This window comes from Acanthopagrus latus, chromosome 6, assembly GCF_904848185.1.
Source record: "Acanthopagrus latus isolate v.2019 chromosome 6, fAcaLat1.1, whole genome shotgun sequence".
In the NCBI taxonomy this organism is placed as follows: domain Eukaryota; kingdom Metazoa; phylum Chordata; class Actinopteri; order Spariformes; family Sparidae; genus Acanthopagrus; species Acanthopagrus latus.
This window is the reverse complement of record NC_051044.1, coordinates 20722614-20792575: the sequence shown is the minus strand read 5'-3', so window position 1 is coordinate 20792575 and position 69962 is coordinate 20722614. Positions and strand designations below refer to the sequence as shown.

Here is a 69962-nt window from a genome sequence, read left to right as displayed (position 1 = left end):
TGTCAAACTCATTTTTCTCTCAGCATGTTGTGATTGTTATGTTGTGTGAAACTATCAGGGAGTTCTGGCTCTGCTTTTCTCTGATCTATATGCAGCTATGGGGGGGTTAGTGTTTGTTGATACTGCTGAATATTTTGGACATTTGGGCAGCTTCAGTCAATGAATGATGCTTCCTGCATTTTAGTGATTGACATTACGTGACAGTGACACTAAATGGCTTCAAACTGTATCTAACCTTGTCTCCCCAGGTAGTCATTGTGTCTTTTGATTCAACACTTTTGCAGCAATAACTGTCAGCACTGCAGGGCTTCAGACAGCATGCTGGTTATAGATTGTATGCTAGGAAAACTGCTAACAGGACACGAAGAGGGTGAAGTACATGTTACATCCATACAGGGGAGTTTTAGGTTAAAAATGTTGACAGGAGAAATGAATAAAATGCAAATCATGTCTTTGGTTATCGTATATACTTCAGCAAAAAGGCCTGATCTCAAGTGAAAGCATTAGTATTTGATTAATAAAAGGTAAGTAATTGACACTAAGTGCTCATAAATCATAAGAAAATCGTAAGAGCTGCTTTACTTTTCATTTTCTGTCTGTCTGGAGTTTCACCCTTATGTGGTCTGAGGTACATGAATGAGAAGTGGGATGTTGGATGAAAAAAAGGAAAAGAGAGGGCTGAAATGTTGGCTGCTGGCTCAACACTGTGAATGTGGTGGCCGGTGCGCTGACATTTGTCTGATACGTCACTGCCTCAAAGAACAGTCTGACCATTCATGCAGAAACACACAGCCGTGACTGACTGCTCCTCTCTGAGGAGCCGAGCCGAGACGTACACTGACTCTGAGGAGAAGAGTGTGCGTGTATGTGTGTGTGTGTGTGTGTGTGTGTGTGTGTGTGTGTGTGTGTGTGTGTGTGTGTGTGTTTCACTGTGCGTTTCTCTCTGACATTTTGATCGACCTATTCTGAGATGACTAAATGTAGAAATACCTCTGAGGATACACCGGGGGATATTTGTATCAATGTGACCAAATCAACGTTGTTAACAAGACTGTTTTTACTTTCCCAGCTTGTCACGTTTGTAACTGCGTTCTCTTTGCTAATTTCAAGATGTTCAATGATTAGAATGTAACATGCTTTGACAGCTTTTTTGTCACGTTTTGTGTCTGGGATCTGAAGAAATATGAATCTGGCAGGTTCATCTGTTTCCCTGTCACTGCTAATTATCTTTTAAAATAAACTGGTAAATATTTAGCCATAGGGGAGATAGTCGAGTCCAGAGTCAGACGAATAAACATCAAACGAGTTGGATCAGATCGATTCTGGCACCATTTACTGATGGGAGAGGAGCCCACAAATAACTTTTAAACTTTAAAGCAAAACTCTCGCCAAAATGCAACATAGGGTTTTTTTGTGAATGTATATGAGTCAAACCTACGTGTAAAAGCATAATTACGATGAAAGAGGCACTTTTAAGATTTACTGTATTTTCGTTTTTGGCTCAAACTCTTTTTAAATGGGAGTGCTATGGACACTTTAGCAATAGCATCAAAATCACTACTTTTAAAAAAGCTCGATTCAACATGAAAGTTTGCTCGTAGTATCACCAGGGTCTCTACACATGAACACGAGCATTGAGAACATTGTTTGTGTACACAGAGTTTACTAAAAAGAACGTTTTTGAACAACTCACGTTAGTAGTTGCTTGTTCCGCTAGCTGCCATCATGGCGTTCTCAATGCGCGTGTGTAGAGATCATGTCATTACATGTCCGTAACTGCTTTTCCCTTTTATGGGGGGTTTGTTGCTGGAGCCAATCCCAGCTGACTCTGGGCAAGGGCAGAGCACTCCCTGGACAAGACGCCAGCCGCTCTACCCACTGAGCTATTGCCACCCAGACCCTGTTGATACTACGGGCAAGTGAAAGTGAGTGAGTGAATGAAAATGAAAATACAGTAAATCTTAAAAGCGCCTCTTTGGTCGCAATTATGCTTTTACGTGAAGGTTTGACTCAGGTACATTCACAAAAAAACCCTACGTTGCATTTTGGCGAGAGTTTTACTTTAACTTCAAAAATTGGATTTATTTTCACTTCTGTTGATCAACCTGACTGCAGCAGCGATCCGAGGTGGCCTTCATTGTTGGATGTTTGCTGTAGTGTTGACTGCGGACTGGAGCTGGAGGCTAAATGGTCTCAACTTCCTCAACGTAAAGTTGCGGATGCACAGTAAAGTAATCAGGCTGTTTAGGGCAAATAGACACGTGTGTGACTCACATGACGAAACACAAATGATCCAAAGGTCTTACTCAGTTCGCTGGTGGTGAACTCACCAATAAACAAGCACTACTGCTCTTGAAAATCTGTCTGGTATGACGCAGGCAAAAACGTTCATTCCCGAGGTAATGTTTGAAACTTTCAAACACGTCATGTTTAGTCTAAGTTGGCAACTTCACTCCTCACTCACTCTCTCCCGGAAGTTGTAGCGACAGGCGACCAAACAAAACTGTATTTGTAACGCTCCATATAACATTTGGGATAATAACTCATAAAATGACTCAGCAGAGTAAATAAACGAAGGTCTAGTCGATTTTAGACCTTCGATGAAGCACCCGCTGAACAATTCCTAATGCATTTGAGTACAAAAGTTCATGAACCATACAACCACATTTCAATCTTAAACCATCTCCGCATGAAATAGAATTGTATTGTAATGCATTGTAAGGACAGCCTCAGGGGCTTCAGCCGCTGTAATCGATCGAGACAACGCGAAGACTGACTGCATACAGCTTAAACAGTCTGAGTTATACCTACTCAGGTTGTCTGAGTGGCCCTCTCTTGAACTAAGGTCACCATAAACTTATTGTGGGCGAGTTTATAATTTCAAAAACAAATCTCTCCAGAGCCCTTACGGTACACAGTCAGGTATAATAACATACAAGGCATTGGGGAGTGTGGAAATGATGCAGCACACCTTGAAATTGCCCAGAGATGAGGTTGAAAGAGAGATGGCTGTTTGGATGGCGAGTGGAGGAGGGAGAGCTTTGATGTGACACTCAAGTAGAGCGCATTGATCTTAACAGTTGCTTTAAAAATTTTTGCCAAACAGCCTCTAATTGCCTTCATGATCCACGCAAACCTATGACTTGCATGAACCCTCCCTGCGGGCTTCAAAGTCCGCCTCATCAGTGGAAAAGCTGCAGCCTGTAAGAAAATTGTTCAAAAAGACAGTGCTGAGAAATAACAGGTACTTCAAGTCCTTGACTTCATATTTCCAGAGACAGATGAACCTGTTTTCTGAAAGTCAGGTAGTTCCCAGATAAGGTTTGGAGATAGCTAGTATCCTCAGTTTCATTCCAATTTTCTTTTATGGTGGCAAAAGCAATGAAATACCTCATGTGCAACATCTTTTTTTTTTGGCTTGGGACCATTAAAGTTAAATGTGATATCTTCCAATCATCCCTCAGTTCTCTATAGTTTTTAAGAACACAGCTTTTGGCCGGATGCTGGAGAAGGGAGTGCAGTAAATCACTCTCTGTGCGCCTGAAACCCTTTATCCTTTTCCTGGAGCTCAGCCAGCTCGTCTAATGGGTGAGTCTATTAATGTTATTGATTTTCAGGGTGATTCTTTCATCAGGATAAATAACAACAGAGGAGCCCCAGAGACCCGAGCGGGGGACCCCTGATGCTGATGTATTCATCCAAGCCCGTCCGCGCTGAACCCCGTCCTCCCACCGGGGTCAAAGCTTGTTAGCGAGTATCCTCTATTATGAGGCTTCATCTCTAATGAGGCCCACTGAACTCAGTGCCCACTGAACCAAGACTCCCTCACCCTCTCATCTACTTTTTCTCTCTCTTTCCCTCGCCCCCCTTTTTTCTCCCTTATGCTGTCAACACAAAGTAGCCCGGCTAAAAGAAGGCAGCGTTGTGATGATTATTTTTGACACGTTCCCCATAATTCATGTCTTTATTTAAGTTGAGTGCCCAGAAATTTCTTATCATAACTGAAACTGATAAACATCTGAAATTTCAGCCAAATTTAGCATCGATGGAACAAGTGACTCACAGAATGGCTTGATTTATGGGATCCAGTATCAAAACAGGACATTTGGTTGAAAGTGATATTCCTGGTGACACACAAGCAAATATTTAGAGACGGCGTGGCGTTACTGCAGACTGGCTTCTGCATGTGACCCATATGTTGCGTATCACCCATCCATCCCTCCCTCGCATCCAACGTTAATCTCCACTTAAAACTGACCAGTGAGGCAGAAAGGCCATAAAGAGATCTTGTAAAAACGGCATGTGATGTATGAGTACATTGCCAGAGAAATGCTGCACAATAACAGCGGCAAAGAGCACCTTACAAGTCCTGGTATATATAGTATAATGTATTGTATAGTCCCTACCCGTGGTATGAATAATTTAGCAGTTAATAGCGAGGGACTTACACATTTTTTTTATCCAATTTAAACATTAGACCAAACATATGATGTTTGACAGACCTGCTGTGCCTAGTTACAGATGCTAAGATAGGATTGGAAAGCTGCTATTCAGGAATAGGGTTTAGTAAACAATCACAGCCAAGCCTTTTTTGATGTGTTTTGTCAAACTGCAGATGGTTCAAGGAGGGCCAACAACGTGTGTGCCATCTAATGCTGATTTTCGTCACTCCCTGTTGATGCGCTATCCCTCACGGTGCTGTAAAATTCTGAAGCCGGGTGATTTATTTTGCCACTTAAAAGAGATCACTGCCAGTAGGTGTGAAAAAGACACAGATTTCCCTGTTTGCCTGGACAGCGGGATCAGAAATATGACAGCGCATGTAATCCCGGAGACTTACGGCCTCAGATGGAGCCCGTGCACGTAGGTCGACAACATTAAAAGGCCGCCGTGAAATACGATGGCATGGCCAAGAGGATGGAAAAGCTGCAAGAGAGTGTGAGTGGAGGAGGAAATGATAGATGGGACAGGAGGATAAACAGAAAGGATATTGTTATGTAAGGAGAGAGGTAGAGGTTGAGTATTACAGAGAAGGAGGAAGAGCAGAGGAAGGAGGATGACGTGATGAGGTCCAGACTCAGCCGAGATTTGAAATCGTTAGCTTTATTAGCCGCACACCCCAAGAACTATTATTATTTACAGTATCATGTGTCAGACATCTATCCATCTGTTTTGCTATGTTCTTTTCTCTGTCTTTAGACGTTTTCTGTCCAAACACATTCTTACATTTCCATTGTCCAGTTTCAGTTGTATGTGTCTCAGCCCTTTGAACCTCAAATTCTAATAGCCTTTGATATCCAAGCATTTCCCCCCAGCTCTTTCCCAAATCTGGCAGCAAGAGGAGGAAACAAAAGTGGAGGCAGGACTGTAATGTTGATGGTATTTGTGACGGAGGTCTGTAATCCTATTACGGACAAATTAATTCCCCTGCAATGCTTATTATGGATTTTCCAAGAGATTATATACAGTAATTAGTCCACATGGCAAATCACATTAGTCAGTCGTTGGCCTCAGTGACTTATGAGGTCAAGATCAAGCGAGGGGAAGGCGTATGTGTAGGTCTAATGTGAAAATGGTCATCCATGGCGACGAACCCACAGGGAATTCTGTCCACACTCTGACGTTCTGCAAAGTGTTTCAGCAGCTTTCATTTTTTCTTTTGCAGCAATTTTCTGTTTACCACTCTCGCCACTCACAGTTTTCAGCCACAGCAGGCAGCTGCTTCCAGAGATAAAGCTCTAAAAGCCCGTACTGTACACAACCTGCCAAACACCAAATGGCAGACAGACGAAATAGAGGACCAGCTGGCGAAAAATAGAGCAGCATTTAGCAGCTAAAAAGTGAGATATTTCCCCCACGAAATCATCAAAACCAAAACACGAGAAAGTGGTGTGGGGAGGGGGACATGACTCGAACATGACTCAACATGAATGATAATGTTGCTCTGTATCTGTCGGATGCTCGAGTAGCCAGTACGGCTCAGGAGCCCACCTATAGACTAAGACAAATGTGATACAACAACACCTTACAAATAATGTGATAGATTAGATAAATATTCTGCATTTTTTTTATGAAATGTTATGGTTTTAACATGGGGATGCACCAGTGCAACTCTTTTTATTCCAGTCTTGATACCTCAACTCAGGATATGAATAAAATCAGCAACCGATACCTATGCTCTCTCTCCAAAATGTAAAATTTGCCTTTATCAAATCTAACAGGAAAATCTGTTTTATGTAAGGTCACATGAAGCCATACAACCATCTGTAAAACTCTATAATAATGTAGCAACAGTCAGGTAAGCGTGACTAAGTTGAAACAACTTGTCTCAGGGCAACACATTAGTTGCTGAGTACACAACACATTACCGACCACTCACTGGTAGTTTCTGGAGAAGTGTTAGTCATGCATCCACATCTCTCTAGCTGGCCCCTCAGATCACTTAAGCTCCTGCCAAAATACAATATATGCTTTCATTTCCACAGTGCTCCACCAGCATTGCTGGGTCTTGAGATAAAACAGGGATCATAAGGATACAAAGCGTAATCCCGGCATTTCCTGTCCTTGAAGAGCAGATCGATGTGTCATCGAGCGGTCAGACAGATGCTGCAGGATATGGGAGGTGTTAGGAATTAATGAAACATCATTTTTTCTTGCTGACATATGTGTGTGGGAGAGAGAGACTGGGTGGTGAGTGTCGGGAAATGAAAACGGTTCCCGAGATATTATGTTTGCCACTAGTAGTGTTGGACTGATTACAGTGTATTTTCACAGGGAAATGATTCATCATCAGCACAGATGACAAGATATTTATTTGTACCCACATGCAGATCTGTGAATCTGCAAAACTGGTTTCCCATCAAAAGTTTGTCAATATGTGATGTTGATGGCATAATGTAGAGACTCGTAAACTACAAATTAACATCTAAATTAGAGCCTCTACATGATCATTATAGCGTGGAGTTACAGACACAGTTGCAATGAATATAAATGAGAGTTGTTCCACTCACAGCAGTAGGATTCAGAGCTGAGAAACTCCAATTGTGGAAAAGATTTATGTTCTTCTGTGGGCGTGTTTTACAGCAGATAGTTTAACTTGTCATAGTAAGAAAAGCGCAGATGAAACATGGGTGTACGTGATTTGTATGTGTGTGCTCAAAAAATTTAACTGCCAACCATAACGCGGCTTTCACTGCTTCCTCAGTGATGTATATCCAACTACAAATGGTTGATGTGCAGGAAATAGAGTAAATGATTAAGACCTGCTTTTGCGAAAGACTATGTCACCATTAAAAAAAAAAAAAATCACTTGCTAGAACTGAGCAGGATGGCCAGAAAACTGAATTAAGGGTTCTTTGTTCCCATAATAAACAATGGACTTTTGCATTCACAGTGATCTTCAGTAAATAGCAGCACAGACTGGACTGAACCTCTGCTCCCCAAGATGGAGCTGGAGTGGCTGCCTGCAGCGCCTCAGGAAAACAGTGGACAGGCTCCCTGCCACTGCAGAGAGGAGACTGCAGCCCCCCTGGAGGGACAGAAAAGTTGATGGATGTCCAGCAAACCTGACTTTTGGAAACAGACTGCACCACACTTATGTACAAGTGGAGCAGCACCAAAGGCAAAACAAGCTCTGCGTCAAGTTGGAGCTCTTTAGCAGGTGGAGATCAGGTGGTTATTCTTCCAGAGGTGCTAAAGGAATAAACAGCCAGAGTCACAGTGGATTCTTAATGATGAGAGGAGAGTTGTTGATCTATATTTGTAATAATGTTAATACACAACTAAACAAAATATAGACAAAGGTTGAGTCATTTTTGGACATTTTAAGGCTGAGGCTGAAATATGTTTCCTATTCACAAATGTGATGTAGACACTTGTGGTGCATGCAAGACTGCAGCCATGCTTTGTTGCTCCACCACATTACTCTGATTTATGGACCAGCTGACTGATATCCATCTCCAGTGCCCTCCTCCTCTTCCACACTGTAGGCAGCTACTGACCACAACCCTTCTCTGCAAAACTTAATATTTAATGTCCAGCCTCGTGGGCTATGAGCTTCCATCTTCAATGAAGGCTTAAACTGGAGATCAATCAACATCTGAATGAGATCCCTAGAGTGCACTCTCGTCCCACCTCAATCAGTCATCAGCAGTCAGACACTGAAAGCTCCATCGCTCATAAAACAATGATGCTCTCTGCTATTTTTAGATATTAAGGTTATAGTGATTGATCAGAAAGTCCCCTGGTGGGAAGTTAGGGAACCACTGTGTGGGCCTGACAAAAGTAGGCCGCAACGGCATTTAGGGTGTACTTTTTTTCAAGAATGTCATGACAAAGGAGTATCAATAGACATGAGGTACGGCACTGATGCTGTGCTGCTCTTCACTGAATGACTGGGTTGCTTCCAAGGTATCTTCAGACATAACAATGTTTTCCTCTGAAGCTGCGGTCAAAAGAAGAGAGGTCACTGCTGAATATATAAATGTATTTCATTCATTCACACAAAAAAACACAACAATTGATTTCCAGTCAGATCTTGTTTTGTGTGTGTGTGTGTGTGTGTGTGTGTGTGTGTGTGTGTGTGTGTGTGTGTGTGTGTGTGTGTGTGTGTGTGTGTGTGTGTGTGTGTGTGTGTGTGAGGCAAAAGATCAGAGATTTAATAAATATCTCAGGACAAGGGCAAATGAGACCAAACAGCTACTGTGTGTTTGGATAGATACGATAGATAGAGGAAGGAAGTGAGAAGATAGATGCTGTCATGATTTGAAGATATTTCATATATTTTAGGTATCAATTACATAAGTGTTCAAAATTAACCTTTGAAAAGCCTGTAGGTAAAGGTCATTGTGAAATGGTATTCATTTATTTTTTAAATAAGTCAGAACATCAAGGCATCAGTTTCACTGTGAAATGCTGAGGACAGCGTGCAAACATTTAAGGTGAGAACAAACTTTTTAAAAGATGTTTTGTATTAAGTGTACTGTATATTGGCTAATGATTTGTTTGCTGATGATTGGGATAACTTGATAAGCTAGCTGCAGTAGGTGAAGGTAAGGGTTAAGCTACAGATGTACCTGAAAAGGGACGTTTGCCTCAATAACTTGTGTTTGGCAGCAACTTAAATCTGATACGAGCAAATGAAATGTAGTATATCACCTGCATCTCCCCTCTGTCTCCTGGCTGCATTGTGTTGCAGCCTGAGGAGATGTGAGATCTGACTGCAAATCAGAGCTGTGCCCGAGTTTTGTCCGCTGGATCTCCTTCGTATTCTTATTAGTCTCAGTGTTCAAAGCCGCCGCCGCTGCTGCTAGAAGATATGCTATTATTCTGTCGACGCAGAAAGAGAATATTGTTATGACTGTGCCAGATAATAAAGGAATGATGGAGTGTTTCTCCACATCACAAGAGGCATGAATATGTCATTTGAAGTATATGGAAGTGGTTCTAAATTAATTACTGGGGGATAAACCTTGGTAGGGCTGTCAGGGTCTCTCTCTTACTGATGTATTGTTTTCACAGATGTAAAGCTGCCATGTGTAAATACATGGTCCACTACAAAGTACTAAACAGATGTAAATGAGCCACTAGTGACATTGGTAAACCTATAATATGTAAAACAACAGAATATACTACCAAACTGAATGATATTATGATGGCAAAGGCACATTCCAGTTTCTAGTTGATCCTTTAATCAACATTTCTTTAATTGTTTTTCATTTCAGTAGCTAGAGAGGCACTTCAATCACTCAGATAAATTAAGAAAAAGACTCCAGTAAATCTGCACTGGCAGGAGACGGCTTGAAATATAGTGTCACTCATGAAAAACATTCAAATGGAAAGTACCCCACCAGGTGTTCATATCTGTTACTACAAAATAAAACTGAGAGAATCATTTGCTGGAAACCAACTATTTCTTTACATATTATCTGTGAAAATGCTGACTTTCATTCTGTATTTGGAACATGTATTAGTTTGTTTTTTTTCAGTGCACAGAAGCAGGACCCAAAGTTAAAAGATTTATGTTCTCCTATACGCTTTTCTCACAGCAGATATTGACTTGTCATAGAAGGAAAAGCACAGGTGTTGCTAATGACGTCTACTCAGCACTATTGAGGAACCAACTGATTATGAGCCTGGCTGATTTATGGGGATAATATTCAGCATTTCCCCAGTCACTGGTATCGCTGTTTTTTGTGACCAATTGCAGATTAAATAAGTTAATTTAAAAATGTTCTACTTTGCTCTGATGCAGCATTCTTTCTCTCTAGTCACCACTCTACAGTTTTAATCGATGTCCTGCTCACAACATCTGACTGGTTACACATCATGAGTAATAGCAGAGTAATCTGAATCTGCTCAGTCAGTAAAATGATCAAATAAAAGTAAAGGAGTGGAAGTATGAAGAAAATGTATAGAAACAAATATCATTGAACAGTCTTCTTTGATTACAAATAATCAGTATAGATGTCGGCCCTGATAAAGCCACTTCTATCAATCCAGAATTTAAGGCAACAATACATGAGTGGAGAGAGATCCTGGAGAGAGATCCTTGAGTCAGTCTCACTTCCACGTCAACAAATACTGACACTTTAGGTTGGCTTTGGACCCAATAATCTATCAACTGCCACCCTGTCCAAGTTGTACCCTGTTAATGTTTGTTCACATAATACAAGACAGTTACAATGGATACTCAATTACTACTTTATTAAAAAATAACATTTAATACGCAATGATACAACACTGTACATGTAGAGTGTGAGTGTGTGTGTGCAGGGGGGAGCAAAGGTGTCCCAGAGAAAACTGTGAGTGAAGGGCTGCTGGTCAGCTGTGAGGACGTGCTGTCGTCTCATGCTGCATTCATCACACATGGTGGTCTCACTGGTGTTCCTCCAGGAGCAAACAACTGAGCTTTGACACACTGGAGGTATCATATTAATAAGTTGATTTCTGCAGGACATTCAAGAGCAAATTGATATTCCTGCTCCAAGTAGATTCAAATCTTATGGGAAAACTCACAAACCCTGAGTGTCTGACTTTTATTATAGCTATTTTTATTCAGACGTTAGTATTTCTGGTATGCCCTCATGTTGTGAATGCAGCATTAGTCCTGAGAGGAGAAAGGTAACTGTTGGGTCTGCTGTTCTGGGGTCAGAGGAAGTACCTGATTCTGTGCTAAACCAACCGATCACTTCTGAAAAACGCTCCCAAAGAAAAAACCAACCTACTACTGTGGTGGAACATAAATCTTTGCGTACTGAGACCCCTGAAAAAAACCCACAAAAGGTTCAGCTAATACTGTATGGCCCTGTTATAGAGTGGAGTTCTGCATCGTCTCAGACAGATGCCTTAGTGCTTGTCATAGAAAAAAAGACACCACAAAATTCCTAAATGCATGGTAGATCGTGACTAGTGGTATTTTACAGAATATCACATTATTTCACAAAATAGTGGAGCAGTCTCACAACAGACTTGTCCATACTCCAGTGGACAACATGAAGCACTGACGATGTGAGATGGCAGTATTTAGCTCTGCAACAATGTAACAGCACTTGGAAGAAAAAGGATAAAATAAAAGATTCAAATGGAGATGAGTGCCAGGTCAGACTTCTCCTGCTAAGTCTGTCAAGTCCACAGTTCACAGAGGCATTTTATTATCTTTTTGTTTGCCCTAAACTTTGTGTCATTTCTTAAATTGCTACATATGAAAAGAACTGGCAGTGTTAGGGTAGGCCAGATGACACACACACACTTAATTTGTCAGGCCATCAATTCTCTGGTTATTTGAGAAAAAGGAGATCATTTCATGCACACACGGCCTCTTCATTTTGAGTTCTTTTATTAGTGATCACGAGACGTCAAGTATGCCAATTTTAAATTGTGTAAAGTTAAGGAAGTGGTGCGAGTGGCTGACAATGAGCCATGAATGTGCTGAACATTGTTGCATTTCTTAATGCATCTCAGTTTCAAGGCATGTGTGGAAGACTTCATCATGCTAATTATATGACTAAGGAAGGAAAGGCTTGATAATTCAGGAAGGCTAGCTAATAACTCAAATTGTCACAGAGAGTTAATACTCAGTGACAAGTACAAAATTAAGTAAATGACGTACTAAACTGGCTAATACAAATTCTATTGAGGGACTATGGTGTGGAGAAATATTAGGTTAGATAAGAAACTTTCTCTAAGAGTTGCAGAATCCCTAATTCTTGGAAAGTAGAAAAAAAAGCCTCGACTTAATGGCAGCAATTTTAGCTTTTTGTTGAAAAGTTTCCCACATCAATATGATTCACAAACTGGGTTGTTTAACAACACACTTGCATCATTGCCCTGAGAAATATGTTCCCTCGCGGCTATGGGTCTGGAGATGCCTTTTGATTTTGTCTGAACGGCTGAAGCATTTGCCACACACAGGGCAACTGTAGGGCTTCTCCCCAGTATGGATCCTCATGTGGACCTTCAGGTGAGCCATCTGTGTGAAGCCCTTTCCACAAATCTGGCAGCGGAATGGTTTTTCCCCCGTGTGGCTGCGCTGGTGCTCCTGGAGTCTGCCGGAGGAGCTGCAACATTTGCCGCACACTCCACAGCGGTAAGGTTTTTCTCGCGTGTGCACTTGTACATGCACATGCAGGTGGCCCACGTGACTAAATGCCTCACCGCAAACCTTGCAGCAAAAGGACGACATGTGGCCTTGTAAAGGGGATTTTTGATGGGGGCAGTCCACGGCATTGGCTCCTTGGTTCCGCATGTGAGAGGCCTGACCTCTGTTAGCACCAGTTCCATTTCCCTTAGCACCAACCATCTGTCCTCCATTCTCCACCCCAATAATGTCAATGTTGTTCTCGTTTGAGCAGTTTGGGTTCACTGGCGCCAACGGCTGGGCACCGCTGTTTGAGGAAGCTGAGCCTCTGTGGGCTCCTCCACTCTCTACCTTCACATGCCTTGAGGGGCCTCGAGATCCGGGGTCCCGCTCCCTGTTCTCCACTCCTTGACTCTGAGGGAGGTTGGACGTGTGTGGGGCTTCCTGGGGATATTCATTTCCAACACGCGGAGGAGTGAACATGTTCTCTGGCGTGCTGCAAGAGCCATGGCCACGAAGCTGATCATCTCCTTGGTTGGCCCGGAGATCTCTCTTATCCTTTATCTGAATAGGGATACGCTCTTCGTGCCCCATGCTGGGACTCCACTCACGGCGTGGATGCTCACCATCCTCCTCGTCCAACAGCGCCATGGACGGACGATCTGAGAACAAGAGGTAGAGGCTTAGATCAAAAACATCAGCTACATTTCTGCAAAACACAACCGAGTCCATTTATATGCCATATGGCACTTGCAGTTAACAGAAAATCAGACTTTGCTTATAAAAGTTGTATCTGAGTGTCAAAATGGATTTGGTCTCAAGTAGGTTGTAGCTGAACACAAGCTGCAGACACTTTCAAACTATGGCTGGAGCATCCAGGTATGTGGAAATGCTAACAGCAGTGTTCTTCTGTAAAACATTTATTTAGCAGACAAACTTTTTCCATCAAAATGCAAAGCGCTGAACTTACTATCTTGTTGTCTAAAAATAACAGAAACCCAAATGTGATGAAGGTGATACACAACATACAAACATTTCAACTAAGATACAGCATAGAACATACAGGGCAGTACCAATGCTCCCCACAGGAAAATGTCAGGCAGGATGGAGTCATCAAAATCCTGTCACATCTTTTCTTGTGATCAATGTAGCTGTGCAATGCTGTCCACAACAACAAACACTCAATTTAACATATTTTAATCTGCTAGGGGACAGGGGGAGTCAGGGGACGTTTGTAATTGCCACTAATGCTGTATGTGATGTCTACTGTATCAAGAATTCACTGTTTTGGACTTGTGTGTTTCACAACATTAACAGTGGATGTAACTTTGATATTAGACACTCCAACAAGAACAAACACTGATGTCAAGCGCAAATGAGGGTGCGCGCAATACGATGTCCACAAACGGATTGAATTCAGATGTTCATAACATATTTCCACTCATGCATAGTGACTTCTTTTGCAGTAGTTTGAGCCTTGGGTCTGTGTGGAAACCGAGTTTGAAAATTGGAGAAAACAACCACAAGCACAGTGACACAACAGGTGAATAGTGTGTATTCGTTTTGTCAGTGCTCACTACGTTCTGTCACTGTGAAATAAATCATGACTCACTCGCAACGCTCAAAAGTATCCAGATATAAGTAAATGCTAAGCCTGGAATAGGCTAGTTGGCTAAACTAGCTGGTTGGCTAACGAACAAAGGTTGCTAACGCGCTAGCCGCTCCACAACAACAGCAGCTAACGTCAACTAGCCCGCTAACAGCTAAAGTTAACTTGTCTGGAAGTGGAGGAACATTATCCTGAGTCTCTTTGTTGTGTTAAAGCTTTGTTCCTGCACACGGCCATTCTGGTTTCACTACCCAGTGCCACCCACACGCTCGGCTGAAAGGACATAAAGGGGCGCAACTGCACCGTTAGCTTTCAGCGGAGCTAACCTGGCCATATTTCAATTCCAGCGTCTCGAAGCCTGCGTCTCAGATGGTCGTTCTCCCGCTCCCGGATCGCTATCTCCTCCTGGTACTCCAAAATCGTGTCCTCGACAGATTTGTAGATCTCCTGCGCAGCGAGCATGAGACGCTCAGTCAAAAAGACGTTTAAAAACTGCAGTTTGGTCATTTTCTTGGGTTGCACAGGGCTCCTGCTATCATCCAAAATGGACCAAAAAAGATGCTCGACCCAATCACGTGACCCAGAGTAGTTTCTTCTTCTTCTTCTTCTTCTTCTTCTTCTTCTTCTTCTTCTTCTTCTTCTTCTTCTTCTTCTTCTTCAGTACCTGTTCTTTCCCAAGATTTGTCTGATTGTGGTAGGCATACACGACTTACACTTTCAGTTTCGAGAATAAAAAAAACAAATCTGTTGTGGTTTGCGTTGCAGTTTGGTTTGGGTTTGTTCGGGACACAGAAACTGACGGGGTCACAGAATCTTGTGCTGCACCTGCTGCCATCACAGTCTGACAGAAGAGCATGCCCTAATGTGGCAAGTGGCTGAGATCTGGCACATTACAATAAACTGCAACAGTGGCAACATGTTTGAGATTGATTATAAAAACTTTCTGTGGGCTGTGTTTGTCATGTGGCTGCACATGTTAGTTAAATGTTTACATGAGGTCATCACACATTTTATACAATACAAATCATGTTATCATCATCAGATTTCTGTCCAGTCACTAAACATCTTAAGTAAGATGCAGTCTTGGAATGATATACTTCAGTTATGCTTTGTTATTGTTTACATTTTTTAAAAATATGTTCATCTGTTAGAAACCAGCAAAAATGTGTAATAACAGGTTGCTCCTACTTTTTAAGCAAACATAGACAAAAGACATAGACAGTGGAAGCACCCTCTGCCAGCCAGCTTTGACATTTGTATCTCAATTTCTATGCATCAAGCTTTAACAAAGAATTCTGTATAGTTGTGTGAAAATGTGCCATCTGAGAAACAATAAAAGTCCCAAATAGAAACAATAAAAAACATGGCATCTCACTACACTTACACTGTGTGGGTATATTTACAGCGTGTGGCTTACACTGTAGGGTACAGTACCATAGACTCATGGGGTGGAACACTGCAGTATGGAAAAGTTCAAGAAATTATTATATGCATCTCCAATCAGGGGCAGAGTCACCCAATTTACAAACAAAATAATAAAAGTGAGCAAATATGTGATATGAAATAAAAACAGAACCCATTGTAAACAGTTATTATAATTAAAATACAAATATCGGCATGTGGATATAATAATATAAATGAGGTTATTAAATATATTGAGAAGTGAAATAGAAATAATAAGACACATTTTGAATCATAAGGCAGAATATGATGTCTTTTATTTATTTATTTATTTATTTATTTATTTATTTATTTATTTATTTATTTATTTATTTATTTATTTATTTATTTATTTATTTAAAACGCTAGCGCATAAATGAGCACCGTCTCGTCACCTGTTTGTACTCCAGCTCAGCAGGTGGCGCCACTTGCTGACAAAAGCGGAAGTGACCAAACATCGAAACTTGTTCGCTTCTCCACGTGTGTGAGAGCAGAGCAGAGCAGAGCAGAGCAGTCACATTTGCAGGTCCGCAACTCCACGATGAAACGACCAAGTAAGTCAGCACTGGTATTTAAGTCATAATTTAGCAGATAGAAAACAACTCTTTAATGTGTTACTGTTCGGTTAATCCACCGAGCTAAGAAGCTAACTGTGTTAGTCCACAGTAACCAGTATTTGTAGATCGGCGCTAGCTTCGTTTTAGCTAACAATTCAACAAATGTTCAACTGTGGTTGTATCACCGCTGTTTTTATCCTTCATCCTCAGAGTTAAAGAAAGCAAGTAAGCGGATGTCATGTTCCAAACGTTATAAAATACAGAAAAAGGTAAGAGTTTGTAAATTACTACAGCTTGTGTTTTTTTAAAAAAAAAAAGCTTAATGGTCGACGAGGCCTGTGTGCATGAGATTGCTACTGCTTCTCTAAATTTTAACCTGTTTGACTTACTATTTTGGTGATGTGTGTTTAGGTCCGGGAGCACAACAGAAAGTTAAGAAAAGAGGCAAAGAAGAAGGGAGTGAGTAAACGTCCGAAGAAGGACCCCGGTGTGCCTAGCAGTGCTCCCTTCAAGGAGGAGATCCTGAGGGAGGCAGAGCAGAGGAGGCAGCAGGTGACAGCCATGTGCTCTGATGATGCAGTTTATTATAACGACCAGCATGTGTAAATGCAGTGTATTTTTCAGATGGCTGCATGGATCTAATCTAGTCCCCAAAAGTGGTATAAGATGAAAATGATCTTACTTGCATTGTGTGTATATATGTGGGCCAAGATCATCTCAGCTTTAAGATGCTTTTGAGAAACAGTGCAGTCTGTACAGTGTTTTAAGTTGACTTGTGTTGGTGCAGCCTTATTTATAGCACTCAGTATATGGTCTGTTTTTTTTTTTTTTCGGTTTTGCAGATTGAAGAAGAAAAACAGAGAAAGAGACAAGCTAAAAAGGAGGAGCGGGCCCAGAAAAGGAAAAGGGAAAAAGAGCCTGCAAGTAAAGAAACAGAACCCAAGGTCAAGAGGGTTCGACAGGTAAAAGGCAACAGTGAAATCATCAATCTGTTGAGGTTAATTTCTCTGCGGTTGACTTACATTTTTTTGCCTTGTTTTCACAGGATGAGGATACAGCGAAACAGACGACCCCAAACAAGAACTCAAAACAGTACCTCTGCTCCGAATTAAACAAGGTAAGCCCATCCAACACCAGTCAGTGGATATCTGTGACAGTAATGTCTTCTCTGATAATCCTCAAATTTACCACACTCTCTTATTTTTCAGGTAATTGATGCATCGGATGTAGTGATAGAAGTCCTCGATGCACGGGATCCTCTGGGGTACAGGTGTCCACAGCTGGAGGAGGCGGTGCTGCGAAGAGAAGGCAACAAGAAGCTGCTTCTGGTTCTTAACAAAATAGGTAAATGGACATGAGACAATGCCATGTTAATTTAATTATGCACACAGGCAGATGAGCGGTTTAGTGCACTGATATGTCATGAGTTTTGTTGAATTTGATTTTCTCTGTCATAGATCTGGTACCAAAGGAAAATGTGGAGAGGTGGATCCAGTGTTTGCAACAGGAGTTTCCAGTGGTGGCATTTAAAGCATCAACCCAAATCAAGGACAAAACAGTGGTAAGAGGTGCATTTTTTAAAATGTTTTTTTTTTTAATGTATACAGCCCTCTCTTCCATAGTTTGGATTTTTTTTTATCACTAAGAACAAACTGCTGCTAATGTTATGTTTATACCTTGTTACAATATGGAGGACTGAGAAGGTTGAGCAGCTTGTTTAGTGCTACTACAACTGGTTATAACCTCCAAGAGTAACAGACAAACTACACAAAGATAATGGCTCTGTCCAAAGCAGAGCTGATTGTGTGTTTGTGGACAAAATAGTTTCCAATATGTGCATACTGTCTACATGGGAGCACGCTTGTGTTTTGTTTACATGTGAATGGTATTTAAAGTAGCTTTACATAAGATCTTCTTTCTCACTTCATCAGCAAGCCAAGAAGAGCAGGATAGTTGCCTCCAATGAAGTCCTGGATAAATCGAGAGGAGCAGCCTGCTTTGGAAACACTTTACTCACTGAGCTCCTCACAAGTCTGGCTGCCAGTAAACAGAATGAAACATCACTTAGAGTGGGTGTAGTTGGTAAGACAATGTTTCTACATATAATGTTACTTCCTCTGACATTATATTGTATCAGTTGTGGATTTAGACAAACTAAGTTCTGTGATTAATTAAAATCCTTTACCGAAGGGCTTGTACAAGCTTTTAAAAGTTAGAAAAATGACTAGTAAGAATGTGCTTAATTTTCACCATGGTCTTGTTTCTTCTGCATAACAACTCCTGTAAGCCAAAGTCTTTTCATTATTGATCCAGATTTTTGCTATCTGCTTTGTAATGTATCAATAGTTTTAATTCATTTGAATTGAAACTACATATCCTCAATGTTCATTTGTAGTGTGATCTCTTTTTACCTTCAGGTTTTCCTAATGTGGGGAAGAGCAGTCTCATCAACAGTTTAAAGGGGGTCCTTGCGTGCAATGCTGGTGTCAAGAGAGGCATCACAAAGTGAGTGACAAATCAGCATAAAAACTTTCTCTAAATGGATTATAACATTTTCTTTGGGATCTGTACCACAGTGCATAGTTAGCGCCATTGCACAGAGTTGTAATTTACATAACGTATTTCCTAAGCCCCTCGTATTTGTAGCTGGTCCCTAAAGTGAAAAATGGTCAACCTGTTGTCATCTCCCCCAGATCAATGCAGGAAGTGCACATCTTGAAGAATGTGAAGCTAATAGACAGCCCGGGAGTCATAGCCTCATCGTCCAACCCACCAGCCGCAATGGCTCTGAGGAGTCTGCAGGTGGAGGAAGGCCAGGAGAGTGTGCTGGAGGCTGTCAGGACTCTGCTCAAACAGTGTGACAAGACTCAGGTAGGAAGAGAGATGAACTGTGAACTGATTAGATGAGTTTAGGTGTTGTCATGTAAATTAAACTGCTTTTAATAATTTTAGGTTACCTGCTCTTGTTTCAGATCATGCTTCAGTATACTGTCCCTGACTTCAGGAACTCTCTGGAGTTTTTAAGCTTGTTTGCCAAAAAGCGTGGATATCTGCAGAAAGGGGGAATCCCCAACACAGAGCAGGCAGCCACAGCGTTCCTTGCCGATTGGACAGGGTGAGTGTTTGTATTTTCCTAAAGGGCGAAGGTTGAGCAGCAATAATTCATCAGTGTGGAAATGAGGACAAAAACGCAAATCTAGATTTCTTTATGAAGACTTCTAATCCAACTCTGATCCCAACACTGTGCCAGAAAAATTCCAAATATTCAAATTCATAGAATAGGGAGTGGTTTGTTTTAATCTCACAGGAGTTGTCTTTCCTCAGAGCCAAGATGAGTTATCACTGTAAGGCACAGGAGAACCGCAGCCTGCCCGCCTACATGTCCGATGCTGTGGTTGCTGAGATGAAGAATGGCTGGGATCTAAACCAACTGCAAAGGGGCAACGAGGAAACACTGAAAGGTATTTTATATTCACCTGCTTATCCCTAAAAATGTACATTTGCAGCTGTGCAATGACTAGAGAGAGTGCAGGACTCTAAAATACAGCAGCACTAAAGGCCATTCTGCTGTATCATCTCAGTCTACCAAAAGAATGTCGTCGCTTTTGTCTGTCCCTTAAAACAACTCTTGCTTTTTTCAGGTATTAAATTCCCAAACCAGGCCAGCAGTATCAGCATTATCTCCAAAGGCCCGACTGCTGGTCTGCTGAATGTCAGCGACATCTCCGAAGATAAACCTGGCGCTGCGGCCACAGAGACAGAAGCAGAGCAGAATGATGAGAATAATAAGGTAACTTACTGCCAGACAGTACAGCTGCTTCAGATCAGTCGAGCAGACTGGTCTGCTGGAAATGAGGACAAAAATGCAAGTCTTGATTTGTTTATGAAGACTTCTAATCCAACTCTGATCCAGCTGACTGAAGAGCTTTGTTTTACATGTCGAAATCACACTGTGTATCTTGATGACTTAAACATCTGCTCTTCTTACAGCCTGAACAAACCACTGAGGAGGCAAATGAAACGGTAGAACCAGAGAAACAAAAGGAGCCACTCAAAAGTAAATATTTTTTTTAATTGAATTTAATTATTGCTAAAATCTACACCTATTAGACCTTATTTTTACATCACACCATGTCTTTCAGAACAACCAGGCCGTGTGCAGTTCCAGTCTGTCCCCATTGACACCAGCCTCTCTACAGATGCCTATGACTTCAACACAGATTTTAAATGAGCTTTGCCTTCACACTGTTTATGATTATGTGCCTATGCTCATGTGGTCTGGTTGACATGCAGTCCTGGATCTGTCAGCATACACGAACATGCTGTCAGAAAAATGTTGATTCAGTTTGAAGGCACTGCCTAGTTGAGTTATTTCAGGCTGCTCCTTGGCGTTATTAACCTGGGAGACAGCGTCCAGGCAAGAAGTAACTTCCCATCCTAGACTACATTTTTCAGTCGATGGCTACATTGAACTTTATATTGCTAGGACTAATCCCTTCCAAGGAGATGGATTTATCTATTAAGTGGTTATGTATGTGTATATATCCACTGATGGCCGTTTTAAATGTCCTGAGGTCATTTGTAATTTTGTGTTTATGCAGAATACTGTAAATAGACAACATACTATACATGTAATAAACCCTCTACAAAGTCTGTTTGTTCCTCTGACTGGCTTTATGTATTTTTCAAAATTATGAATTTGCACAATACCAGTTACGCACTGTAATGACATTCCTACTGTTTGTTCTTTACTTGTACCTATTGTATACATTTTCAGGAAGTATTCACAAACCTTGACAGTCTTGGGGGGGAATCAGCTCCATTACAGATTGTTTTAACTCACAAGATTTAAATTGTTTTTATTTCATGTACTTTACAAAAGATGACATATTTACACTTGCAAGGTTAACACTTTGTCCAATGTGTATAAAAATTCTGATGGGAATAAAAGATGAGAACTTGGTACAAACATGTTGTATATTTGCAGAGGTGCCGTCTGCTTAGTGGTCCGAATTCATTAAAACCACAATGTAACAGTGCAATGAGGCAGTACAGTACTGAAATAGTTTATTTATGGCAGAGTTGATTTCATAGGTGGGAAAATGAAAATGGTAGTGTAGTAACTTGACTACAATCAACTGTTGGTGCTCTTTAAAAACTCTTAATTGAAATACCCCTCAGAATAACTGAATAAAAAGAGGAAAAAAAAAGTATTTTCTGTTCAGTTGTGATGTAAAGACTGAACTAGGCTCAGATCACTGTTACAAGATGTCCAGACATGGATGTGATCAATAACCCAATGTGCAATTACAAATAAAAAATTCATTACTTTTCCATAGGGAAGTACTGAATTGAGGTAACGTAATAAGGAATCTTTTTAAAATGTATTTAGGTTACCGCTGAGGCAACCAAACTGCTGTAGTGTGAAAATAAAGTACATAAGTCACTATTTAGCTGCATGTGCACATCCCTTCTAAAGCCATTATTACTTTGACAGTGGCTTAAGTTGTACATGGTTGTCTTGGCACATTATCACAATGTATCTTATTACTGCTGCCTGGGATTGATGCATACTGCATGTCTATTAAAAAGGTCATAACTTCCAGATGCAACAAGTTTCAAATCATGTTCAGGATAAATTGCTACTCTTAGAGGAGGAAATCACTCTGTGCCTCTTAGTGGAAAAAAGCAGCATGTCAAAGCAAACTCAAGGGAACTGACTAAAGAAATGTAAAAACAAATTGTGCACTCCAAGCAATAATAAAAATGCAGGGTTACAGAAAAAAAAGGTCAATTCTGTGTGTTCAGAGGAATGAGAGCGCACACACATCTACATGTTCAGAGGATGTCAGAAGTGGCAAGTGAGTAGGCCTTACTTCATTCCTGAGATATCACGAGCTGCGGTCCTGCAGGGACTTTGCTGGTCCAAAGTTTCTGAAACCAATTTTTCAATCTATTTGTCCCTTGTGTGTCTTCGCACAGGATGAAATTTTCCTGTGGGGTCTGGGATGAACCACTTGTCCCACACTTCAGTAAAGGAGGATGTTCTCCCCCACGGCTTATAGTGTCCATTCCAGTGGAGGAGTCTGGCAGCTTTCACAAACTGATTGGAGTAGCGGTTTCCAGCTCCACTTGTGCCTGAAAAACAAAATTTCACTGTTATATAATCATTAAGATTTATGTCATACTGTCAGTGATATTGATAATGAATGATAATCATTCCCCAAAACTTAATCCTCAGAACTTTTAACCTGAAAACTTCACATCTAACAGAGCTTCTTAGGACATTCGAAAAGTCTGTTAAAAGGAATAGTTCATTCAACATTTTGGGACACATGCTTATTTGAATTCTTGCCTACAGTTACATGACAGGATGATACCACACCCATATCTGCCTGTTCAGTATGTAGCTACAGCCAGGAGATGATGACCGGGAGCAGAGGGACATTTTTACCATTGCTTAGAGAACTCTAAAAATTGAAAAAATAACAACAACACTGTCCAACTGTATAAATCAGTTCAAGCTCAAGCTCTTAATGGATTCTAGTTTCCTATCAGTAACAAACCAGAGCTCACCAAGGTGCCTGACGTGCCACATGGGGTCGATCGAGGAGTGACGCTTGTAGAAAACAATGAGGAGTGGGGGGGTGGTGACACTCTCTGCCAGACTCTTACTGTACAGATCCTCCCTGAGGAATCCAATAATATTAACTTAATACAAACAGAAATAATGATTCAATTAGCGTTCAATTCATGCAAAATGGGGAGAAAAAAAATCCAGATTTTTGCCTTCAGCAGGGATGACTGTCTCATAATCACCCATCTTTTCAACAGTGTGAGTAACGTACTGTTTGTTCAGTTCCATCCAGTGCTCCAGCTGCTGGGTGATGTTCTGGTTCCTCCACTCAGTCAAGTTGGCAATGATGACCCCGGGGTTAAAGGAGCATGTGTTGGCTCTCATCCCCAGCTTCTTGATAGCCTCCTTCTTGAAGTCCAGAAAACCTATATAATTATTCTATTGAAAAAAGATTTGTATTTTAATCACGCTTATGATGCATAATTATAGATTGTTTCATATAACTGAATAAAACAAGATCATGGAAGAGATGCCTACCTGATTTCCAGCCCCTCGAATAATGCCCTTAGCAGATGCTGAATCACAGTCATCTGAGAAGGCAGCTGCGTGTCCTGGTTTGAGGTTGGTTTCATAAAGCTCCTGAATGTCCCCTGTTATAACACATATTGAGTTAATGTGTGAAACAGTACATGGAAAACACATTTTCTGAGTTACAAGCAGCTGTAAAATGTCTGGCCAAGGTAAATATCTTCCTTTATGGTGCCTCTTACCTTGTACAATGACATCGTCATCCAAATAGACAGCTTTCTCTGCCTCGGGTATGTATACAGGCAGATAAAACCTGGCGAAACTCAACTGAAAAGCAAACCGATAAAACAAAGTGTGCAAGAGATTAACATAAGTTAACAGCAGCATGAGTATCTTTTCTGGCCCGGTGATGAAGCGTTTAGTTGCCTTACTGGTTTTGTAGCCTCCAGGGTTTGTGGATCTTTCGTTATCTTCCCGTTGAGGAGCTCCGGCTGGAAAATAACTATCTTATATTTTATATTTTTCAGCTTCGTCTTACTAAGCCACACTCTGCAGATAAGAAAAAGGTCAAATGTTTTGTAAGACAAAGGTTTACTTGAATCAAATACAATACATTTCACAGATTCATCTTCTCTTAGGCGCCTAAAGGCAACAGAGATCTGCCTGTTGCCAAAGTCTACATAAAGACTTGCTTCATCGTCTTACTTTAGGTGATCCACCGTGTCATTCATAGTCACAATGGTGAAGGCAACATTGGCTTTACTGTTCTGGTAGACGCTGTTCATGGCAGCGACGACAGCACCGAGTCTGTCCTCAGCAGCAGTGATGAGGACGGGGATCTCCTCTCCTTTCCCTTTCCTCGAGACCTCTAGTCTGAGATCAGGAGACAACTCAGATTCAAAGGGAAGAATCATCCCCGCATCTGGATAAAGACACATTTGGTGTTTGATAAGTTGTTGATGTTTGAGGCTTTGTCTGATAAGATGATCACAACAACAGTGCACACTATATAGAGCAGCTGACACGCAAAAGATAAACATACTAGGGTGCTCCTTGTGTAGAAAGTCACTGAGGTTGAGGAGATTTCGTTGAACTATGATCAGGAAGGCCACAGCCAGCAGCACAAGGATGACCGCGTTTACTGGAAGGCACAATGAAGAGCTGACATTAGTAACAGATGGCAACAGTGTCAGTGTGGGAACTGTGAAGAACACACAAATGTTTAGATGTAATGTGAGATTTAAACGACAGCTCAATAATATCCGCTATGTTACCACTGTTTTTCACCAGCACTGGACAATCTGAACATGACAGACACGTTACAAAGATGCAAATAAAGACACCGGTTCATCCAAACTGACTCACCTCTCCTCAGTGTCATGACAACGGCCTCATCCGTTTTCCAGCTAAGAAATTCAACAAAACCAGTAAAAACTTAAAAGTTGACCTAAGTGCACCCCGAGGTGGATTAGCTGGCTAGCTAATGTGGACTGAGGTGAACCCGTTTATGTGCCACACCGCTGCGTGGCTGCTGCATGAACACACTACGAGACCGCCGGCAGACTAGCGGCTTTTAACACTCATTTGCTTAAATTTGAAATATCTGCAGCGCAGGTAAAGTCAGCTCTGAAGAAAAAACAAGTAGAGCAGCAAAAGTAATTCACGCTTGAGCCAAACTGCCAACTCAACATCAACAAGTTTATCCGTTATCCCAAATTGCACGTAGTAATGGCTGCCCGTGCATTTGCCTGACTATAAAATGACATTCGCTTGCTATTTCCAGTGTATAAAAATACTTCTGAGTTCAGTTAAGTATGATGACTATATAATTTCATGACAGGATATACAAGGTACCAATTACATGCTTAAAATATAAAAGTTAAAAAAAAAATCAGACATAACAACAGGCACACATTTAGGCAGGCGCAGCTTTCCACTAACCCCAGACCAAACTTGTTAAGAACGTGTTGCGCTTCGCCCAATCCCTGTCGTTTATAGAGCTATGAACCTGCACGGCAAACACAAGTTATGATACTCGGGAGGAGCCGGATGGGTCCTTGACAACACGACGTATCTTTTTGAAACCGGAAGCCAAACAGCCTCCGCTTGCGTCCGCTTGAGCCAAATTCAGCCTGTTTGTTCATTTTAAGCGAAAAGATGTTGTCTATATTCAAGAGCATTCCAACGCACATGGTAGGATATGATGCGATGATATGTGTTGAAGCTTTATAGTCATGCGAGTCATTCATAAATGCTTTTATATCATGATAACGGTAATTGTTAGCTAGCCAGTGATATGGTTGAATCAACGCAACAGCTGCTAGCTAACGCGATGGTGTCCTTTGAAGACATAACCAACGTGTTATGCTCTATAGAAGCTTTTAACAAAACTGCAAAAGAAATTCGTAACTTCTCTTCCGTTATTTAACATTGTCCTTATATTGGTGTCACGTTAAACAAAGCTATTAATCAACACCCATGTGACACCTGCTACCTGGTTAGCACAGATGGACCCACTATCATCATCACGTCAGTGTGAACTCATTGTATTATAACTATCTTCCTTATTTTGTGCTGCAGGACTATAAAGGCCAGAAGCTGGCTGAACAGATTTTCCAAGGAATAATACTCATCTCAGCAGTAAGTAAACATGATGCATTCAAATTAGCAATACAAATTTCCCATTATAGCAAGAGCTTTTTTACCTGTTCAGTTTCTCTGATATCATGTATATGGTTTTTCCAGGTGATTGGATTCGTGTATGGTCTGATCATTGAACAGTTCGGGTGGACAGTGTACATAGTCTTGGGTGGTTTTGCAATTTCCTGTGTGGTAAGTTTTTGTTTTGTAGTTCTTTTTATTTGTAGGGAAGGAGTATTATGTAGATGCCTTGTAAACGCAACTGGGATTTCTTGTCTGTTAACATTTATGGAGGCCCATACAACTGTCTACATTATGATTTTTTTTTCGTCCGTGTCTGTCCTTTAGTTGACCCTGCCTCCATGGCCTATGTACAGACAGAATCCTCTAGCCTGGCAGCCAGCTTTACCAGAGATCAGCGGGGAGCCCAGCCAAAAACCTCAGGAAAGTCTCAAGAAGAAGAAGCACAAATAACTCAGAACCATCCCTGCCTGGCTGTTAATACATCCTTTTTATATTGGAGATTATTTTGAATTTTGTCCCACAGGTCACATTTGAAGCATTCTTGAAGAAAACACCATTACAGTGTTTGATCAGTCATTAAATACTTGTGTCCAAATAATAAACATCTGATACTGTCCATCTTTCATAAATGGGATGTTTGATTTGTGTTGAATTGTTTTCTACAGCAGGACTTTCCAGCATGTGTTATAGTGCACGAAACTACAGTTTCAACAAAAAATACATGTAAAATTTATTAGAAACAATTCAAAAGTAATTATCTGCAATGCGTTATTCTACATTACATTATTTTGTGTTAAAGAAATTACAACACAGCAGTATTGAGATCTAGTGTCTTCACAGATACAGCATATGTAAAACAATTATTGAAATTCTGTCCATTATAAATAAACATGAACATCCACTACAGAAAATAAAGACATGGAGTGCTTTAACATGACAAAAAAATCTTTGCATAGCTATCCTGATTACAGGAGTAATTACAGATTCTATTTTTGATGAATGAGGTACAAAAAAAATATTTTACACAATTTACAAAATGGCATGCGGAACCGTATAATTGCAATTCCATGACAAAACCTGGATGCATAAATTATAGTTTGTGTGCAATTATGAGGGTGAAAGTGGCAATGCCACACAAGTGGGATTTGACAGAAAGTACATTCACAGACAATAATGTCTACTTAAAAACAAGCATTTCTTCTCAAGACTAAGCTTCCTGCTCCACGAGATCCGTCAAGATGCTTGCGTCTTTAAGTTCTCAAAAGTGATGTCATGGAAATGCAAATATACTCCCTTATATACAGCATTTTCTCTAAACCTGGAAGGCAATATCCTCAAAGAATTTCAGCTGCCTCACCATCACAGCATAAGCATAGTACTTTTCTTCTCCCATCTGGTCACGAAGGCACAGCTGCAGTGAGAATAAAAAAAGGATGTTAACTGTGACAAAGTACAGTCGAATTAAGAGCTTGAACTCAGCACAAACTGGGTTTTGCAGATAAATTGGTTCCACAGTGCATAAACAAGGAAATCTATTCCAAAGGCCTGATTGAGAGGAACATCACAGAAGTTGATCCAAAAGTTAACATATTTTTCTAACGAAGAGGTTAATCTAATTTCCTTAATTTATTTATTCTCATTGGGCCTTTATCTCTGCATTTATCTATGGCAGAATTTTAACCAAAAAATATTATACTTGGATTACATCTGCGTGACTTCCATTTTACTTCCTGGTGTAAAAGTACACAATGTATTTAAGGAAACCACATTATGTCTAAACATTTGCAAAGCATTATATACACATGAACAAACCAAACATATAATTTCCTATTCACCTATTTTGCTGCTTATACTGAGCAAGTGTTATGACTATGACTATAGTACGATAAGGTGTGATGTGTTTCTGTTCTCTCAAATCATACTTCTCGTTTGGTTTCATCCTCCTCCTCCATGATTTCCAGCACTCTGTCCAGCATCTTCACCCCCAGGCCCTTCACCACATCAGTCCTCAGCTGTTCTATGGCTCTCTTTATCTTGGCTGGACCAGAAGTGGAGCCTTTTGAAGAGACATGCTGGTTAAACACGAGGAAGCTCCAGAATGTCAGACTGATGACAATAGAGTTCGTATCTAACCTGCTGGTATTTCACCAAGTGACAGGCTCTCTGCTTCCTCCCGAGCCTTCCCATGAAGCACCAGAGTGTCCCTGTACCTCCTGTTCAATTTAAATTCTGGCAGTGCAGTAGAGCCAAATCTGCTTCTGTCCACCTCACACACACCATCTCCAATCTCCATTCTTAAAGTTTGGGTCATCATATGGACTAAATCCTGCATGTCACTGGATTCTGTCTTCCTGCAGATGACCAATAAAATCATGGATTACACAACTAAGTTACCCAAGGACTGTGAATCAGTGAATGTGTTAACATAGACCTTACATAGCTAATTAATGAATAGCAGTATGGTGTCTGAGTTGAGTTATGTTTCTTGCTCTCACCTTTCTCTGCTGTCTCCCTCTGAACGCTCTGTGGAACTTGTGGATGAGTTGTACTCATCTTCATCTGACCTACGCTCCGGCAGCTTATCCTGCTGTAAGGAAACACATCCCACTGCAGTTTTGAACAGATTTCTGTTTTAAATTCACTGTATAATTAGACCAAATGGGTTACACATGCCACATCTATTTTTTGTCATACTAGGAGACATCCAAAAAGTGCATTGCCCTTTTAATGACCTTTCAAAGTCCAATTAAAGTTCATAGCAACAGGGTGTCTGTACCTTACTGTGGGTCTCAGTAATATTTTCTGATACAGATCTGGTAACCGGGACACTGTAGTGCTCATCTGTGGCGGATGTGACATCATAAGATGCCCTTCTCACAACATTAACACCTGTGGAGGGAGCATCATCACAAATACAAAAATAAATACCAATAATTACTTTTCTTTATTCAAGCCTCCTATCTTTAGTTTAACTGTTTCTTGTTATAGGTCCAACTGAAAATGTTCTGGTGTCGGGACAGTTAAGACAGAAGTACCTGGCTGGCTGGCACACTCCTGGGACTGCCTCAGTCTTCTCCTCTCTCTGGCGGACAAAGGCCGATCCTGAATATAAAATTGAACTCCATTTTACTGACAACTGCTGGTTTAGCAAGAATACACTAATATAGCTAAACCATCAGCCATGACCACAAAAATAGTTCAACACTGTTCACTAAAACTGAACAAACTATGACCTTACTTGATTTCGACGACAAAATGTTTATACAGCTTTTTTTTTTTCTTTTTTTTTTTTTAACTAACATACAACATTACAGCTTTGTAGTAATGAGGCTGTATACTGTGGAGGAGAATTGTCACCTGTGGCAGTGGTAAGAGTCCGTCATTACGGGAACTAACTGATGTGGAGGTTGCAGCTACATCCGCCCTCTTGCTCTCTGTGCTCCTCCTGCTCCTCTTCTTCCCCTCCACAGCAATGCTCTCAACCGGAGGAGGAGGTAAAGGTCTAGAAGTGGCTACCTTGGACTAACAGAAGGCAAAAATCCAAACTGATAAAATTAAGATACAAAACACAAAATAATTTTAGAAACCTCACTGCCTGTATCTTTACCTTGTCCTGATCTCCACGTGTCCGTCTTATGTCCCTCTTGCTGTGCTGCTGTGATACAGATGGCTCTGATGAACGGATGCATGGAGTGGTAGGGCCCTGCTTACTGGCTGGTGAGGGAGAATCCTCCAGAACGGGCTCCTAAACAGACACAAGTATACTTTTTCCACTGTGGCAAAACATAAGAAAAACTTACGGTGTCATGTGCCATTGGTTGTTGCTGCCCTGCACCATCAGTTTATGGGCTTTACTCTGGCAAGAGTTCACAGAGTGAATACAATGTAAATGTATTCAATGTAAATGCTCACCAGTGCTGGAGGGAATGGCTCTAACAGCTTTTCAGTAGATTCTAGGTTTTCCTGGAAACACATTAATTAACACACATAAACAAATATTTCATATGAAAACATCAGAACAACGCTGTATTACTATAAGCACTTACTTGGATGTCTGAGGTATGTTGCTGTGTTGGAGCTCCCTTGAGAAGGGTAACCGTGTCATCTTTATTGTCTATAGTCACATCCAAACTCACTCCGATATTTTCATTATTCGATTTGTGTGCAGTTTTCCTCTCAGGGATGGAAAAATCAGCCTTTCTCTCCACTTCTAGGTTTGTGTTCTGCATGTCAGCCTCTTTAAGTAACTCCATGGTATCCTCCTTATCATCCACCACTGACATCTGTTCCTCCCCACGGACAATGGAAAATGTATCCCGAGGGTTTGGCCTGGCCTGTTGGTGGATGTCCAACAACCCATTGGATGCCCTCCTCTCGCCTGCTCCCCGACTGACAACACCTGATACAGGCTTCAGAGAGGACTTAACAGGGGAAGGAGGGGGCGAGGGATCTGGTTTCCCTCGTCCCCTGTTGTCTTTGTACACACTGTGAGTCACAGGTTCATTACCTGCCTGGTGCTGTGACACAACTGACTGAGGCCCCTGCACCTGTTTCTTCAGTAGGTCCTCATCCTGCTGCCCTTGAATATCAATATTAATGTTGCTGATGGTTGCCAGGGACACGAGGCTGGCTTTGAGAGCATCAGGAGAGGAGGGTTTGTATAGCGGAGGTGTTTGGACTGGAGTGGATTCAATGATGCCATTCCAAACCTTTTGCGGTTGAGATTTCTCTTCTTTCTGAGGAAGGCAAGAAAAAACAAAAATCACAATAAACTCTCACAATTTCCCACCTGACATCAGCACAAGAGAAACCCAGGTACACTGACTTTAACTTTGCTTTAATCACAGCGATCCTCTGGACTGTTGTTATACTTAACAACTTAACATAACAAGGATACATCTACCTACACCTATTATATATAAACCTATAACAGAGGAATTTATTCAGGATTTGGTTAAGGCAGTTTGAAAAAACACTGATTCAGTGTCATGTCAGGATTAGAATGGTGTGCAATTTCTGTTGATTGTGTGTCAGAAAAGGCTCAGTGTGGCTTAAATCTAACAACATTTGCGTGAAAGTTTCACTATTTTACAGTAAAAATATAACAGCTATACATTTTTACCATATTGCTTACTGTGACTAGGAAATAAAAAGCATGTTCATTCAGAAAGCAAAATGAGGTGTCAATAAATTATCAAATGTCACAACCATATATGTTATGCTAATATTAAAGCCAGTTGATGTTAATGCTGACGTTTATGAGTTTTTGCCATTGACAGCAGCACACTGCTAGCACTTATCATAAGCAACACTGTTCATTGTTTGAGTCTGGCAAATGCAGTACCATCTATCCATCTATCTATCTATCTATCTATCTATCTATCTATCTATCTATCTATCTATCTATCTATCTATCTATCTATCTATCCATCCATCAATCCATCATCCCTAAACGGCACACAAATAACCATTTTATTCAAACAAAGTAGTATGTACTAGCCGGCTAAATAAAATGCAGTATAACACATGACAACAGGCAAAAAGTTCCCTTTAATAATAAATCCTCCTTGTTGAGTGTAAGATACCTGTATGTATCACTACTTCATTATGACATAACATTATAACAAGAAAAACAAGAAAATCATAGAATAGTTTTTCAATAAATGACAACACAGTTTAGTAAGTAGTGACTGAAAAACACTGAGCTACAACTCCCAATTGTAAAAAAAGTTGGAACATTGTAAAACATAAATACAACAGAAAGTAATAATTTGATGATCCATTTTAACTCAATTTAAAACAGAACAAAGAAAAAATATTTAATGTTGTACCTCATCATCTTTACTGATTTTACAAAATTTGCTTATTCTGAATTTGAGATATTTTTCAAGCAAAAAACAAAAATAGCCTGTTGAAACTTTCCACAGGTGAAGGTTAATTGGAAACAGGTGATAGTATCCTGATTGTGTACAATAGGGGCATCCTGGAAAGGTTCAGTTGTTCCCAAGCATGTGAACAAGCACTAGGGAGTGATGAAGTGTTCTTTAAACGCATCCATTAATCTATTCATAACTGACTGCATTCTGTTCTTAATTGTGTTGTGCGCAGCCTCCAAACCTTTTTGGATTAGTATATAATAACATAAATAACAAAGTTGTCTGTGTTTTAACTGTCATGCTATTCTGCAGTGACTCACCCGTTTCATTCTGGCTAGAGGTTCAGACTGGGGACTCCTTTCAGGTTTTGGCTGAGATGATGCCACAGACGATGCCCTGTTAGCCTTATAATCACCACTGCCACCCACAGCTTTCTTTCTTGACTTGGCAGTTTTTCTAGTAAGAACCATAACAAACAGTTGTTAAAAATGTTTTCAATTTAGTTATCACTAGGAACTCACTGTGGCAGAGGAGTAACAAAAATGGAGGATTAGATATATAATAATATAATAATATCCGACCGTGTAAGATTATCAAAAAGTATACACTGAAAGAAATGTCAGGAAAGGAAAAGAAAAACTAAAAAGTTTTGTATGAAATAAACAGCCTTAAAGTCATTAGATATAATGACAAAGCAGTCAGGGCCACCTACTCTTTAGTGGCCTCAAGGAACATGGCGATTTGTCGTTTGATGTAGGGCTGCCGGAGGATAAGTTTGACATCAGGCCTGTCTTCGGGTCTCTTACACAGCATGCTCTTGATTAGATCTCCCAGCTGGGGATCGTACCTACTGGGCATCTGTGGCAGCTGATGAGAAACCCGGAGAAAAACATTATATATCATTGTGACAGTATTTTTTTGGCCAGAAATTACATTTCTCGATTATCAGGGTACAGAAAAATAACTCATTGAATGAACAAGAAGAGAACCAATGTAATGTTTTTTACTGTCATGTTGTTTCTTTTTATGTATGTTTTTTCTGCAAATACCACAAGACTATTCCAAACATTGACTAACCTTTCCTCTCAGGAAATGACAAACAAACTTCACAACTCGGATCAATATTCAAACATTTTGTCTGCAAAACAATGATTACTTGCAGGTGGAAAAGAATAAACAATTCATTAAAGATAAAAACATTCAGGGGTGCCCACTAGCTCAGTTGGTAGAGCAGGCGTCCCATGTACAGAAGCTTTTTCCTCGCTGCAGCAGACCAGGGTTTGAATACAACCTGCAGCCCTTTGCATCATGTCATTCCACCCTTTCATCTCTCTCAACTGTCCTATCAACAAAGCCATGAAAGGCAAAACATAAACAAATAAGTAAGTAAGTAAGTAAGATGCAACATACCTTTCCTTCTACAATGCGATAGACCAGTGAGTTCATGTCCTTGGCATTGAAGGCATGTTTCAGGGTGGACATTTCATACACACAGCAACCCAGGGCCCATACATCTGACTGGAAAAAATAACAACCATGTGTAAAGCAGTTTATATGAGAGCTCATGAATAAACCTACACAGTGCAACTGCAGACAACCTAATCACCTTGTGGTTGTAGGGTTTATTGGAGAAGAGCTCTGGACTCATGTAGTAAGGGGTCCCTATGAGTGTGCTGGCCATATCATTCTGGTTCTCCAATACTCGTGCGATGCCAAGGTCCCCAACTTTGATGATGTTGGTCTTTGTCAGGAAGATGTTCTGTGTTTTAAGGTCCCGGTGAAGAATGTTCCTCTCATGGAGGTACTGCAAAGTAAAATGACAACAATAACTCCTTATGTCCTTTAATCATATAAATAAGTTACATTTGACTCTCACATGGCCTTAACTTTCAATCTCACAGCATACCTGGAGGGCCATGGCTATCTGCACAAACCACTCCACCACCTGCCTCTCAGGTAAGAGCTCGCCCTTTTGCTGTTTGAGTCGATGATACAGGTCGCCACCTTCACAGAAACCCATCACAATGTACAGCTGGCAGTCGTCTCCTTCCCATGACTCCCTGTATGTCACAATGTTAGGATGTCGCAGCTGGGACAGGAGCTGCGCCTCCTGCTCGGCAGAACGCCGCTCCCGCTTGGAGGAGGTGATTAAATTCAGCTTCTTGATAACATACTGGAAAAAAACAAAAGATTGCACATATACTCTCTGTGAATTGTAAATGAAAGAAAACACGTCATTCTATAATTGTGATCAGGAAGCAAACATGACAATCACCATAGGATGAAGAAGCTGCAACCAGATCACAAAGAACTGACCTCAGCTATAACTGTTTTATAGTTTATATAGACCCGGGATTCACAATCCTTGCCATGTGGATCACAAGTTGGTGATCCACATATGAATGAGTACTTTTCAAGCCATGAAACGCCGAGAGTCCTGCAACTGAAACTATTTTTTATGTTTGATGGCTTTAAAGGCCAAGTACAAATCTTCGTCTCCTGGAGGATGATAACTCTCAGCATGGTGTTTAGTAGTATAAATCATGTAAGTACAACTTCTCAATGTTAAGTGGTTAAATCTAATTGTCCCTGTACTCTCAAACAGAAGGAAACAGCTCGCATAAACTGTTGTATTGCTGTAGCTAATAAATAACACAAATTATGTTCCCTAACACATGACGTGACTGTTTCGTTATGGATGTGACAGTATCATGAGATTAGCTTCATAAATCTGAGCATTATTAATGAGAGCGTAAACAAATCTGCTAGCCGACTTTAGCTAACTTTAAGCTAGTTGAACTTTAGCGGGGTTTGAGGATGGCAAGCTAAAAACTATCAACTGCAAACGCTATATGTTGGTTATTTTTAGCTCATGTGTGATGTACTGAATGCCACACATATTGTCCGCCTCTCACCTGTTTTCGGTCTGATTTGTGTTTCACCAAGTTCACCTCCCCGTAGCTCCCCTTCCCGACGACCCTGATGAAAATATAATTATTCATCATTCTTCAAAAGGCTTCATAACGCGACCCGAAACGCTGAAACGTCACTCGGCAAGCACAGCGGTTTTATTTCGCCCCATACTCGAGCTGCAGGGGACGAGACAACGATAAGAAATCTGTGTGGGGAAACTTCGCACTAGTTAGCTCAGTGCCAGCGATGAGGTTTTGAAAACGCAGGAAATCTGCAGCACTCGATAGTTTTTCGTCACTAGGCAACTGTCAGCTTACCGCCGACGATGGAGAGAGGGTCCGACCGGACACAAACACCGCCCCGTCTACAGCACAGCGCCCCCCCAGAGTGTGCTGGTAAACACCGGTACTGCTTCACTGTCAGGACGGTTTGAGGCAGTTTATTCTGATTTTACAAACATAAAAGCTCACATTTCAAGTGTCTTTGTACTGCATATTTTCAAATATGTTATATTACATATAACATGTCATTAAGTTTTTTAGCATTTTAATTTTTTTCACCTTTTTTTGTACTTTTCCTTACCTGAAATCGGGCAATACCAAAGTGATCTGTGCAAATAAATAAGAATAGTAAAGGCTGCAGTCTAATAATAGGACAGGTGTATTTAGCGATTTTTTTCTGTGCACATTTGAATCATGCTTCATCTCATTTACATGTGAATGAGATGCAAATGCAATCCCATTAATTAAAGTGAAGATTTCACACATATGGTCTGCCTGCCATGGAAAAGACGAACATCTTTAAAAAATGCACCATGTAGTTTACAGGAATACATTTTAATCAGCAGAGCAGATTGTTTTTATGCCTTGACAAACTAGATAAACAAACTCTCTTTGTTTTTATGACAGAATAAATGGAGTAAACAAACCGATCTTAAAGGATAACACAATTCCCTCTGTTTTACTTTGTTTATATTTGGCGGATTGTGTCATCTTTCTAGCTTCAAACAGTGTCACTGGGACCTTATTTTCCTCTGACTGTTTATGAAGTAATGGAAAAAATTATATTTCTGAGTTTGTTATTCTCAAATCAACATTGTGAATGTGAAACTTCTCAGTTTGAACTTCTCCAAAACTATGTAGTGTCCCGTTAATTACATGTCAAGTAAGAAAAAATATATATTTCTGTTTTGTAAATCAATATTTCATTCGTTATGTTCCCCTTTGCATTTTCATTGTATTGTATCGTGTCATGATGTAATTCCTTACTTGTGTGGACCCAAGTAAGAATACGTTCTGTCTTGGAAGTTGCTAATGGGGATGATGATATTTATAATAACATAACACCTCCGGGCACCTGAATTGATGCGCAAGTCCCATTGCTGTGTTGTTACCTCCACACTTTGGTTTAATTTCAGGCACATTGTTTTTGTGAATTTTACTGTTTGGGCCCTTACAATCCACTAGATGGAGCACCAGACCACTGCGAGCCGACACCGTACTTATTCATTGTTTCCCAGTACCACGCACCTGGCAGGGAGAATGGAGAATGGAAAAGTCACTCGTTTATGGTTTCTCGCAGGCTTTATTTTGAGCATCATTACAAACAGATACGTACAAAACAACAACAAATAACTGCAGTAAAAGAAAATAATGAGTAAAAACAGTTACTTTTTTTTTTTTTTTTTTAAATCTAGAGCATATCAAAGTAGGCCTAAAGAACAATACTGCAATACAATAGAGACGTTGCAGATGTTAGACACGCAGCTGAAGCAGCAAGTTAAGCAAAACGTTAAGAAATCCCTCTCCTCTCAAAGTCAGATCAAATTTGCCCCCTTTAATCAAACTGTAAGCTCTATTAAGATGTTCACTACATCCACGGGCCTGCTGTTTGTGAACGTCACCACCGGATCTGATATAGACCTGCAACAGTAGCTCAGAGTTTGAGCGTTGATAGAGGCTAAAACCTACAACTGCAAGTCCACTACCTTTTATCTATTTACTCTTATTTTATCTACTTGTCTGTAAATAGTAGTTCTGTTTTTCAGTTTTACCTATCTTTGTGTGGCGTTATTGTCCCCTCTATCTCTTCTTGGAGCCATCATGTTCATGTGTTTAACTTCCCACAGACTCGGTCAATAAAGCGGATTCCGACTAACAGCGGGCGCCTTTATTCTACTGTCAGGCTGCCGCTCACCTCTCCGAGCCTTTCCATCCAGGGTATAGTACAGTGCAGCGCAGGAGTCACGGTGGAGGGAGGTGACCAATACCGTCACAGAACTGTTTACCTGTGCGCCACAGCTCGGGCTCCGATTGGTCCCGCTCGGCGTCCTGCCCTGCGGTGACGTCAGGAAGAGCGCTGCTGGTGAGGTTGCCAAGTACAGATTCCGTGTGAGAGCGCTCCGAGTTGGAGAGGCAGATAGACGGACACTGGACACGGCTGCTGGACCTCACGCACCGGTACATTTCAGGTAGGAGAGACTGCTGCCGCATTGTCGTGACTCAAACTTTTATTTCTCATCCTCTTTCACGGAAGGCTTGGAGAGATGTTACAGCGTAGGTTTTCTTGCTAGGTCTCCTCCTGACAGGTCGTTTTTGTTTTTTGTTTTTATCAGTTAGCTAACCTTAACTGCCGCTTTATCGCAGCCGTTGGGGACTTTTCGCTCAGAGTAACTCATGGAGAGAGATTTAACGACTTTAAAACCATAGCTAAGTTATACGTAGCTTCACAACAGGGGAGACGGCCGAAGTTGAGAGCAGCCGACAGCGTCAGTTATGCATAATGGTCAGTACTCCCATTCACACCAGCAGGACCTCTATGTAACTGAAGCTGCGGTTTCAAAGATCAGATACCGACATGGAATATGCGACTGAAGTGTCTTCTTCCATGCAAACCAGTACAACTACTCTGTCCTTTGAATTAACATAATGTATTGAAGTCAAGCTTGTACAGTATCTACAAGCAACTCTCTAGAAAGAGCCCTCATTGGTGTTGTTGTTATTCTTTACAGTATAAATGGCGCGAAGGTTTTCTCCCTTAATATGCGGCGATGTGTAATCTTCCGCTGCTCCTTTCTCCTTCCCTCTTTCTGTTTCTGTCTCCCTTTCACTCTCAACTCTCTCCTCACACACACACACACACACACACACACACACACACACACACACACACACACACACCTCCTCATCTCCTCTGCCTGTCCGTGGGATCTCGCCAGGAGAAGTCTGCTTATCAATTAATAAGCTCACTTTGAGAGGAGATTTGTTGTGCGTCATCGACACCAGCTGACCAATCAGACTGCTGGTTAGAAAATCTCCCAGTCCAGCCAATGGGTTGCATGGGGTTTCCAGGGCTAGGCGACCATGTAGTTCTGGGACAGGCACCATGGCGAGCAGCCGAGGGAGTGATGGTGATGAGTTGGTTGGTTCTCTGACATCTACAGTAGTAAATGTTGATGTTTCTCTTCATGCTTTTAAACATGTTGCTCTTGGCACAGCAGGAGAAAGCGCTCGCCCCCAACCGCTACTGCATCAGTTCAACCGTTTTGACCCAGTGAATCATCTTTATTTGTTGAACTGAATGTGTGAATGGAGCGTTGTTGTGCTGGCTCTAGCCTCCATCGACGCTTACAGTTATTTTGCTGAGATTGCCAAGGAGACGTTAAAGCCATTAAGGTAAAAATGAGACCAAACCGAAACCAAATACCAGCAAAAATGAATTATACTGCTTGAACAGTGATTCAGAACCCTGGCTAACTGGATTTGTTGTATTTTTTTTCTTTTCTTTTTAAACTGCCCAGCTTTGGTCTTCAGGCCAGATTTCAGATTGATGCTCTCAAGGCATTAAAAGATCAGACATGTAGCTCCGCACCTGACCAAACTAAGCCCTAAAAAGAAGAAGTCAGATAAAAAAAACATTTCAAAAACAATTTGGCTTCCCGCGCAGTCAATCTGATTTAACAGGAATGCGGTCCTTCGGCATGAGCCTGCCAAAGCCTGTCCGTAAGTTGGCAAGACAGGAAATTCACCACTGTTTGGAGTCATCTATTGTCTGCCGGGATAACAAGTAAAACAAGTAAAGGCACCCAAAACTCTAAATATTTAAAATCAGCTATTTAATGTTGCTTGTTAGTTTGTTATCAACACATTTGTTGAGAAGCGAGCCACCCAGTTTGAAGAAAATAAGTGGAACCTTCTCAAGTTTTAGTTCAACTCCAAATATCTGTTTTTAATATGTTCGTCTGTTTGATTCTGTCTGTGTGCATGTGTGTATGCGAGACTTGCCAAAATGTTTTAACACCATTGCAGATAACATTTCACACTCAAGCAACACAAACTATGCGTCATTTTGTCACATTTAACTGTGGTGGTGCGTATGTGTGTGTGTGTGTTTCTTCTGTCCACTGCACATCACAGGAATGGGAAACCAGTGAGTACAGCGACACACTTCTGTGTAAACCTTAAACAAGGGTGAATGCTGCATGTCACAAACTACTCAGGGAATGTCGTCATGGTATTGTGCATCTCCCTATCTCAAGCCTCTTCAATCCTGTTGCTTCTTGGGTCTTTGAACAGCATAATCTTCACCCGCCGACCAAACGTCATGTCATCAGTGGACATGGAGGGGCTGGTTTTGGCCCTCTACATGCTCATACGACACCTGCATGTGTCTCTCCCCTCTACTCTCCCAAGTTTTTCAAAATTTGCCCCCATCTGCCCCTGTGTGTCCTAAACATGAACCTTATCCTGCTGTTTATAGCATTTTCCTGTTTGATAAACAGGACCCCCTTGCTCCAACTGCTTGAAATGTGTCCTTTAAAATGTAAAGTGATTCTGCCTAATCCAGATGTTTGTGCAACTGAAGTGAAATCCAAGTGCTGTGAAGGAGATTTAGGTGCATGTTGGTATTTCCTGGGTACACACACAGTTGCTACCTGTTAGATTTCTAAAATGAACACAACCAGTGACAAGTAAGGTCGGTGCATTCTGACTTTGATGTTTAAATGACTTTGATGTTCGATATCACCCATTCTCGGTGCATGAATTAACATGAATCTCCATGAATCTCAATATGAGCAAGGTGAGATGCTACAAACAAGCAGTATGTGAGAAGTGCTTTCACTCCTTCTCTGACTTCAGTGTCTTCTCTTGTGCTGTGCAAGTTATTTTTAACCAAAAGATAACTACTCTTTAAGCAGGAGAACTGTGATGCCCTGCCTGACTAATGCAAGTTAGGGGACACAGCTGCTGATATTATTATTTCTTTTTTGCTCTATATAAGGCTGGTCAGTGTTTCTGAAAAGGTGGAGATGACGCAATCAGATGTCTTGTTTTGTCTCAGTGATATTCAGTTCATGGTCGATGAAAACGTAAATAAACCAGAAAAAGAAATGAAGAAACTGCAATTCCTTCAAAAATTGAAAAAGCAGTTATCCAAATAGTTTGAGATAAATTTAACTTCATAGGTGGTCAATTATCAGTCAATAATTGGAGATCACTATTAATTTGAGGTAGAGAAAGTAAGCAATATTCACATTTGAGAGGCTGTAATCAGACATCGTAGTTGTATTTATTGAATAATGAATCAATGATAATTGTCATGAAATATTTCTTTGTCGATTGAGTTTCAGCACTACAGACTCGTCTACAGCGTCTTCTCCTCACAGTAACCAGACATAAGGAACTTTACAAAAATCACATTATTCTTTGTACAAATACGGTCATGTAATCGTTTGTATTTTCAGATTGGTGTGCATTAACCTACTCCAGATCACTTTTGAATGAAAACACTGATGGGGAAAAATCATGGTCTGTAATGGATCCTCAATTTCCACAGAAAGAGACTGGTGTCAAGTTGAAGATGTACTGCGGAATAGAGTTACAGTCTACACTATGTATTGTTTGTTTGTCCCTGACAGTAAGAAAAGACGACAGGAACACAGGCCCTAAGATTTACCAGCAAAGCTTTAACACATTTGACTGGACTTCCTCTTACCACTTCCCCTAAGCACATTTACTTTGTGTGCTGCTTTTTAATTTAGAAATACTTCCTTTACTTCAGTTGCTTTAAATGGTATGCAGAATGCAGTGGGGGAAATGATGGTTGACTTAGATATTGTTATAAATATACAGTTGTAAGTTTTGTTCCCAGTGGTTTTGGTTACATTGTTCAGCACATTTACATCAGATAAAGGCAGAGTAGTATCTTCAATCGTGAACTGAAAATGGTCATGTGAATTAGAGTGACATTTAAAATCACGGCCACGTTGCTGCTCTACCATTGAGTTGTACAGTATTGAATGTATACCTGTTTAGGTTATATTATATTTCAATGCTTCCTGTCTTTGATATGTGCTTCTAATACATATCCAATAACCACAAGCGGGACGCTTTCATGTTTTCTTTTTTACTAACCATAACGCACTTCAGCCAGCCATCAAATGATTCCCACCATAGCTGCACCTGCCATTAATCCCTAAAGCAATTTAGACTCTCAGATACCATAGCAGCTCCTTTGGGTTTCCATGACAACAGGTATGACTTCGCCGACTTCTGACATTAGTGAAGGCAGCGAGAGGGCCACTGCACACATGTGCGTGCGTGCATGTGTGCATGAGAGAGAGAGAGACAGAGAGTCTCTGTGTGCATCAATCGGTAACTGCAGTGAAATGCAGCTAGAAGAGGCCACATCCTATTAACGTTTATTCTGAGATAACAGCAGTGTTAAGTCTCACCAGTCTGTCTGTCGTTTAATGCCGCTCATACACACAATTCAGGCTTTAAGTGAGGTGGCTGCACTGATAGGGAGATGATTAACCGTGCTATTATATTGTCTTTGACAAAATGGCTCTTGTACTATCGAGAACAATATGTTACATCATCTCATATAGATAGACTATGTAGTTGCCAGGCAGGCAGCAGGAACAGAGGAGGAGTGAGGCACGCTGATATGAACAGGGCTATTTTAGTCTTCCAGGTCTTGAGTTATAGACACTTTCTGGGTTTAGATGATGATATCAGTGACAGCAGGGTCCTCTGTGATCACTACCTCTCTTGAGAGTATCGTGAGGACAAACATCTGAATGTGAACTTCCCCTGAGAAATGAACAAGTGAGACAAAGGATTAACATTGTTGTTTTCCTTCTCTAACTCTTAAAGGTAGGAGTGTCTCTGGGTATGATATTTGATTTGGCACAGGTTGTGAGGCTAATTCCCTAAACGTTGTGCATACACAAGCTCAGTAAAAGTCCATTTACAAAAAAAAAAACTGACATATTATAGATTACAGCAGTGTATTGCTGCTGCAGCAGAAAAAGAAACATGGATCAGTATCATGTTATATTAGGAAAAGCTTATTGTTATAACTAGAGCCTGACCAAAAACTGGATTTTGGAAGTAAAAATTCAAATATTTACTCTATATACTCTATATAACCTCCACACATTTTTGCCAATGATCCCTCAAATGTGGGTATTAAACAGTTTTGACAAAGATATCCAACCTAGGCAGGATATTTTGCAATTTAACAATAAACTTTTTCATCTAGATGGGGCAGCTGTAGCTCAGCGGGTAGAGCAGGTCGACTAGTGATCGCTGGTTCAAATCACAGCTATGGGCAGGGCTGAGCTGCACGTCGAAGTGTCCTTGAGCGAGATACTTAACCCCACATTGCTCATCAGTGAGGGCCCTGCGATGAGCTGGCGACTTATCCAGGGAGTACCCTGCCCTCGCCCTGAGACAAAACTGGGATTGGCTCCAGCAGCAACACCCCGCGACCCCATGGAAAGGGATAAGCGGTTCCGGACCATGACATGACATGACTTTTTCATCTAAAATGACACCAGTGCAAATAGTAAACTTCACTGGGAATTTGTTAATATAGATTATCCCAAGCATCCTTTTCTGCCTCACAGTTTTCATATCACATATCAGGCAACACTAATACTGATATATCCATAACGGGAGGGTCACTCCTCACCACTGACATACATAGGGTCTTTCTTTCTACACCACATGTCCATAACTTAGCTGTGTGCAGCTTCAGAAGCTTGAAACAAAGAAACTATCTGTTCGGAGGAAGTTAAATTAAGAAAACAGAAAAACAACAGCACGGATCAAAGAAACAAACTAAGAGCTGTCTGGGGTACTTTAAGTCATAGACTTCTACAGCAATAATCATGTCACCAGTGTGAAACAGTTTACTTATTAACTTTTATATAGATATTGGCCATGACTTTTAGCCACGAGTAAATTCCACGAAGCAGAAACACAACCACACTTAAGTTGCAGATGCAGGATTTGCCTGAATAACATTGACCTAGTAAATACCTGTGACAGTGTTTTCAGTTCAATGGATGAAACCCCCATGTCAGAGGATATGTTTTGTGTGTGAAAATTATATTAGAGAGGAAACAGGATTAACCACATTCTTAAGTTACCTAAGACACATGCAACTTGTCTGTTTTGTAACAGACTGTAATAGTTTTTGCAACGTTTTGTTTGTCAAGCTGGTTGTTGCATCCTTAGTAACTGGTAAGTTTCTGAATGTTTCTCGCCTTAACCTGTGATGTAAAAGTTTTCTTTCTGGCATCATGAAATTTCACTGTGCTCAAGTTCTTTGAGTGTTTCTTGTCATCATGTGACTTCTGGCTGCAGGAAGTGCTCTTCTCCAGTACTCACCCAAAGTGTGAATGCAAACCCTAGCCCAAAAAATACAATACTTGCTACACGTAAACATAATAATGGTTGCACAGCAATGGGAGCAGCAAGTACTTAAAGACATGGTTAATGTAAGGTTCTCTGTAAAAAAAGACACCCTCTAAATAAACCTGCCTTGCTGAACAATAGAGGGTATGTCAGATGTTTTTTTTACATGCATTGCATACTATTATTGTGTCATCACAGAAATATATATTATAATAGCCATATAAGAAAAGTGAGCAGCACTAAGCGCAGTATTGGGATGGATTGCAGGGATGGATGCACTTCAGCAGTTGGTATTAACAAGTGTTTCCTCCTTTCATTCTTCTTCACTAGTATTGTTTCTGACCGTAACAACAAGAAGATGCCGCTGGGTGACGATTGCCATGCCTGGAAAAAGAAGACCACAGATGTGAAGGATCAGTATGACTTCAAAGAGGTCCTAGGAACGTAAGTGTGTCAGTGCCAGCAGCTAAAACTCCTTGTGTTTCAGCTATGTATGATGGCTATTTTATTCTCTACGAAACACTGCCACGCTTTGAATAGAGGATGTGTGTTTGATGCGTTTTGTGCGTATTTGTTAACTGTTGTCTCAGATGGACAAAAGACATTTGCATTTGTTTTGTTTATGATCCCGACGCTTTTGTGCGGATTGAATGTTTTAAATCATCATTCAAGTCTAGACTTGGGTGCTTTCTATAAATGTATATCTGGTATATTTATGTGTATTTATGCTGGGTTGCTGCTGCTGCTGTTCATATTCCCAGATAAACAGCTCAGTGCTTTGGTTGGATCAAAAGGCTCTAATGTGAACCTGATGAGGAGCGGGCAGATCGTGTACTGTATGTGGCCAGGTATTTAGTAACAGTGTCAGTGCAAATAAAATGGTAGCAACAATGCTCTTTTCCTCTGGCCACTTTATGCATCTTTACCAGTTTCATGGCTCCAAACAATTCTGCTAATGCCAAGGTTGGAGGAGAGGCACATTTGAGTATATATAAAACAGCTACTTTTAGTTGCTTAGTTGAAACACACACAAGGGTGAGGGTTTCTTCAAATTGTTATAAAACTCTAACATTTAAAAGCATGTTAAAACACGATATTTAAAGCAAGTAAAACTTCTTGTACTGGTCAACTATTTCCTGTAGTACAGGAGGTGTCTTCAGGATTTATCCTGAGCACTATCACACGGATCTGGTAACATTTTTCTTTGGGCATATCTCCAAACACACTTTCTCAGGCCAGTCAAGAGGATATATTTCAGTCAAGCAAACATTTGTTTGGAATGGTCATTGTGCATAGTCTGACACAATTTAATACATCACCCCACAGTAAAGTTTCAGTAATGGATAAACACTGCAATATATCTTCTGAAACTTCTACTGTTCACTTTTGTTGACTTTCGTTGAGTGTCATCAGAACGCCACTGTTGATTTAACTCCTTGACACAGTGTCAACAGCCAGCCACAAAGCCTGATACTGAGAGCCTGCATGTAAATGAGTGTAGACAGAACGTTAAAAACGGCTCTTAGGGAAACGCCGTACACTATGAAACTACACCACTAAATATACAACCACATGACTTACCCCAGAGCTGAGTCACCTCTGACACGAACATGATACACTTCACAAAGATGAGGGTTATTGCTGGGCTGCAGCATGGGTTTTCAGTTTGATTGTAGGTGTACTTCATGCATTAGAAACTCTCAAGGACTTGACTAGACCTGACTAATCAACTGTCATTTCTAAAGCCAAAGTGAAAGAGAGAGTTGAGAGAGCTCAGCACAGCTCTTAAGCTTAAGAAAACACATACAAATGGACAGAACATGAGCAAATAATAAAAACGCATTACGCATTAAATTGTTTCTGTTAGTAGCTAATCCAGAGTGATGCTGTTTCTAAGTTGAAAAGGTTAACTTGTGCGCAGATCTTTTCAGTGTTTGTTAATGCAAATTAATTTCTTTTTTTAATGCTTGTTTTGTTGTCAGCATGTGTGTATGTTATTCATTTGTCTCAAGATGGTCACACTTGGTTCACGTGCACATGGTGGCATGTTTGCTGCTTGTCATATGTAGAACCATATCTCACTGCTGAATCCCTCAAACTGGACTTATATGGCAGGCTATTCTGTATTTATGCAAGTGAGCAGGGACGCTATGCTGGTAGCTATACAATACACTTGTCTAAACCTAAATGTAATTTGGCAAATTGTCACAACACAGCATGTTTTCTATCCTCCTGAGTTACTCCTGGGGTTGTCTTGGTCTTCCTGTGCGAACAGTCCTGCTATCCATCCCACGGTGAAATGTTTGGCCAGCTTTCCCAAATTGGCAGAAGCCATTTTGACCCAAAGAACAAATTGCTCGGAGAGAGCATAGCGGTTAAATGAAACATTTATTCCTACTTCTCTTCGTTACAAGATCCTTTATCACAGGTGCTGAGAGTCATGAGACTGGATGTTTATCCAAGGTGTCTTACTCAAGGCTCCTTTTACATACACCCACATCCTTGTTAGCCCAGGATTAAGTTGTGTTAACACTTACTGAATCCAAGATGAAACTGAAGCTTGTTTTGTTTGTTTATTGAACCCTCCTAAGTCTCTTTAGTCACGGATGTACAGAGGGTAAAAGAATGTTGTAAGCGCCTAATGAAAAGGACTTAACTACCTGATGGAACTTAACTATAGTTGCAAACGTTTACACTGAAGTCAGTCATAACTTGATGGCCACTTACCATCCCTCCTGTCTGCATCTCAACTGTAAACACTCTGAAAGCCAAAATGTTAGTTACTTAAAACTTAATTAATTATTTTTCTTGCAACAAATTTGATTATGTACAGTTAAATTTAGCAATATCAATATCCAAATTTAAGTTGTATAAGGGTATAAGCACAACTGATGGAAGCATACATATAAATGTTTTACATCCTTTCAAACCTCTCATTCATTCTCCAGCTGCCTCCAGTTTTGTTGCTGAGCTTGTTTATGGAGAGATCCTCCAGCTCACCGCATCACTCAGCTGTGTGCCACATTCATTTGCCATCGCTGGATTGTTGTCTTGGTAACAACAGGAAACACTTTCCATAATGGACTCAAACAGTCTCTATGGAAACAAAGTTTTTGATTTGCTATTAATAATCCACCGATGGGTGCATATGTGCGCGTTGTGCAAGCGATAAACTTGCTCTTGGTCACAAGGAAAGACAGAAAAAATGACACGCTTGGAGACATTTCTCTATAAATGTGCTTCTGTTTCTGGAGCCTCCCTCCCCGCACATGCTACGTATCATCTCATCAGTAAATCCATTGACCATCATGAATCATAGAAAGAAAGACGCCTTACTTCAGATTTACTTGAACTAACACAAAACATTCAATTAGTACATACAGAGTAACCTACACTGTATTTGAAAATAGCAGTATTTATGCTTTAAACAGTATTCTTTTTGACAAATTGAGGGAAAGAGTGACTTATCACTTATCACTAGCTTCTGCATACAAAGTGCATGCATTTCCCTGCATGTTAACATATAACAAGTACACTATCACAAATACTTGTTACATATGATATTTTCTTTGACAGTGAAACACAAATGATGCTAGGGCGACTGTAAAACGGGTTTGCACTGTGGATCTCCAGCTGCTGCCACATGTTTTTGTAATCAAAACAGATGGGTATTAATAATGCACAAACAGGCGACAGCACTTTCACTGCAATCAACTCAAATCCTCTTTAGCCTTCCTTCTTTTCTCATTTCTATTACTTATTTTAATCTACTACCCCCCCCACACCCCCCATCCCATCCCTCTGTCTTCCTCCCTCTCTCTGGCTCTGTCCGTCCTCCCAGCCATGAAACCACAACCCTACTGTCAGAAATCCAGCTCCATTTTGGCTCCTTATTCCTGACACCTGCTCTCTAACTGTTTCCTGGTTTCACACTGTTTTTGCTGTGGAAGAGGGATCCCAGCATGTCCTGCCGCTCTTTAATTTTCAGGTGAAATTAAAGCTTTCATTATGCAGCAATCAGGACACACAACTTAGCATCAGAGTGAACCATTATTATCATCAAGGTGACATAGAATACAGTCATATAACAATCTACTCTTTCAAAAGTGACACGCTATTATCTTCAAGACTAAAACCAGCTTTTTTATACCATGCCGTGCATACACACATATAAATAAACACACAGACCCACCCACCCATCCAGACTTTCTTGCTTGGAAAGAGTAAATTCTCTTGGCTTCCCCAGCACTTCCCTTGGCACCATTTCAACTATTGACATACAAGGCACTCTTCAGCATATGCTGTTCGGTGTGTTATTATTCAGAGCTGGCTGGTTATAGATTCATAGGTCATGTATTTTGAAAATTGATATTGATATTTTCTGTTTAAATGCTGTAAATCTATTATGTCAGAACTATTTTTAGCATTGTACCACTTTCATTTTCCATGCTGCACAGCTCTACCAGCTCAGAGGTCTATGGAATAAATATTATTCTGATAACACTGATGTAATGTAAAAATTATTGAATCAACCAAGGGCACCTCAGTTTTATTTCTGTTGTCTAATACTCAGCTGCCAGCTATACTACGACTGATGATGACAGACTGCACAGATGAGCCTTGTCTGACATGTTCTCATGCCGAGAGCAGCGAGGGGAATTTCTCAGCCTTTTCAGCCCGAAATACATTGCAGTACACATGGATGGGGCATGGGAGGGAGGAAGTAGAGGGTAAGAGTAGGGGAGTGTGGTGTAATCATCTAAAAATCATTAGGCCTGATGGATTGGCCCCTGCCTGTTTCTGTCGCTCATGTGGAACGGTGACCCAGTAGTCCCTGCTCTCAACGGTCGTATGATCAGCTACTGGCCGCAATTGATTTGGGAAGGGAGGAGCATGTGCAAGAGAGAGAGGGTTCATAACAAAACACTTGTTTTCGTTACAGTTTTTCTGCAGTGTTGTTTTTGTGAGTGTGCGTATGTTCGTGAGGAGATGTGTTTGTGACTGAAGGTTGTTCTGTATATTTTTCTCTGCATATTCTACATCTATCAGTGAACACATGGCAGCCTTTTTGCCAATGGCCAGTTATTTTTTATTTGACATGCTGAAGAACCCTCATTAACACGTTAATCAGTCATTTCTGCACATCACTACTTTGACTGAGACTCTTACTTTCCTCATTCCTCACAAAAATTAAACATCCATTTTCATCTGGCAAGTATGCTTAAGATATGTTTAGGCGTTGTCCTGTTAAAATCTCGTACCCAGATTACTCGTGGATTTGTATTTTCTGATACACATATTGTACTCTGGGCTGGAACACAGTCTAGCAGTCAAAAGAGGAACCGTTTGCTCCACTTGTTCCCTCACACTTGCGCCTCTCCGCTACATTACCCAGGTTTTAACACTGATTTACCACTTTGTCTGAGGGCTCTCTGCTTCTGAGTGAAAAAGGTTCGATTACTCTACACTCTTTGCTGTGTGCGTGCATTTGTGTGTGCACTTGTGCTTGCAGATGCATTTGTGGAGTTGTGTGAAGAGAGTTGAGGCTTTGACTCTGCCTTAGTGTCAAATGCACTTGAATTAAATTATGACATGAACTGTTATTCGTAGAGGCCGTGGAAAAAATAAGTCTTACAAATCTCCCAGTGTTGTGGGACTTGTTAGAGAAAATGTGTGTACAGTATTTGAGTCACTGTGACAGTATAAGCAATTACTGTATATCTGATACCAATGAGATGAACCGTACTATTCCTTTAGATAGCGACTTTGAATCCCTATTGTTCAGCTTAATTTGCTTAATTGCTGTGATTTCTATCTTCCTGATTTCCAGATAGCAAGCAGGCAAAGCAAGCTATGTCCAACCATCCCTCAGTCACCATATTTCACTGTCAGCATGTACTTCTAAAACTTAGCCAGGAGGTGTAGACACAGAAATTGGTTCTTTGAGGCAATTTTAGCCCAGATCCACGATTTGGGGGCTATTTTTGTCGCTCTTTCATCATTCGCTGTTTGTATGCTGAGTAAAAATCAAATGAATTCAAAATGATGATTAACAAAGTAGTTCAGACAAAACGAAACAACCACCTTTATGGAGCAGATGAGTCTCCCAGCGTGAGAGCTGTCCCACCTCATCTATTTTTCATCTCTGTCTCTCTCTACGCTTCTCTTTTTCTGTCCCTCTCTCCCCATCATTACTACTTATCATATTTATCCCATTCTGTGTCTATTATATTATAATTTTGGTTGTCTCTTCCTCTGATCAGATCTCTGCATCTCCACAAGGGAAGAAGAGTGAATTACTCCCTCCCCCCTTTTTTTGTTTTACTACTGCTTGTTTTGCTTCTCTCAGCTTTTCTATTGTCACAATGTGTTAAGCTGTGGGATGAGAGAGAGCCAAGTCCTTCCTTCATTACGCAGTACTCTGCTCCTGTACCAGCTTCTTAAAGCACAGGACAACATATTACTGTGTCTGCCCTTGTAATTCTGTCTCAGCCACTGATAAGACCATACAGGAGTTATGAGTGAGGATTGCGGTACGTCACTCTGTCCCCCCTGCCATTATTCATCCGTCTCATCACCTCTCTTTGTACCTATTATAGATTAATGGCTTTGGACATTATTTGTGCTGAAAAAGTGTGCAGATTCCCTTGTGGTCTCATTTGAGCCTAAGCTACATTACAGAAATTAAAAATCAAGTCAGCATCTGATCCCTTCGAAGACTAAGTTAAGTTCATTTTAACACCCCTAGCATTCATAGCAATTAGAGTTTAACAAATATTTTGAAAAATGACAACATGGAACTGTTTCCAAGGCCGACCCAGTCCTGAAAATCCACCCCTGCTTATGGCATCCTCAGCCCTTCAGCCCTGCCCTGACCTAATTCGAACAGAAGCCTGCATCTCAGCACAGCACAGCTCAGCATGGCATAGCCTGCTGTTCCTGGAATACATACACACACAGGCACATGCAAACACACACACACACACACACACACACACACACACACACACACACACACACACACACACACATACACATACACAAGCCCACTGTCTGGCCCACTTCTGCTAGCATCTCCATCTGCTCACAGCGATATATCCCCCGAACAATTTTAAGTACACTCAGAGGCTTGTCATGTACATCTTCCCACAGTCTTTCTCTATTGTTATAATCCCTTATCGCCCATATTCCCCCAGTGCTGACAAGCTGTCCACATATCAGCATACTGGCATGAGAAGACTTTTGCTTTTTATCGCCTGCTCAAGGATCCTCAGGGAAATGTGTACTTTGATTTGCAGCTTAATCACAATCCAGTATTTGATTTGGTTAAGGATACTGTTTTTTTGCGTGTGTGTTTCAGAGCTATTCCTCTCAGTAAGCAGACAGTGGAAAGTTAGATCTATTATTCTCTGACAAAGTTGTATTAGTTGAGTTTTGGTGCACAAAATGGATAAAGTGTAAGCGCACAATTGCCTACGTCCAGAGCACCGCAGTCCTTCCATTGAATCCATTGAATTCATGTTTCTGGCCACCTGGGGCCTTTAAGGTCCAACATTAGCTCTGTTTTTGATTGCATTTGTGTCTCCACCAACTCTTGAGCCAAATATTTGTGTTTAGCTGGTTAGATGTTTGACATTCTTCAGCAGCGACTTGCTAAGTAGGTCTGTGTTTGGTGGCAGGAAGATAATGGGATCTATTAGTGTACTGAACTCATAAATGCACAGACTGTAGAACCAAAATAAGCTAAACCTGGCTAAGAACCTGTGCAGTGATGGAGAGTAGGTTTTTCTCCTTGTGTCAGGGTGTATTTCTCCTTAAGAAATGGTTGCTACTCAAACTGTTCACCACAAGTTCTGTGAACTATCCTGAGCAATGTGGAAATAAAATATAAAACTGCGTGGAATGTATAGTGCAAATGCAGTATAACTGTCTACTTTACCATCATCATACTCCTCACTGAATCTGACACAGTATACAAGCATACAAGTGACAACATTTGTCTTAAGCTATTTGATTAATCACTTTACACCTGTTCATGCATGTTTTATGTCTCTCCTATTTCTTAATATGGTCATTTCCCATCTGTGAGTGTTTAGTTCACAGAGGTCTTCAGCTGAGGGACAGGGAAGTTACTGGCAGCAAGTCCAACATACCAGCACCATGACCAACACTCATATTAAGGAGTTATTACGATGAGGCTGAACTAAACTTGATGATACCAGATTACATTTTTTATCATCTCAATTAATCCCTTTTTTATTACAGTCGCTAGTTGTGGTACAATAATTCATGCATCCATCATGGAACATTTTCAGTTATCAACAGTGTGGGGAAGTTTATTATTGCAGATATGTGGCTTTACTCAGAGGAAAACCCAGGATTTAAGCATATAATCATCAGCATGTTGTTCTGTAGATAACTTAAAGGAACACTGACATACTGTCTTTTTCATTTGTTACTGGCCTACAACAACTGTTTGACTAGCTGTATTTTTTACATAAGGATTATATCAGGGAGTTTTGGAGCTTTTCTACAGAAACAGCTTCCTGGAGCATTCAGAACAGTGCTGATTAAAGTCATGAGCGTAAACCAAAAAAGTAATGTTTTTGCCATTAGGGCTGCAGCAATGATTTTCATTATCGATTAATCTGCCAGTTGTTTTCAGGATCAGTTTATTACTGTAATCCTCTTTTTCTAAAACGTCTAAAAATTGGGACAAATGCTCATCACAATTGTCCAGAGCCTAAAGTGACATCTTCAAATTCCACTTGTCCAAACTGTGTATTTTCTTTTTGTTAATTAATCAGTTAATCATTTACAGCTCTACTGGCCATAAAACCAAAACAATGAGCTGAAAAATGTTATCAATACTGTTATGTGCCATACAGTGATTTGATCCATTGTGAATCTAAAAGTAATGATAATAGCAGCTTTAAGGTCTTACCTCTTTACCAAGGGATCCAAACAGGGTTATTATGGTCTCACAATTATACATTTCCCTTCAATATTTGGGAAAAATATGTCTACTATTGCTAAAATTGCTCTATGTATTTAATTGGAGCTCTAAATATAACTCATAGTGTTTGCTTACACTAGTCTGCATTGTGCTAGTTAACAGATAAAGTGAGCGATTGCGGTTTGGTTTTTTAGATCTCCCACAGAGTAAAGATGGTCTTTTTATGTTTCACGGCCAGTATCACAGTTGGGTACCTCTCAGCTCTGATTGGACCAGATGGTCCTTCTCCATTTCTCTCTGACCTTTCCACAGTTACCGTTTTGTCATCTGCTTATATACTTTCTTGACCAACTTCCCAGCAGGACAGATGGCACAAGAGAAACATGGGATTTACAGGAAAGAAATACATGGCTTACAGTCAAGGAGGATGTCTTTTCACAAAACACCACAGCATACAAGAGGGGGATCCTTGTTTGTCTTACTATCGGAACAAAGACTGATATTAAAACATGTAGGGAAAGGATACTGAGCTGTTGAAAAATGGCATTAATAGCAAATAGAGAGCGGGCCCTGCCCATCTCGTGCAGATTGAGTTTGTCTTGTGATGATTGCATGTAAAAGCGTGTCACTAATATTTATCAGTAGATTTATGGTCTTTTAAGTTGTCAGTTTAAATCATTAGAGCTCGTCTGCTTTAATCTTTGTGGATGTGACTACAGCCTCTTGTTTCTCATGTTTGCTCCTGCCTGTATGTTATATGGGAGTGAGCACACATGAATGCATGATGGCATTTGAGATCATAATTCCTTGGTTTTGAATTGCTTTGATGCACTGAGTGAGGCATCACGGGATACGCACACGGAAAGGTTGCTTGTAGCGACAACGGAAACTAAGCAACGCAGAGTCTATATTTTAAGCAAGCAGCTTTCTTAGAGACAGAAAAGAGTGATGTAATAAAGAGGTTAACTGAGTGGAAGAACTATGCTAATATTTGAACTTCTTCAGCAGTGAAAGTAGAAAGGCTGCCTGTTATCCACTATTTGGATACAGGATTTGTGCACTATAGGACGATGTCAATCATTGGAATATATGTCGTTTCATTGACATGTAAATATTTACTGTGGGGCGCCACATATTTAAATGTAATGCTGCCAGTTTATATTTAAACTCTTGTGTAAAGTATTTGCTCAGTGAATGTCTGAGAACACGCCCGACTGTTTGGATAGTGGCAGTAAGCGTGTCTTAGGGTTTAGTGGCTAATAGCTCTGTGTGTGTGTGTATGTATGTGTGTGTGTGTGTGTGTGTGTGTGTGTGTGTGTGTGTGTGTGTGTGTGTGTGTGTGTGTGTGTATCCTCTTCCTGGACACTCCCACGGTGGTGATAAGAATGTCCTGTTAAGAACAGGAACAGCTCAGTAAACATGGTTGTTTACCTTATAATCCAGCCGAAACCTTTGCAAGGATTAAGCTCTCCGCAAACTCACTACACTGCTCGGCACCCATCAAATATTCAGCACAATTATGCTCTTCTTATTTCTTGAGTCTGTGCTGTGTCAGCAGCAAGCAGACTTTAGCTTGTTTTTTTCTCCACTTCAAGGTATTTTGCCTCTCTTTCTCATTTTAGAGCCAATGCTGTGCTTTGAGGGTGAACATTTTGAAGAGATGTCAAGTAATCAACTAAGCTTAGTGTGACATCTGTCCCACAGCCTCTCAAAAGACTTGTTCTTCTTCTGTTCCATCCCTGTAGTTGAAATGAAGTGGCTGATGTAGCTGTTGAAAGACAGGTTTTATATAAGGTAGCATCTCCCTTTCTTCATCAGTGCAAGTGAAAATCCACCTAATCTCAGAGTTTATCATTTTGGTAACACAACACTGAGTGTTAAGGTGGGAAAAACATTTTGGCAGTATAACTAAGCCGACAATAGCCAGCTAATAGAGTTATGATAATTGCTATCGCGCCCAGAATAAACAGTGTAATTGGTAAAAAGCCTTGTTTTATGGAACTGTTGCATAGTCCACAATATGTGGAATCTGTTGTTTTAAAAGCTGTTGTGTTAGAGATTGTTGCCTGGCACCATGAAAATGTGTCCCCACAGTTTACTGAAATTCAGAAAGACGGAAGTATCTCCTGGGACTTCATGTAAACAATGTGTGGTGCCATTTGCTGACAGGAAGTCGGGGATAAATAGCTTCTGCTTCTGACAATTGATTTTTCACAGCCATTATGTACAGTCCAGCTGAACTAGGATTGTTGTTTCACTTACTTTGCAAGTGAAAGCAATTAGGAGCCAGAAGTGCAACCAGTTAAATTATTTATAATACCACTTATAAATGTTGACATCAAACCATCTTAAACAATTAGAAATCTGTATAATTCCCAGCATTATGTCATTATTTCACAAGACAAAGAAGTGGTTCAAAATAACAGACTGACAATGGGACTCTCCATAGTCAAAGACCTATTAGTGTTCTCAGATTTTCCCAATGTTTGTGTGAGCCACTGTATGACACTTCCCCAGAGCCCCTCGGTCTGTCAGTGGTGGGTGCATGGAGAATGTCAACTAAATCCTCCAGATGCTACAAAGGAATTTGCAGCTCTGACGACCTCCTCCACATAGCTGGATTTCTGCCAAAGCTAATGGCCTTTCTGTGGCAGTTTTACTTTCTTTTGAGATGTGTCCGCAAGGCCTCGTTGTCAGGATAATGGTCACTTTGATCTGTAAATGGATTAGGTGTTCTGTGCTTTGAGGTTGTGTTGATAAAATCTGACAGGGAATAAATATACTTTTTTTAACACTATTGTGTAAGTAAGCTAGTAGCATCTGCTCCTTATTTAACTTAACTGTCCCTTTTGCTGTATTATTTTTGTACATGCTTTCCTTTGACACCTTTCAGACTTGGCTTGAGTTTCTCAATCTTGGGATTGGGGATCCCTGATAGAGTGAGACATTTGCAAGAATCCCATCTCAATGATATTGTTTTAATTAGAAAGGCTGCTTTCTATAAATAAATGCAGTAGCCATTACAATTGTAAGCAACAGTAACACCGTTGTCAACTATGATCTACATATATGTAGTCAAACACACTGTGGATCAAGACATCAGTAATCTTCATTGTTGAGGTTCACATATTGTAGCTGTGGAGAAAACAAAATAGAGGGGCTGTGGTCTGGAGTTACACACTTTCTTTTCTGGTCACATTGGCATGTAACCAGATCTTTCTTGTTTTGGTAATGCTGATAAAGTGTTTATGAATCTAGTGACTGGAAAGTTGTGGTTCCTCTCTGCCCACACATGCAGCTATATGTGGCCAATGAGACACTGTTTGGCAAGGACTGACAGCTGACACCCCCACCCCACGTGCGCACACACACACACACACACACACACACAAACACACATATGCACACACCAAATATATGGTACACATTCACACACCCTTGGCTGGTATAATTGACATACATGTATTTCACATGTTTCCAAACCTTTAAAAAGTTCCCTTGTAAATATTTTATAGTTTTTATAAGTCTCATCTTTGTGTCTTTGTATGCTTTCCAACAGTGATGCAGAAATTCAGATGACATGATCAGTGTCCATGTTGCAGCTTTAACCATAGAACCACATGTTTTGGAGGGGCAGAGACGTGCTTCATCATGTGGACACAGCAAGCAATACTGGCAGCATTGTTAATGTACTGAATAGATGCTGGGCTGTTCCAAAATAAACATGCATTTGTTCACCACAAGTTGAAGTTGAGTCAATGGGTGCTTGGGAACATCAGAACATCAGAGGAAGTATGAGTGAAATCTGATAAGAAAATTGAACCACACTTATCCAGCACTTTTGTTTTCTTCAGATGAGGTGAACCATGAACATAAGTTGGAGCTTTTAATGGTTTGTGTGAAACATTGCAGTTGTGTGTTACTTAAAGAACAGCTTTCCTGGCTGGGACAGTGTAAGTTTGTCATGCTTTTTCTTAATAACGTTAACTACCAGTGTTCAGTTTGCAAATAGCATTTACATTAACATCCAAGTTGGCACTTAATAATACAGAAAGCCAGAACAAATACAGATACCTTTTTTTTTTTTTTTAACCTGTGCGTGTCCAGCTCTGCAATCACACGACTGTTTTGAATTGTCTGGTGAAGTGCACTGATGAGTAAACATGGTAATTGCCACAATCTCTACAATCTGTCCCCTGTGACGTAGACACAGCATAAATTTACAGGATGCACAGATGTTTTGCGTTGCGACTAGCTACTGGAATGCCTTTATATACACCTGAGTGTTTCTTCCTTCTCTATTTGCCCTTTATGCCTCAAGGAGGTCTACGACTAAAACTGTATGAATTAAAATAGAGAAAGCAGATCACAGTGTGTGAAAGCTCCTCCTTGTGACCTTATTAACCATAAATCATCTGTAGCCTAGGTATAATGTAGGCTCCTATGCTGCTTTTCCCCCAGCATTTCTGTCACACTTTGCTCACACTCGACTAAACCAGTATTCATGTTCAACGGTTCCTTTCCTTCCCGCTCCACTCCTTGTGCAGTTGTCACTTGAAAATTGTGGGTCAGGGTTCCATATTGTTTTTCTGCAGCTTTCTGGATCTCAGTCAGAAAATCTCTGGCGCACAGCCAAAATGCCAGAGGTCATAAGAAATGTCTGCCTCTGCTGTTAAACGGGTCATGGGAAAATGCTAAACATTTTTTAATGCGACTTTGAGCTTTTTTTGCTGCTTGTTTTCCAGTATTGATTTTGTTGGCAAGGAGACACAAAGAGAGCAAAAGAGAAAGAAATGTGGCTGTTTATTGAAGAAGGTGTCAAAGCCAGTCCATGTTGTAGCTGTGCATACCTCAGCTTGTCACAATCTAGCATAAAACCGCTCACTGTTCAGTGTTATGTGCTAAATTTGAATAATACATGGAGTAAGCTGCTCTGTTGTTTTAATGTTTATTATGTTTATGAACCTAGCTATGGTGAACTGTATTATCTACTTACATATATACCTTCATGTAAACTACTGAATTACACTGGCTCAAACACACACACACACACATACAAGTGATTGAATTTTGTGAAAATCTGTCAAAACAGTTTTTTAACTGTCATATCAGTGAAAAATGTTGAAAGAAAGAAAAGAGTTTTGGCAAAAATCATCACAAAGAAGAACCTCAGCATTTTATATCTACGCTATCAAATCATCCCACTACGTTGTTCCCTCTCCAAAGCATGACTCAGCAGCAACAGCCCCAAAGACTTCAGGAGGAGGCTGAAGTTTAAAATAAACACAACCTGGCATCAGCAGGCTACAATTTCTACCAGCACTTAGTTGCATGCTGCCAAGTTATCACAAAAGTTTGGACTAATTTAGAGTAGGAGTTTTTTTTTTTTTTTCCTTTTTTCTTTCCAGACTGTCACACAGCTCTGCCTCAACACTCGAAGATAGATGTACCGAGGTCGAACGGTCTGACCTGCGTGTTTGTGTTTCAGGGGAGCTTTCTCTGAGGTGGTCCTGGCTGAGGAGAAGAGGACCCAGAAGTTGGTGGCTATCAAGTGTATCCCCAAGAAGGCATTAGAGGGAAAGGAAAACAGCATTGAGAATGAGATCGCAGTCCTGCACAAGTAAGTAGACCTCTGTGATTTGAGAAAATAACATTTATAAACCACATATTTATGTATGAAGTAGAAAACATGATGCTTAACAAAATAACTGTACTGTGAGGAAAAAAACCCTTTGAATGCTTGTGTTACAAATGCCTGCATCTGAAATACTAGCCACAAGGTTTACGATGCTTAATTTTTCATCGCTGTATCTCCATTACTGCATCATGTAAGTTGTGTCACATTACTGGATATCATATAGATGTCATGTATGGTCTGTGCTGTAGTAACATGATCAATTATGGTTGAACACTTTCCCAATAGGAGAGTTAAAGGGCCAGTTCATCCAAAATAGTGGAAAGAAAATACATTTTCTCACTTACTTCTGTTGGCAGGTAGGCATCTAGTTAGTGTTGCTTTTATTAGCCCAGGTGCAATTCAATAGAGTCGAATATAATTTGACGTGGGGATGAAATATCTGATGTATTTCTGGTCAATCTGGATAAACCACACATTCTATTGGAAGTATACACGGACCCCTAAACTTAAGCAAACAGAACAGTAAAAACAATATCTACATCAGTCAATTTATATTACTATACAGTCGAATTATATCTTGATCACAGTGTTACACATACTGATCTGTGACCTGGCCTAAACGAAATACATCAAATTTACCTTAACCTTCATTTCTGGACTTGAATTGCAAATATAAGTGGTTATGCCTGTAATACGGAGTCAAGACACACACATACACATTTTATCAAGTAAAGACAAAGGTAAGGGACAATAAGACTGGCTGTAATTGTGGAGCGCTTCAAACGTACTTCTCTTTAGATGTGGGGAATTACAAGCCATGGTGAAAATGGCTGATCTACATTGGGTCCCAAGTTATTTTTAGAGCTCTTGTTGCCTGGGTTACAGGAGACACAACTCCAGCCAATATACAGCTATGATCCCTCCTGAGGTGAGGATGGTGGAATGAGAGTGGTGGGGTGATAGTTAGCTGATTGGTTGCAAATTTGATAAAAAAGGTAAACTGATTAAACTTGGCCTGAAAATCATGATTCGCCTGCTCTGTCTGAAGTTTGCGTAGAGTCATGTGAAGGTGTCATTACTCATTTTGACTCGTCATCCTCAACTCCCCCTCGGTACACAGAGCTCAGGGAAGGGTTCTGACACTCTCACACAAAAAGGTAAACTGCACATTCCCAGCTGAACTAAACAATATTTTTTTTATTGACAATAGAAAGAATGTCTTCATGCAATGGGAAATGGGTGACTCATAGTGATGAACCCACAGGGACTCTGCAGCTCCCCTCAGCTCTGCAGTCTGTCAGATCACTGTTGGTTTTACAGTTTGTAATGATATTGTTTAGATTCAGTCTCAGTGCTCTTCCCTGCCTCATTACTGGTAACATTTAGGAGTTAAACAGATATAATCTGCTGAGCTGAATGGGTGCAATTTTTAGCAGAAATAGTGCAATATCTCAGCATTTGCGGTTCCTTTGATTCCTGCGGTGGAGGTCATCCACGTTTCCTCCCTTTGAATTATTCAACCAAGATAAAGATGTAATCACAGCCAGATGTTTGAACACAACAGCCAGACCAAACTGACACCCCTTTTAAGGATCTTCAGACACTGGTGAACATACTAAAAATAGCCAGCTGACTCGTTTTCCGTTGCCAATACCTGAATTTGTGCTTCTGTCTTTTTTCTGATATGTCACATTTTTCCCAAACATGTCCCAAAACAAGAAACAATAAAAAGCAGGGCATCGTATTCCCGACTGAAGAAGTCTTAATACAATTCAAGGAGTGAGATATCTCACTTCCTTCTCAACGCTGTCGAGAGTTGCCCATGGTATTCATATCAGCAAAAGACAACAGCCAGATGTTAATCGGTGTTAGTGTTTTTTCTCTAGTGTGAAAGGGGTCAGAAGTATTAATGACACAAATTTGATCATGTTACCTGTGTAAATGTAAAGTCCAACTGTTGTGTCCATGATGTTGTTATTCCTGATCCTGCCACGCCCATCTGCCCTCCAATCGCCTCGTTCCCCTCACCTGAGCTTCCCTGCTTATCTCTGCACACCTGAATCTCATTACCCTCATCAGTCACTCATTCACACACCGGCCCAGATTCTATGTTTCGCCGCCAGTTCGTGGTTGTTGCTTTGTTGGCTTCTTGCTTTGTGCTTTTGTTTTTTGAGCATCTATTGTTTGCACGTTTAGCTGGACCTGTACCTGCCTGCCAGTGTCTGGCTGTGAGTTATTGCATCAATGAATCACTGAATTCATTCTGCCGCTTTCTTCTGTAAGCATTTGGGTCCAATTCTTTATTCCCTGAGTGTGACAGATGTACTATGAAACTCACTGCCTGCCGTTTTTTGATCTTTTCCCACATAAATGGGTCTTGTTTTTGACCACAGGAGTAAGTCACGCTGAAAGGACTTTGTATTTGCGTCTTCCTGTGATGCCAGAGCCAACATGTCATTTTGACTTTTCTTTAATGATTACTGTAAATTTATTGTTGGTTATTCTGGCCTAAGTAAATCACTTGTAACAGTTAATGTATTAACAATTAACAGTAACAACATTAACTACTAATGGGAGTTTGATGTACCACTAACATAGTCATGATATCACATTGTGTAGCTGGCTGTTCCTTCTCCTCCATTTTATCCAGACCAAATATTTACCCCAAACGCAGACGTGCAAATACAGTGACTAATCACACTCTGCTAAGTCACTTGTCACCATGCCAATCAGAGGAATAGTTGTGAAGTTGCTGCGGAGGCTCTGAAAATCAGAGAACGTTCATTAACATGTCTATAATATCTCTGAAACATGTGTTTGAGCCAGTACTGTCACGTGGCTCTGTCATTAATGCTAAAATCCAAATATAGAACTAAAAGTTATGGGACACAGGGCTTTCTTTCCTTAATACCCAAATCTTAACCTGTGTTATGAATGGCTACATTTATAAGCACGTAAGTAAGTTGCCAGAAAGTCAGCTCTAACGGTAGGAGAAATCTGATTGTCTTCTCTGTAATGAATGAAACCCTCTTGAGATTCAAGAGGAAATACAAGAAAAGGAATGGATAAGACTATTTATCTATATAATTTGTCCCACCACAGAAACTTTTATGGTCCCAGAAATATTGTGAGAAGCATCCATTCCTTCAGGGCCAGCCCACTCATTGCTCTGGAGAAAATTGATAAATTGTGTCAAAGCTGTGAGAAGGACAAATAAATCACAAAGTTAATGTGCAGAAAGCTTAAAGAATAATAGGAGTGATGCCAGAGGACCGGAAGCTGTGCTTCACTCACAGCTGTTAACAATTCAGAGAAGGCATTTATCCAACAAAAGTTTCCTCAATAAACATCGATTTTGTAATTAATTGTTGGGAAGCTCTAAGATTCAGTATGTCTGTCACTTTCACCCCGATGTCTGATGTATTGGATACTGGCTGCAGAGCATGCAGCTCTATTTTGTAATTTGCTGACTTCTGTATTCTGATGCCCTGTGAGACCACATTGGTACTGACAGAGGTCAGCGGATGACTCACCAGCCTTCAGTAGACATTTCAGCTCTCTGACAATCACCCTGACCAGTGTTGACCTTCTGGGTCATCACCCACACAAACAGAAAACACACCTGCACAGAAATCCAAGTTAAAGTCCCCACTGTCTCAGTGCATGTATCTGACCTTCTCTTATGGTGTGAGAAAGTGCACGCTCACACGGGTTCACACGTGTGTGCTCACTGAGCAGGTTTAATCCATCATTCATCCTTCACTGGGTCCATTTCTCCTTCCTCACTGAGCTAAGCAGATGAATGAAGATGTCCAAGCATTGTTACAATCTGGATCAGAGTCACTGCTGTAATCCAGAATGAGCTCAGGCTGACGCATACACAGTTACATCGGCTACACAGCTCAGACACATGGCTTTGTGTTGTCCTTGTCTTCCTGTCTTCAGTTCAACTCAATAACCCTCAAACTGGCAGTCAATGTCCAGGAACTACTTACCTATAGAGAATACACAAACGAAATCAGTCAAAGGCTCCCAGTGAAGCTTTAAATCGTTAGTAGTGCTATGGAGCAATATGTTCACAAGTATTTGCATATTGGTCTATGTGTGTTGCGCATGCAAATAAGGCCAGCATGCAGGGCCGAGATGCATGATTCACATCCTGTCATTGCTCAAATGCTTATTCACTCATCCACAGTTGGTGATGGTAATATGCCAGCAGACACAGTGAAGAGAAAGAATGCTGGCAAACATAGATGAGGCATGATTTTAAATCGGCTTTGTAAATACTTCATGAGGAAACAAAGTCAACATGTGATCTCAAGGATACACGCTGTTGTTTTGGTGGGAGACACTGAGTGTAAACTGCACAGAGCCCCTTTTAAGTTGAAAGTATCCACACCCTATGGTTTAATATGTTTCTTCAATAATCCAGTCACAAGTTCACAGCTCATTTCACTGAGCTATATTTGTAATATTAGAGAAAGTTTCTAAACGAGTTGCCATGTTGGTCTGGTTCAAAATCCAACAGCATACAACCCACGACCAAACAAAAACTGTAGTAAAGTTTAAAACCCAACCAACATTTATCACGATGGGAGGTGAAACTACCGTTACATATTCAAATTGTTTAAAAGTATAAGATTGGTTTAAAGCAACATCATATTCCCACATATAGTTTGGTGCAAACAGACACTTAAGTCACCATAGTTTACAATACATAGGTTCCTCTTGTTAAAGCACAATTGAGGAAGTGCTTCAACTGAAATGCAAATACGATGCTCATAATGCATCACAGTCATGCTAAGTAAGTAAATAACACTTAATAGTAAAGAGACAGAAATTGTATGTATTTGTGACATTTTGACATACACCCAGTTTTCACTTCATAAGGTGTGCATTTGTGCTGGATTGCATTAGATTGTACAGGTGTACACAATAAAGTGGCCAGTGGGTGTATTTAAGGTATGATAGCTGTAAACACTGGTCAGACAGAGAAGTGCAATATGAATCTAGATGTAGTGGGTCAGCTTCTCACCCCTGTCACTACACCCACGGGTCTCAAGGGGAAGCAGAGTTCAGCCAGTTAGGGCAGCTATGCGCCACTACACAGTGTAGCCTTGTCTCCAGTCAGTAAGAAGTACATGTGGCCGCTGGATGAAGCTCTGTGGAGGGGACATACACTGACTGTCCCAACTCGACCTGTTGGGAAACATTTAAAGAAATTCTTCGACAACCAGGGATTTTTTTCCCTTTCTGCAGACAAAAGTCATGTGAAAGACTACTTGCTAAATAAAAATGTCTAGTATAATTATTATTATTAATCTCTCACTTTATTCTTGTTCTCTTCTTCCTCACAGGATTAAACATGCCAACATTGTGTCTCTGGAAGAGATCTTTGAAAGTAAATCACACCTCTACCTTGTCATGCAACTGTGAGTATTCACGTGTGTGGGTTTGTGTGACTTGTTTTTTTACGTGCGATGTGTGTTTCAAGCTCCCTACTTGTGCTATCTCCCACACACTGGATGTCACATGCCATTAATTGCACTCCGTAACACACTCGCATATGCATAACTGCACGCACACACGCAGGCAGGCAAACACAGTCCTCTGCCCACTCGTGAACACCAGTGGGGAGTTCGCCCTCACACCTGCAACCTGTCAGCCTCCCGCCCACCTCGACTACGGAAATGTCAGAGAGCGAATGAGAGAGAGAGAGAGAGAGAGAGAGCAAAAGAAAATCAAGATCAGGAGCACTATTAACTGGCTCCAAAAAATATAAATTATTTATGTATTTATCACAGTCAGCGGCAAATCAGAGAGATAAAAGACAGCGGCAGAGAGGGAAGGGTGCATTGAGATCAAGGGACGGACTAATATGTGTCATTCCTCTGCAATGTGTTTGTGTCCCCTCATAAACTGATTGTGGGGGTCCTTGCAAAATGTCTTTTATTCCCTCTGATTCATGACTCTTAGATGTAACGTCCAGGGCTTCACCACAGTAATGGATCCACTTATTCAATCTTTATCTTTAATTTGACCCAACAACGTCAAGGAAGAGTTGCAAGGAGTTGTAAAAGTGGTAATATATCATGAAGGAACTGAAAGTATCTGGCCGGCAAGGTGACACAGTGGTTATCACAGGTCAGCTCTCCTTTAAAAACCCATGAACACACCTGTTTGTCTTCTAAATCTTTCCAGCTTCCCTTCCAAAGTTGTGTGTGAGTGTTAGTGCACATATTAATATTGTAAGAGCAAGTCTCCATCTAGTGGTTTCTACATCTAATAACAGTCACATCAGACAGTAAGACTCCCTCAATGACATGCTTTCGTGTTTCTATCTTCATAAATGTGTTTGTAAGAGACATATATCATGTAGACTATTACAGTTATTGCAGTTATTTACAACTAACAAAACAAATAAACAAGTTTGCTTCTTGTTCAGATTAATGAGGTAGTAGAAAGTCCCCATTTAATCTTTCCCTCCTGCCTTTACTTTCTCAATCTCTGGCAGTTTGTCTCTTTCATACTATTTCTCTGTTGCAACCATCAACATGTAAAATTGTCTCAGCAATCAGCTGACTTTATTATTTCTACAATTTTCAACCCAAGCTTCACATCTCTTTAATGTTGGCTTGCAACTAACAATCACTTTCATTATGAATTAATCTGCAGTATATTTTCAGGATTCATCATTATTAATTAATCTGTAAAATGTAAAAGAAATAAAATAATAAGAAAAAAAGTGAAAAATGCTCACAATTTCCTAGAGCTCAAAGTGACACCTTGAAATAGTTTCTTTCGTCTAACTAATAGTCCAAAACCCAAAGCCTCTTCATTTACTGTCATTATTGACGAAGAAAAGCAGCAAATCCTTTCATTAAGGAAGCTAAAACTGGCAAATGTCTGACTTTTTTGCTTGAAAAAATTGTTTATGTGCATCTTTCATAAATTATTATTTTCTTTGCAGGGTCTCTGGCGGGGAACTCTTCGATCGTATCATAGAGAAGGGCTTCTACACAGAGAAGGACGCCAGTAAACTCATTCAGCAGATTCTGGATGCCGTCAAATACCTCCATGACATGGGCATTGTGCACCGTGACCTCAAGGTTAGTTCAGGGTCAGAGTCTGATGGTCAGCACTGTGTCATCCATTTACTGACTCACAAATACAAACCAAGTAAAAATGTTTTGAAAGTATCTGTAATTTCCATTTTAGTGGCTTTGCTCTTAACACGTGGAGATGGAGGTGCATGATAGTATTTAATTAACATTTCTATTATTGGCTCTGTCTCTCCCCACCACAGCCAGAGAATCTGCTCTATTACAGCATGGATGAAGACTCCAAGATCATGATCAGTGACTTTGGGCTGTCAAAAATTGAGGGCTCCGGTAGCGTGATGTCAACGGCATGTGGAACACCGGGATATGTTGGTAAGGACGCCAGATACTGTCTTAGATTAGATAAATCAGCTTCTGATAAATCCTTAAAATGGAAGAGAATACTGTAGATGTGATATGCGCGCAGTGTCAACAGCTAATCTTTGGCTAACAACAATGTTTAAGTTGTGAGTAATTTGAGCCCATTTTAGACAAAGTTAGTTTGCCTGAAGTGCTTTCCTATAAAATGAGCAACTTTTTTTCATGGTTAACATACTAATAGTGCTGAATATGTGTCAAACTTAAATATCTATCTTTCCTTACACACTCGGATTACCATGTTTTGTTCTTTCAGCCCCTGAAGTATTGGCTCAGAAACCCTACAGTAAAGCCGTGGACTGCTGGTCTATTGGCGTAATAGCCTACATTCTGTAAGTACACCTTCTAAGACATGGAAATAACCAAACACAGGAGGGATACATTTATTTCCACACAGATTTATTCATTGTTCTTTAAATCTCCTAGCATGCAACTCCTAGTTGAAAAGTTCCCGCACATCTCAGATTAGCAATGACGTATGTGCTCTCCTGTGTTTCTCAGGTTGTGTGGTTACCCTCCGTTCTATGACGAGAATGACGCCAAACTGTTTGAACAGATCCTGAAGGCAGAATATGAGTTTGATTCTCCTTACTGGGACGATATCTCTGATTCAGGTACAACAAGCTGTTTTTCTCCAGTCCTCTCAGCATGACATTGATGTAGATATAACACAGAGTCAGAGCCAATCTAGAGGAAAAACAATGGTTAAAGCTGTGAAATTGCTCTGAAACGATTCCAATGGATCAGACGAATTGGAACCAGTTCTCAACGGTTCTGGTACATGTAACAATCAAGTTTTCCTCTTTGCTACACACAGATCTGATCTTACAGCAAAAACTCCCCAACCTGAAGTATTCAGCTGGGGCTTGTTAACATCCACTCACACACCTGACACTTCTCACCTTTAGCAAGTCCTGTGTACAACAGAGACACTTTTAAGCAAGAGTTTGTTTCCAAAGCCAGTAAAGCTCTTTCTTATACAGAGAAAATGATGTCTGGATTTTCTAAGCCACTAAATAATTTTTCCGATCCCTACCTTCCACATTGCAGCTGTTGAGCCCACGAGCCAAAGCAATGATCCCATGTTGATGTTCTTCCCAGTCCTGGCTCTTGGATTGGGTCTCTACTATTTTTCTGCTCTCGATCTCCAACTTCTAGAACAAATTATACAACTGATGCAGCAGCCAATTCTCTGTCATGCGGGAATTACCTAGAGATTTGTTTTCTCTTGTTTACAGCAGTTAGATACTGACGAATAGTTACATTAAAGTGTATCCAATTTTAAACACGTAACACATTCATCAATAAATTGAGTTTATCAATATTACTTGTCTCACCTTTCTTTTTCACTAGCTAAAGACTTCATAGTCCACCTGATGGAGAAAGATCCCCACGTACGTTACACCTGTGATCAGGCTCTGCAGCACCCCTGGTACCGGTCCCATTCTTGTCTTTCATGATGCACTCACACTGCACACAAGATTTTTGTTCTCTGATTATTCTCTGATGATTAATTCTTATTAATACAGTGACTACACATGTGACACACACTAATGTCTCCTTGCCCATCTGTTTGCCAGGATTGCGGGGGATACCGCTCTGGATAAGAACATCCATGAGTCTGTCAGTGCTCAGATAAAGAAGAATTTTGCTAAAAGCAAGTGGAAGGTAAGTAAGATTTCCAGTTTATCTTGGATGCACTTTGATTTTCTTATATGCATGATTTATGCATATTTCCCCTTTGGGGCACATGGAGAGAATAAAGAGTAGCTTCATTAAAAGTCTGGATTGGTTTGAACCTCGGGACTCATTCCAGTACAGACGTATTTAATTTTAACTTCTGGGGATGGATGTTGAATTGTAAGAAGCATTAAAGACTTGGGGACGGCCGCAAATCTGCCAGTGATTGTCAACCTGGGTGACCCCCTTGAGGGTTGTCAGATAAATACATGGGGTCACAAAATGATGGTGAAATTGTGCTACACTAAATCCTAAATCCTTTCTTTTATCTTTGCTCTTTTCTTTCGCCAAATACTGTACAGTTTAATTCTTTGGGGGGCTAAAACAACTAAAACAAAACCAGTCTTATAATGAACTGCTCTCAACTCACAGAGATGTAGGGATGGCTACATAGCAAAAAATGTCTGGAGCAGCTGCACTGGGCTGCTCTCCGAGTCCCTGTCAGCTTTCAGTTTCAGATGATTGAGATGCTGCAGGTTTCTGGGCTGTATTGGATTCGTTTCTTTTCCTTTGCAGCAAGCATTCAACGCCACAGCAGTGGTTCGTCACATGAGGCGTCTCCAGCTGGGCACCAGTAGCGAGGGCCCCAACCCCACTCTGCCCAGTCCATGCCAAACTCACCTGGAAGATGGAGGTACACACACACGTAGTTACTTAAGTAGATAGTATGTGAATAGAATATTATAATATCTCTGTTCTAAAGTAATGATAGTATGTCCATTTTGTCTCCCAGAGGCGTGTTGTGAGGGAGGGTGCTCCCAGAACGTCCAAGGCGGAGCTGACCATCTGTCCAACTGCACCTACCGCTGCCACCCAACCAGCAGGGTGTGATCCCCGCACCTGCGCCACTTAACCTGTCTAACCAATCCCAGCGACTTTCCAATTTTAACCCCCTTTGGTGGAACCAGAGGCACCATCTCCCCCTTATCTGGTTAGGAATACAGCGTCATTCCAACCTCTCGCCTGCAGGGGGAGCAAGCCCGGTCCGCCTGAGAAGGAAGACATAAAATGGGATGAAAGGGGGAGGAGGAGGAGGAGGGAGACTTGATGATAATGATGATGCACCAGAGAGGATCACTTTTACAGACTGGGCTGGTAGTTTGGGATGAGTTGAAATGGGGCGAGGAGACAAAGGAAGGAGGGGAAGATGAGCTCCTCCACCAGCATGTCAGGGGGGATTGTTTTTGCCGAAGCAGGACAGAGCTTGTTGGACACTGTTTTTACTCATGATTCAACCTGTCTCTCTGTTTGTTTTGTATATTTTTTGTGTTGTCTTTTTAACCTCCTACTGCTTAAATTCAAAAACAATATCTGCATGATCAGGAGAGAGTGTCCCCATGCATGTTTTCTTATATAAATATACCCTGTTGCAGAGAGGCAGTATGATGCAGATGGTGAAGTGCTGTGCGCAAAGTTTGCACAGGGGGAGAGGCATAGAGCACTTCGATATGTTTCCGTATTTCAAATGAAATTGAGTCAAATCTTGTCATTTTACAGATCTGCATTCTGTCTTTAAAGCTTGTAGACAATCAGTAACAGAATAGTTTATGCAATGAAAAAACTCAATCTTTGTAGCCTTTCCTGTGTCGATATAGTGTTTCCATGCCGTGGTTTAGAGGTAAAAATGCTTCTCCCTTCTCTCTTTTTAACCCCAAACCTCTTTAGCCACTCGAGCACAGGGATATATCTTTCTCTAAGGTGCCTTCAGGATTTACAGTATGATGGGTTTATTATCGGGTAGCTTCTGAAAGGTTTTGTCTCCTCATGCAGACAGACTTTTTCTTCTAACTTCATATTTTGTATGTACAACATTTTTAGCTTTAAAATGCAGGTTAATGCTTTCTGTTAAAGTTATGTGCTGTAATCAAAGAGGGGAGGCACACGGTGTTGATTATGATAATGTCATTTGTTATTCACTGAATCTGCTCTAAATGGAAATGACAAATATAACGATATGAAATGAATAAACCTACAATAGGCTTCACCAGGAGCCTCACTTATTTAAAAGAAATCCTTCAAATAAATATTTTGTTTTTCAGACGTGTGTTTTAGCTCCCTCTGTGACACACATTAAATAACTGTGTTCATGTATTTTAATACAAATCCTACAGTGCATTTTGCTCAAAAAACATGAAAACAGATTGATCAGTGTGCTTAGCCGTCCCCAAGACTAGGCTGACTTGGTAGGATTAAGTAGGTTCTTTGAAAGCAAAAAAAAAAAAAAAAGAAAACTGCAACCAAATTTTGATATGCATCCATCACCATGTACTGTAATCGTACTGTCATTACAATCCTTTTTGCTTCTTACATTCTTCTACAGGCTCATTTCCTCCACGTGCAGCCTGATCAGAAAGAACCTGGATTAAAGAATGTGAATATGCATCAGATTGACTCTCTTCATCTTTACTGTGCATCCATCTGTGCTTTTTATGTTCGTGTGTGCACGAAGAGTTTGTGCTTTGCTGTCATTTGTCATTTATCCCACTCTTTTTTTTTTTTTTAAGGACATGCACTGACAAACAAGTAGCCGCGTTGGTTCTTTATTTGGATTTCTAGAAGAAACCTGTTCAGATGAGACTGTTCAGGGTGACGTTCAGGACGTCTCGCAGTGAAAGTGACACTTCATTCATATCCATCCATCCAGTTTCTTTACACACACTTCATTCTCTCTCTGATACAACAGTATAGACGTTTGTTATTGATG

General features: G+C 40.6%; 6 protein-coding genes, 1 long non-coding RNA gene and 2 other non-coding genes across 12 annotated transcripts; 5 read left to right on the top strand and 4 right to left on the bottom strand.

The window, feature by feature from the left end:
- Positions 1-10677: 10677 nt before the first annotated feature.
- LOC119021772 (zinc finger and SCAN domain-containing protein 22-like) lies at positions 10678-14854 on the bottom strand. Its single transcript, XM_037102266.1, has 2 exons — positions 14513-14854; positions 10678-13239 (listed from the first exon to the last, which is right to left on the bottom strand). The coding sequence occupies exons 1-2, from the start codon at positions 14691-14693 to the stop codon at positions 12320-12322; spliced, it is 1101 nt and encodes a 366-aa protein (XP_036958161.1). The 5' UTR covers positions 14694-14854; the 3' UTR covers positions 10678-12319.
- Positions 14855-16035: 1181 nt separating this feature from the next.
- Positions 16036-20836, top strand: gnl3 (guanine nucleotide binding protein-like 3 (nucleolar)). Its single transcript, XM_037099615.1, has 15 exons — positions 16036-16180; positions 16394-16452; positions 16595-16735; positions 17026-17145; positions 17229-17300; positions 17392-17527; positions 17641-17744; positions 18115-18265; positions 18601-18688; positions 18877-19054; positions 19156-19298; positions 19508-19644; positions 19825-19973; positions 20174-20240; positions 20326-20836. The coding sequence occupies exons 1-15, from the start codon at positions 16168-16170 to the stop codon at positions 20412-20414; spliced, it is 1647 nt and encodes a 548-aa protein (XP_036955510.1). The 5' UTR covers positions 16036-16167; the 3' UTR covers positions 20415-20836.
- LOC119021994 lies at positions 17872-18005 on the top strand. The gene has a single exon (XR_005075820.1). It is a non-coding gene; the product is annotated as a small nucleolar RNA SNORA47 (small nucleolar RNA).
- On the top strand, positions 19355-19429 carry LOC119021992. Its single transcript, XR_005075818.1, has one exon. It is a non-coding gene; the product is annotated as a small nucleolar RNA SNORD19 (small nucleolar RNA).
- A 176-nt stretch (positions 20837-21012) lies between the features above and the next one.
- On the bottom strand, positions 21013-25035 carry glt8d1 (glycosyltransferase 8 domain containing 1). Its single transcript, XM_037099617.1, has 9 exons — positions 24654-25035; positions 24331-24429; positions 23994-24210; positions 23720-23837; positions 23531-23615; positions 23298-23410; positions 23032-23198; positions 22760-22872; positions 21013-22321 (listed from the first exon to the last, which is right to left on the bottom strand). Exons 1-9 carry the CDS (start codon positions 24667-24669, stop codon positions 22137-22139), a joined length of 1113 nt encoding a protein of 370 aa, XP_036955512.1. The 5' UTR covers positions 24670-25035; the 3' UTR covers positions 21013-22136.
- Positions 25036-25292: 257 nt separating this feature from the next.
- On the top strand, positions 25293-26568 carry spcs1 (signal peptidase complex subunit 1). The gene is made up of 4 exons (XM_037099621.1): positions 25293-25481; positions 25869-25928; positions 26034-26120; positions 26277-26568. The coding sequence occupies exons 1-4, from the start codon at positions 25446-25448 to the stop codon at positions 26400-26402; spliced, it is 309 nt and encodes a 102-aa protein (XP_036955516.1). The 5' UTR covers positions 25293-25445; the 3' UTR covers positions 26403-26568.
- Positions 26569-26657: 89 nt separating this feature from the next.
- Positions 26658-35054, bottom strand: nek4 (NIMA-related kinase 4). 2 transcript variants are annotated; one of them, XM_037099613.1, is made up of 16 exons: positions 34744-35054; positions 33735-34001; positions 33435-33632; positions 33239-33346; positions 32541-32695; positions 32149-32284; positions 29999-30688; positions 29865-29915; positions 29560-29697; positions 29310-29474; positions 28988-29054; positions 28729-28841; positions 28448-28539; positions 28086-28303; positions 27875-28008; positions 26658-27363 (listed from the first exon to the last, which is right to left on the bottom strand). In XM_037099613.1, the coding sequence occupies exons 1-16, from the start codon at positions 34831-34833 to the stop codon at positions 27265-27267; spliced, it is 2721 nt and encodes a 906-aa protein (XP_036955508.1). In that variant the 5' UTR covers positions 34834-35054; the 3' UTR covers positions 26658-27264. The 2 variants fall into 2 exon arrangements, with proteins under 2 accessions (XP_036955508.1, XP_036955509.1); XM_037099614.1 differs by having other exon boundaries at positions 28448-28536.
- A 1961-nt stretch (positions 35055-37015) lies between these two features.
- Positions 37016-69645, top strand: camk1b (calcium/calmodulin-dependent protein kinase Ib). 3 transcript variants are annotated; one of them, XM_037099618.1, is made up of 13 exons: positions 37194-37211; positions 43777-43890; positions 44208-44294; positions 57891-58022; positions 63398-63472; positions 65011-65149; positions 65347-65473; positions 65775-65850; positions 66020-66132; positions 66872-66950; positions 67099-67186; positions 67775-67892; positions 67971-69645. In XM_037099618.1, exons 5-13 carry the CDS (start codon positions 63465-63467, stop codon positions 68087-68089), a joined length of 867 nt encoding a protein of 288 aa, XP_036955513.1. In that variant the 5' UTR covers positions 37194-37211; positions 43777-43890; positions 44208-44294; positions 57891-58022; positions 63398-63464; the 3' UTR covers positions 68090-69645. The 3 variants fall into 3 exon arrangements, with proteins under 3 accessions (XP_036955514.1, XP_036955515.1, XP_036955513.1); XM_037099619.1 differs by lacking the exon at positions 44208-44294 and having other exon boundaries at positions 37016-37211; XM_037099620.1 differs by lacking the exon at positions 44208-44294 and having other exon boundaries at positions 37032-37211; positions 67992-69645.
- Positions 66139-67767, bottom strand: LOC119020373. Its single transcript, XR_005075298.1, has 3 exons — positions 67629-67767; positions 66856-66988; positions 66139-66672 (listed from the first exon to the last, which is right to left on the bottom strand). It is a non-coding gene; the product is annotated as an uncharacterized LOC119020373 (long non-coding RNA).
- Positions 69646-69962: the final 317 nt, after the last annotated feature.

Bases quoted from the DNA above. Each gene is read 5' to 3' on its own strand.
- LOC119021772 (XM_037102266.1), bottom strand. From the start codon at position 14,693: ATGACCAAACTGCAGTTTTTAAACGTCTTTTTGACTGAGCGTCTCATG. The intron at 13,240-14,512 runs GTTAGCTCCGCT...TCTTGTTCTCAG, and splicing joins TGGAATTGAAATATGGCCAG to ATCGTCCGTCCATGGCGCTG.
- spcs1 (XM_037099621.1), top strand. From the start codon at position 25,446: ATGTTGTCTATATTCAAGAGCATTCCAACGCACATG. The intron at 25,482-25,868 runs GTAGGATATGAT...TTTGTGCTGCAG, and splicing joins AGAGCATTCCAACGCACATG to GACTATAAAGGCCAGAAGCT. The intron at 25,929-26,033 runs GTAAGTAAACAT...TGGTTTTTCCAG, and splicing joins GAATAATACTCATCTCAGCA to GTGATTGGATTCGTGTATGG.
- nek4 (XM_037099613.1), bottom strand. From the start codon at position 34,833: ATGATGAATAATTATATTTTCATCAGGGTCGTCGGGAAGGGGAGCTAC. The intron at 32,285-32,540 runs GTAGGTGGCCCT...GGTTCTTACTAG, and splicing joins TTCCTTGAGGCCACTAAAGA to AAAAACTGCCAAGTCAAGAA. The intron at 29,698-29,864 runs GTGAGCATTTAC...GTGTCTGTTTAG, and splicing joins AGCCATTCCCTCCAGCACTG to GAGCCCGTTCTGGAGGATTC.
- gnl3 (XM_037099615.1), top strand. The intron at 18,689-18,876 runs GTGAGTGACAAA...CATCTCCCCCAG, and splicing joins GTCAAGAGAGGCATCACAAA to ATCAATGCAGGAAGTGCACA. The intron at 19,974-20,173 runs GTAACTTACTGC...CTCTTCTTACAG, and splicing joins AGAATGATGAGAATAATAAG to CCTGAACAAACCACTGAGGA.
- camk1b (XM_037099619.1), top strand. From the start codon at position 43,805: ATGCCGCTGGGTGACGATTGCCATGCCTGGAAAAAGAAGACCACAGAT. The intron at 63,473-65,010 runs GTGAGTATTCAC...TTTTCTTTGCAG, and splicing joins CTCTACCTTGTCATGCAACT to GGTCTCTGGCGGGGAACTCT. The intron at 65,851-66,019 runs GTAAGTACACCT...TGTGTTTCTCAG, and splicing joins GGCGTAATAGCCTACATTCT to GTTGTGTGGTTACCCTCCGT.
- glt8d1 (XM_037099617.1), bottom strand. The intron at 24,211-24,330 runs GTATGTTTATCT...GTCTTTATCCAG, and splicing joins TCTACACAAGGAGCACCCTA to ATGCGGGGATGATTCTTCCC. The intron at 23,199-23,297 runs GTAGGCATCTCT...TTTTTTCAATAG, and splicing joins TTCGAGGGGCTGGAAATCAG to AATAATTATATAGGTTTTCT.